Raw genomic sequence first — 72089 nt, 5'->3', positions numbered from 1 at the left:
TGGCTGGGTGGAGGAAGAAACCTTCAATGACATCAACGGGACATGGCTAGCTTGGTATCCAACCTTGTGCAAATGGGGAGTTTGCGGTTGGGCAAATGGACTGTTTGCGGTGCATTAAAAGGGGAGTTTGGTCTGTCAATGCGACATCTCTACTTATATATACCCCTTGTGATCCAAAGGTAAGACTTAGCTAAGGGTGGGTTCACATCACATTTTTCCCATCCATTTAACGTACACATACGTTAAACGGATGCCTCCGACTGATGCCATACAGTGGCATCTATTCACCATAGAGTTCCATTGTAAAAAAAATATATATATATGTTTTTTTTACAGGACTGTGCAGGATACAAGAACGTGGTGTCCTGTTTTTTTATGTCTATGTCAAATGGAGGCATAAAACGTGATGTGAACCTACCCTCAAAGTTAAATAAAATGGTGTTTTCCCAGCAAAATCAGCACGCTGCGCACATCTATTCTTACATTATACACCAGATAGTGTATTATAGTAAATAATTTAAACCAGGCTTAACAAAAGTGGGAAAAGTCAGCAGAATACCACCTACAGTATGCACCTCTGACTAGCTGACCTTTGTGCAAATGCAGGTTTGGTAACAAAATTACATTGTAGTGTCAATTTCTATGTAAACCAGCTTGTTACAAAAGTTATTCTGTTTCTTTGGATGTTCGCGTGCCTACTTCGTAAGTAAATTTATCTGAATGAAAAAGGCTATTAGCATAATACATATGCAGAAGAACAAAACTGAACCTCATAAACTGCAAATTAATTTACAAGGATTGCCTGGAAAACTCATTGTAAGCACCTAAACATGTCTCATTTAATTAAAATAATTTATGCTAATGAGATAACTTTCATTTCCATTTATTCCAGATTAGAGAAGAGCAATAACTGTTTAGGTGCTGGAATTTTTATAATTGACTATTACAACTCTTAAAGAGGACCTTTCATTAGAATAAAAAATCTAAACTAACTATACAGACATGGAGAGCGGCGCCCAGGGATCTCCCTGCACTTACTGTTATACCTGGGCTCCGCTCCGTTCTCCCGTTATAGCCTCCGGTATCTTCATAGTTAGGCTCCACCCAGGGGAACCTGCCGGCGTCTCCTTCTCCCATGCTGTAGCGCTGGCCAATGGCAGAGCTCAGCTCATAGCCTGAGAGGCTTTTTTTTCTCTCAGGCTATGAGATGAGCGCTTAGATAATAATCTTTATTTATATAGCACCAATATATTCCATAGTGCCTTACAATCAGATGGTTCATGTACAAACAAAATCATAGAGGAATGAGGACCCTACTGGCAAGTGCTTACAATCTATAAGGACATAGGGGTGACACATAAGGTAAAAAGTTCTTGTTTTGTACAATGGTCTAGCTACAGTATCTCTTGGGAGGTGAAATAGACAAATAGAGAAAGCAATTCTATCTGTCTTTTATATGTTATGGGCTTCACCGTGTGATATAAGAGACAGGATAACTTAATTTTTTTAGTTAAAATGATTGATATAGCTCTTTTAGTTTAGCTACTTTTGCATCCCAAAATCATTCTTATATTTAAAATTAAAATGTGTTTACTTGGTCTGTAATTTCCATTTTTTCCATTTTGGGATACATATATATTTTTTTTATTCCAGACCAATACATAAGGAACACTTTTGTTACAGCAGTGGGGGTGGAACCACCGTGTCAAGCAGCAGATTTCACATAAGGCTAATACTAAGGGCTTTATCCTGGCAGTTCACTAGTATTCATCCTTTAACCCCTATACAGGGATCTGGACTTTGCAGGGGAGCACCCAGGCCGCTACCTCCTGAAGTAATTAATGTGAAGTTGAGAGCTGGCCTATGGGGATCAGAGACACCAGTGCAGGGCATCAAGGGGTCAGGCAAAATCATAGTCAAGGATAGACCAGGCTTTAGAGCCCCTAAAAAGCCAGGGCAGTAGAAATACCCCACATGTGACCCCATTTTGGAAAGAAGACACCCCAAGGTATTCAATGAGGGGCCTGGCGAGTTCATTGACATTTTTTTTTTGGCATAAGTTAGCGGAAATTGTTTTTTTTTTTAATTTCTCAAAAAGAATCACTTTCCACTAACTTGGGACAAAAATTGCAATCTTTCATGGACTCAATATGCCCCTCAGCGAATACCTTGGGGTGTCTTCTTTCCAAAATGGGTTCATTTGTGGGGTGTTTTTACTGCCCTGGCATTTAAGGGGCTCCGCAATCATTACATGTATGGCCAGCATTAGGAGTTTTTAGCTATTCTCCATATATTGAGCATACAGGTAATGAGATTTTTTTTTCCGTTCAGCCTCTGGGCTGAAAGAAAAAAATGAACGGCACAGATTTCTTCATTCACATCGATCAATGTGGATGAAAAAATCTATGCAAAAAAAAAAAAGGAGGGGAAAGGCGTCTGCCAGGACATAGGAGCTCCGCCCAACATCCATACCCACTTAGCTCATATGCCCTGGCAAACCCGATTTCTCCATTCACATCAATCGATGTGGATGAATAAATCATTGCCGGGATTTTTTTTTTTTTTTTTATATACAAAGTGTTTGCCAAAGTATATGAACACCGCCACCTCCTCAGCTCATATGCCTCGGCAAACGTATCTTTTACTGCAGAGGAGAAATCTCATCTTGCAGCGCCGCATACACCGACTTGTGTGTAATCTGACAGCAGCACAATGCTTCTGTCAGAATGCACATCAGTGCTGCAGCTAGTCGATCGGTTGGTCCACCTGGAAGGTAAAAAAAACAAAACATAAAAGAAAAAAAACAGGTCGCAACGCAATAATTTTATTAACTTTATAATAACCTTTGAACAGAACATATAAACTTTATTTAACTTTTGGAACTGAACGTAAAATTTTTTGCATACTGGTGTTTTTTTTTTTTTTTTTTGTTTTTTTTTTACCTTTATAGGACAAACCTCTCCTTCCCCATGGGACAATGTGCAAAGCGCAAATCACCCAAAGATGTGGCGAAGTGCATTATGCACTTTGTCCCAGGTGAAAGGAGAGGTTTGCAGCAGCTGTGTGTGAATGGGCCCTAATAGCCCTGTGTGCCTGTCCTGTGAGATGTGATCCCTATGCTAGGTGTACCTGTGTGTGGTACTTCCGGAAACACTCCCCTAAGCATAGGGCAGGGTGGTCAGGGCAGTCAGGACAGAAATAGCGGGTTTCACGCCTTATTCCACTCCTGCTACAGACACAACATCTTTTTCGGGGTGACGGTTGGTTTGAGGTACCAGCAATGACATTAGGGAAATGTCGCTCGTGTAGACAACATCTGGTCATTGAAGTCCACCCCTCCCATGTGAAGGTTATAGTCATGGACTTAGAGGGGCTTTTCAATGACTCTGGTTGCTCGCTCAATTTGGATTGTCGTGTCTGCGTGAATGGAGGAGAGCATGTAAACGTCACGCTTGTCTCTCCATTTCACCGCGAGCAGTTCTTCGTTACTCAAGGCAGCCCTCTCCCCCCTTGCAAGACGGGTGGTAATGATCCGTTGGGGGAAGCCCGCGCGACTAGTTCGCGCGGTGCCACAGCAGCCAATCTGTTCTAGAAACAAATGCCTGAAGAAGGCCACACTTGTGTAGAAATTGTCCACATAAAGATGGTACCCCTTGCCAAATAAGGGTGACACCAAGTCCCAGACTGTCTTCCCACTGCTCCCCAGGTAGTCAGGGCAACTGACTGGCTCCAGGGTCTGATCTTTTCCCTCATAGATCCGAAATTTGTGGGTATAGCCTGTGGCCCTTTCACAGAGCTTATACAATTTGACCTCATACCGGGCGCGCTTGCTTGGGATGTATTGTTTGAAGCCAAGGCGCCCGGTAAAATGTATTAGGGACTCGTCTACGCAGATGGCAGATGTTTTGCTCAGGGGTATACAAATCTGCAAATTTCTGGTTGAAGTGGTCTATGAGGGGCCGAATTTTGTAGAGCCGGTCAAAAGCTGGGTGGCCTCTGGGACGGGAGGTGGTGTTGTCACTAAAGTGCAGGAAACGCAGGATGGTCTCAAATCGTGTCCTGGACATAGCAGCAGAGAACATGGGCATGTGATGAATTGGGTTCGTGGACCAATATGACCGCAATTCATGCTTTTTGGTTAGACCTATGTTGAGGAGAAGGCCCAGAAAAATTTTAATTTCGGAGACTTGGACTGGTTTCCACCGGAAAGGCTGGGCTTAAAAGCTTCCCGGGTTGGCAGATATAAATTGAGTGGCATACCGATTTGTTTCTGCCACAACTAAGTCCAAGAGCTCCGCAGTCAAGAACAGCTCAAAAAATCCCAGGGCCGAACTGATCTGAGCTGTCTCAACCCAAACTCCAGACTGGGCGGTGAAAGGGGGAACTACAGGTGCGGCTGAAGTTGGGGACTGCCAATCAGGGTTTGCCAGCACCTCAGGGATTCTAGGGGCTCTACGGGCCTGTCTGTGCGGTGGCTGCGACGGGGTAACTACTTCACGTGCCACCGTACCAGCTTCAACTGCCCTTCTGGTGCTCGCCACTTCACCATGTTGTACGGCAGTGGTGGTACTAGGTCCAGGATGGGCTGCGCTGCTGGTGTATGCCTCACCAAGTAATCCGACAGTGCCAGCCCCACTCTGCTGCCCTTGAAGCGGTTCCTGCGCAACCTGTGGTCTAGCGACACGGGGCTGGGTACGCCTGGTGGTATCAGGGACCTCAACCTCCTCGTCCAAACTTTGTGTCAGACTGCCACTGCTTTCTACAGGTTCATATTCTGACCCGCTAGATTCATCAGATGAGGGTTCCCATTCCTCATCCGACTGGGTCAGAAGCCTGTAGGCCTCTTCAGAAGAATACCCCCTGTTTGACATTTGGGCTACTAAATTTAGGGGTATTCCCTGAGACTACCCAAGAAAAAAAGCAAGCCTGTCTTACAAATGGGAGGCTAGCGAAGTACCGGAGGCCGCTGCGGTTGATAAAAAATATCAAAACAGATTTTTTTATCGCCGCAGCGCTTGTAAAGTGATTGTGCAGTGATCCAAAAAAAAAATCATTTTTTGTCACTGCGGCGGGGCGGGCGTGGGTAAACGCACGTGTGGGCAACCGATCAGGCCTGATCGGGCAAACACTGCGTTTTGGGTGGAGGGCGAACTAAGGTGACACTAATACTATTATAGATCTGACTGTGATCAGATTTGATCACTTACAGATACTATAAAAGTACAAAAGCTGATTAGCGATACGCTAATCAGCGAATAAGTGACTGCGGTGCGGTGGGCTGGGCGCTAACCGATCGCTAAACTACCTAACAAAGGGGCCTAAACTATCCCTAAAACCTAACAGTCAATACCAGTGAAAAAAAAAAGTGACAGTTTACACTGATCATTTTTTTCCCTTTCACTAGTGATTGACAGGGGCGATCAAGGGGTGATCAAGGGGTTAATTGGGGTGCTGGGGGGTGATCTGGGGCTAAGTGTAGTGTTTGGTGGCTACTTACTGTGATGCCTGCTCCTCTGCTGAGACCAACCGATGAAAAGGACCAGCAGAGGAGCAGGGAAGCCATTTAACACATCATATTTACAAATATAATGTGTTAATTGGCTTGTGAATGGAGATTTTAAAAATCGCCAGCCTGCCAGCAACGATCATTGGCTGGCAGGCTGGTAACAAAATAGTGCTTGAACTTTTGCCGGCCCGCGATGCGCATGCGCATGCGCATGCGCGGGCCGGCTCAGACCAAAATCTCGCATCTCGCGAGATGACGCACGGATGCGTCCAGGAGGAATGAATCGACCTCCTTCAGGACGCATCCGTGCATTAGGCAGTCTGGAGGAGGTTAAGAGCCAGAAGAGCATGCAACCTATAGGTACAGAGAGGCATTGCCAACAAGCAGACCGCACCCTGCTTAGGGGAACAAAGGTGGCCCAGCAACCAGGTCTGTCCAGATGAAGACTGTTGGAGGCAGCTCTCAGTCTAGTCTGTGATCAACTGAATTTTGTAAATAAACTTTGCAATATTGAAATAAATGCTCAGTTGAACAGAGTTCAGTACAATACACAACAAGTATGAAGCAGAAAAAATATGTTAAGGGGATACTCATCTACTCTACTTTACTCTATCAGCACCAGGATTAATATTGTAAAAAGATTTATGTCTGTGATTGTGAATGACAGTGTATGATGCACATTGGTTAATACGCATATATGAAAAATTGAGTTAGATAGATAAAGATATAGCTTTAAATTCTGCTGCAGCACTAATTAAACTGGCTGCCACCTGACTGAGTTACAGAGAGACACACTACATTCACTTTTCTGTCTATTCAATTGGTTAAATCTAGTGATGAGTGAAGCAAGCTTTGGATGCTACATCCGAAGTAGCGTGTTCAAAACTTCAGATTAATACTGTACGGAGATATACAGTATTAAAATGTATGGGCTCCGATGAGCTGAAGTTAGTTATTCACAAAGTCATGCATGACTTTCGAGTCAAGTTGATTTTTAAAGAGGAAAATCACTTTAAAACTTGAAACCAAATTTGGCTATGGTTCCAAGGTACCAGTCGGACACAAGAAATTCGTTTTTTGGAAGATTTTAGGACATAAAGGTTAGAAACAGCTAAGTAGCTATGAAATTAGACATATAATTGACTGTTATCAAGATAGAGATTGCCTAGAGCAGTGTTTCCCAACCAGTAGGCCTCCAGCTGTTGCAAAACTACAACTCCCAGCATGCCCGCACAGCCAAAGGCACAGCTGGAGGCACACTGGTCGGGAAACACTGGCCTAGAGGATAGTCTATTGGGGTCTGTGTAGAGAGAAATCAGTGGGCTCATGGAATTAATGCTGAGGAACCCCAACAGGAAGGGAAAGAGGAGAAGTAGAGTAAGCAAAACAGGCAGTTGGAAAGGTGGAAAGAAAACCCAGAGTAACAGTACTGTATGGTTAAAACCAGTAGAGTTAAAGGAAATTAACCTCCTCAGGACCGCCGTACGCAGGATTGCGTCCTGGCGGCGGCCCTGCTATTCTGGGTGGACGCATATACGCGTCCTCTCGCGATAGCCGAGATTTTCTTGTGAACGCGCGCACACAGGCACGCGCGTTCACAGGATCGGAAGGTAAGCGAGTGGATCTCCAGCCTGCCAGCGGCGATCGTTCGCTGGCAGGCTGGAGATGCGATTTTTTAACCCCTAACAGGTATATTGGACGCTGTTTTGATAACAGCATCTAATATACCTGCTACCTGGTCCTCTGGTGGTCCCTTTTGCTTGGATCGACCACCAGAGGACTCAGGCAGCTCAGTAATAAGTAGCACTAAAACACCACTACACTACACCCCCCCCCTGTCACTTATTAACCTCTTATTCACCCCTGATCACCCCATATAGACTCCCTGATCACCCCCCTGTCATTGATCACCCCCCTGTAAGGCTACATTCAGACGTCCGTATGATTTTTACGGATCCACGGATACATGGATCGGATCCGCAAAACACATGCGGACGTCTGAATGGAGCCTTACAGGGGGGGTGATCAATGACAGGGGGGTGATCACCCATATAGACTCCCTAATCACCCCCCTGTCATTGATCACCCCCTGTAAGGCTCCATTCAGACGTCCGTATGATTTTTACGGATCCACGGATACATGGATCGGATCCGCAAAACACAAACGGACATCTGAATGGAGCCTTACAGGGGGGTGATCAATGACAGGGGGGTGATCACCCATATAGACTCCCTAATCACCCCCCTGTCATTGATCACCCCCTGTAAGGCTCCATTCAGACGTCCGTATGATTTTTACGGATCCACGGATCCGTAAAAATGGAGCCTTACATGGGGGGTGATCAATGCCATTGATCACCCCCTTACAGGGGGGGGATCAATGACAGGGGGGTGATCACCCATATAGAATCCCTGATCACCCCCCTGTCATTGATCACCCCCCTAACAAAAAATAATAATGGAATCGCACTCACCAGAACTTGAGGTCATCCGGTATGCAACAGCCTACCTGGAGTCCAAGATTCATCAGGGCTCCTACATGATAAGTCCAAGAAAAGAAGATGGAGGCAGCATGACCGGTAAAAAAGTCCCTTTTAATGGGAACCGCCAAGTGAACAAGCGTGCAACAGTTGTGACGTTTTGGCTGCTTCACAGCCTTTATTAAACACAATGTAAAATTTGAAAGTACCTGTTTAAATACATTAAAACACACCCACTCACACAGGAGTGGCCAATAACATAGTGAATAAGGTGCTGATGTCATCAAGGATGCGTCCTCAAGTGCTCCTACTAGGTGTTTAAATCTACATCAATCATAGGTATCAGATCCATTAGCCCACATACCTTCAGGGCACACATGTGCCTCGGAGTTCCCAGGCTCTTGGTGCGCATGTCAGGAAAGACAGGGCTACGTCACTGCCTGATTCACCCAGGGTCAGCTGATCGCGAGCGACTCCGCCCAAACGATCTCGCGTCATCATACCTCTCCTGTCACGTGCACCGTTGCCAAGGACGCCTATGAGCCGGTCCACCCATCCCCGAGAGCTGCATGCGATCGCTCCACACCACCACGTCCACAGCGTTAGCGGTCAGACCCTGGGTCGAGTTATGCGGTAGCGAAGACTCACCAGCTTGCTCTTCACATCTTCTGGCACAATCGGGGGACGTCTGCAAAGGAGTAGGCGGCGGCACCACGTCTCCATCCGAAACCCGGCCTTGGTGACGTCAAAGCCCCGCCTCTCCAACGTCCGACCCACCCCGTGTTGCCAGAGAAGCAACCAAGGTCTAGCCCCGCCCTCCGCAGTGGCGTGAGGTGGGAGACACCCACACTCATATCAGGGGTGAAAATAGGACCAAGCCCTATGTTCTGTATTGTGCCGTGATCCATGTGGGCCAGGAACAAGTGAAAATGTGCATTAATCAAAAATCAAAGTACAGTTAAAAAACACTACACAGAGAACCAGCTCAAAGGTCACTCATAATCATTACACATTTGTTACTGAGAAATCTACGTTCATTCCAAAAGGTTGAAGGGCTCTCATCTCAAAGATCCACTTAAGCTCCTTCTTGCGTAGAATCCGATCCTTGTCCCCCCCACGTCTCAGAGGGCCGACAGAATCAATGATTCTAAACTGGAGTTGGTTGACGCTCCAGGAAGTGTTTCGCCACTGGCTTATCAATCTGGGCCCTACGAATATTGCTCTTATGGGAGTTGATACGTTCCCTGGCTTCCATTGTGGTTTCCCCAATGTAAATAAGGCCACATGGGCACGTGATCATGTATATCACGTCCCGTGACCTGCATGTAAAGAAGTTTTTAATCTTATAGGGCTTGCCACTATAGGGATGGGCAAAGGTATCTCCCTTTAGCATGTTGCCACAGTTACAACAACCAAGGCAGGGAAAACATCCCAACTTCCTTGGTGCCAGATACCTCTGCCCATCCCCATGTGGCTCACCAACCTCGGTCCTCACCAATTTATCACGCAGGTTGGCCCCTCTCTTATATGCCATCATGGGGAAACCCACAAAATCCTCTACCATGGGTAACCCTTTTTGCAAGATGTGCCACTCTTTGCGTATAATACGCGCTATGTTGCCACTGTTGGTTCCATATGTTGAGACAAACAGAATCCGTTTAGAGTCCCTCTCCTTCTTCTTTCCCTGGAACGTGGACTCCCGGTCAACCTCCCGCACTTTTCGTGAGATGTTCTCCACCAATCGTCGTGGATATCCCCTCTCGAGGAATTTCTTCCCCATCTCCTCCACCCTTATCCCAAATGATTTTTACGGATCCACGGATACATGGATCGGATCCGCAAAACACATACGGACGTCTGAATGGAGCATTACAGTTGGGTGATCAATGACAGGGGGGTGATCACCCCATATAGACTCCCTGATCACCCCCCTGTCATTGATCACCCCCCTATCATTGATCACCCCCCTGTAAGGCTCCATTCAGACGTCCGTATGATTTTTACGGATCCACGGATACATGGATCGGATCCGCAAAACACATACGGACGTCTGAATGGAGCCTTACAGTTGGGTGATCAATGACAGGGGGGTGATCACCCCATATAGACTCCCTGATCACCCCCCTGTAAGGCTCCATTCAGACGTCCGTATGTGTTTTGCGGATCCGATCCATGTATCCGTGGATCCGTAAAAATCATATGGACGTCTGAATGGAGCCTTACAGGGGGGTTATCAATGACAGGGGGGTGATCAGCGAGTCTATATGGGTGATCACCCCCCTGTCATTGATCACCCCCCTGTAAGGCTCCATTCAGACGTCCATATGTGTTTTGCGGATCCGATCCATGTATCCGTGGATCCGTAAAAATCATACGGACGTCTGAATGGAGCCTTACAGGGGGGTTATCAATGACAGGGGGTGATCAGCGAGTCTATATGGGTGATCACCCCCCTGTCATTGATCAACCCCCTGTAAGGCTCCATTCAGACGTCCGTATGTGTTTTGTGGATCCAATCCATGTATCCGTGGATCCGTAAAAATCATACAGACGTCTGAATGGAGCCTTACAGGGGGGTGATCAATAACTTTTGGCCCAAGTTAGCGGAAAGTTTTTTTTTTTTTGTGTTTTGTTTTTCTTACAAAGTCTCATATTCCACTAACTTGTGTCAAAAAATAAAATCTCACATGAACTCACCATACCCCTCACGGAATCCAAATGCGTAAAATTTTTTAGACATTTATAGTCCAGACTTCTTCTCACGCTTTAGAGCCCCTAAAATGCCAGGGCAGTATAAATATCCCACATGTGACCCTATTTCGGAAAGAAGACACCCCAAGGTATTCCGTGAGGGGAATATTGAGTCCATGAAAGATTTAAATTTTTGTCCCAAGTTAGCGGAAAGGGAGACTTTGTGAGAAAATACAAAAAAAATCAATTTCCGCTAACTTGTGCCCAAAAAAGAAAAAAAAAAAAAAAAAAAAATCGATGAACTCGCCATGCCCCTCATTAAATACCTTGGGGTGTCTTCTTTCCAAAATGGGGTCACATGTGGGGTATTTATACTGCCCTGGCATTTTAGGGGCCCGAAAGCGTGAGAAGAAGTCTGGGATCCAAATGTCTAAAAATGCCCTCCTAAAAGGAATTTGGGCCGCTTTTCGCATCTAGGCTGCAAAAAAGTGTCATACATGTAGTATCGCTGTACTCAGGAGAAGTTGGGCAATGTGTTTTGGGGTGTCATTTTACATATACCCATGCTGGGTGGGATAAATATCTTGGTCAAATGCCAACTTTGTATAAAAAAAAATGGGAAAAGTTGTCTTTTGCCAAGATATTTCTCTCACCCAGCATGGGTATATGTAAAATGACAACCCAAAACACATTCCCCTACTTTTCCTGAGTACGGCGATACCAGATGTGTGACACTTTTTTGCAGCCTAGGTGGGCAAAGGGGCACACATTCCAAAGAGCACCTTTAGGATTTCACCGGCCATTTTTTACAGATTTTGATTTCAAACTACTTTGCACGCATTTGGGCCGCTAAAATGTCAGGGCAGTATAACTACCCCACAAGTGACCCCATTTTGGAAAGAAGACACCCCAAGGTATTTCGTGATGGGCATAGTGAGTTCATGGAAGTTTTTATTTTTTGTCACAAGTTAGTGGAATATGAGACTTTGTAAGAAAAAAATAAATAAAAAAAATCATCATTTTCCGCTAACTTGTGACAAAAAATAAAAAGTTCTATGAACTCAATATGCCCATCAGTGAATACCTTAGGGTGTCTACTTTCCGAAAGGGGGTCATTTGTGGGGTGTTTGTACTGTCTGGGCATTGTAGAACCTCAGGAAACATGACAGGTGCTCAGAAAGTCAGAGCTGCTTCAAAAAGCGGAAATTCACATTTTTGTACCATAGTTTGTAAACGCTATAACTTTTACCCAAACCATTTTTTTTTTACCCAAACATTTGTTTTTATCAAAGTCATGTAGAACAATAAATTTAGCAAAAAATTTATATATGGATGTCGTTTTTTTTGCAAAATTTTACAACTGAAAGTGAAAAATGTCATTTTTTTGCAAAAAAATCGTTACATTTCGATTAATAACAAAAAAAGTTAAAATGTCAGCAGCAATGAAATACCACCAAATGAAAGCTCTATTAGTGAGAAGAAAAGGAGGTAAAATTCATTTGGGTGGTAAGTTGCATGACCGAGCAATAAACGGTGAAAGTAGTGTAGTGCAGAAGTGTAAAAAGTGGCCTGGTCATTAAGGGTGTTTCAGCTAGGGGGGCTGAGGTAGCACTAAAAGTACAACCCAAATATAATATAATCTCCTTGTGTTTCTTTGTTATTTCCTCTTGTTTTGTTAGATATCGCAATTGCCGACAAGGAAAAATAACACAGAAAAGCAGTGCATTTTTCTCTCAGGCTGCTTCCATGTCTACTTCCCCCTCTCCTGCTGTGCATAAATGTCAGGAAATTTAGGAGGATAGGGCTGAGTTTTGCGTGGATAATTTTGACTACACAGCGAGTTTGGTTATTTTGTTGGAGAGAATCTCCAAGTTAGGCCTCATGCACACAACCGTTGTGTTCATCTGTGTCCGTTGTTCCGTTTTCCGTGATTTTCTGCGGACCCCTTCCCTGTATTAATTTCATTGGTGGCCAGTGCGGCCTCCCCTCTCCCCCCCATCATTGGTGGCAGCGGAGAGTTCCGATCGGAGTCCCAGTTTAATCGCTGGGGCTCCGATCGGTAACCATGGCAACCAGGACGCTACTGCAATCCTGGTTGCCATAGTTACTTAGCAATATTAGAAGCATTATACTTACCTGCTGCGATGTCTGTGACCGGCCGGGCGCTCCTCCTACTGTTAAGTGACAGGTCTTTGCTCTTTAAGCAATGCGCCGCACAGACCTGTCACTTACCAGTAGGAGGAGCTCCGGACGGTCACAGACAGTGCAGCAGGTAAGTATAATGCTTCTAATATTGCAAAGTAACCATGGCTACCAGGACTGCAGTAGCGTCCTGGTTGCCATGGTTACCGATCGGAGCCCCAGCGATTAAAGTGGGACTCCGATCGGAACTCTCCGCTGCCACCAATGATGGGGGGGGGAGAGGGGGCCGCACTGGCCACCAATTAAATTAATACAGGGGAGGGGGGGCCGGTGGGGCCGCACTGGCCACCAATGAAATTAATACAGTAGAGGGAGGGGGGGCCGCACTGGCCACCAATGAAATCAATACAGTAGAGGGAGGGGGGCCAGTGGGGGCGCACTGGCCACCAATAAATGTAATACAGGGGAGAGAGGGAGGGGGTCTGCCCCCTGCTGCCTGGCAGCCCCTGATCTCTTACAGGGGTCTATGATATGCACAATTAACCCCTCAGGTGCCGCACCTGAGGGGTTAATTGTGCGGCTTACAGGCCCCTGTAAGAGATCGGGTGCTGCCAGGCAGCAGGGGGCAGTCATGTACACAGTTCTTAGTATATTCTAACTTGAAGCATCCCCATCACCATGCGAACGCCTCTGTGTTAGAATATACTGTCGGATCTGAGTTATAACGATCTAACTCAAATCCGATGGTATATTTTAACATAGAGGTGTTTCCATGGTGATGGGGACGCTTTAAGTTAAAATATACCATGACTTTACATTGAAAGTCAATGGGGGATGGATCCGTTCGCAATTGCACCATATTGTGTCAATGTCAAACGGATCCGTCCCCATTGACTTGCATTGTAAGTCAGGACGGATCCGTTTGGCTCCGCACGGCCAGGCGGACACCAAAACAACTTTTTCCTTCATGTCCGTAGATCCTCTAAAAATCAAGAAAGACCCACAGAAGAAAAAACTGCCATGGATCACGGACCTCCGGAACCCGTTTTTGCGGACCGGTCATGGTCCGAAACGGTCGTGTGCTTGAGGCCTTACTGATACTACAAATACATTTGCATAAATCTCCCTTCCCATTAATAAATGGTGTCACAGCTAGGCAGATTTGCCTTTCAGGTTTCTGGGAAAGCTGCGTTACCACTATGTGGAGCTGAAATAGACTACAGAATATTAATGTATCAAGATAAATTGTCCTCTCCACTCAAATACATACAAATACAACCCAGACAACAGTTTGTAGAGACAGTCAATGAGAGAAAATGCCTGTTGTGATGGAAACTTCTCCATGTGTCAGAAATCGATCAGATCTTCCTCTCTAGTGATAGTCGTTATTATTTAAGCGAGTAAGGGCTCTTTCACACGAACGTGTGCCGCCCATTGCTGTATTGCGGACAGTATTTGCGGATCTGCAATACACGGGCACCGTTCCGTGTGCATTCCGCATCACGGATTAGGACCCATTCACTTCAATGGGTCCACAAATCCGGAGATGCAGAACGGAAGCACAGAACGGAACACTACGAAAGCACTGCGGAGTGCATTCTGTGGTTCAGTTCCATGTCTCCGCACTGCAAAAAGATAGAACATGCTCTATCTTTTTGCGGAACGGAGGGATCACGGACCTAATCAAGTGAATTGGTCTACGATCCCCATGCGGCTGGGCCACGGTCGGTGCCTGTGCCTGGGCCACGGTCGGTGCCTGGTTCAGTTCCATGTCTCCGCACTGCAAAAAGATAGAACATGCTCTATCTTTTTGCGGAACGGAGGGATCACGGACCTAATCAAGTGAATTGGTCTACGATCCCCATGCGGCTGGGCCACGGTCGGTGCCTGTGCATTGCGGACCGCAATAAACGGTCAACAGCACGGGCGCGGGCTTCACATGTTCATGTGAACCAGCACTAGGGCTGTGTTCACATTACATTTTTCCCCATGATGATTAAATGGCTGCTTTAGACCAATGTTATACAGTCGCATCCTCTAAAGATGCTAGAGAAATGGGATGTTGTCCAGCAATGCTGGAAATAAAGTGTCTGGATCTGTGGACTTTAACCACTTCACATCCGGTCCATTTCCCCCTTCCTGACAGAGCCTAATTTTGGAAATCTGACATGTGAAAAGTTATGTGGTAATAACTTTAGAACTCTTTTACTTATCCAAGCCATTCTGAGATTGTTTTCTCGTGACACATTGTACTTCATGACAGTGGTAAATTTGAGTCAATATATTTCACCATTATTTATAAAATAATCCACAATTTACCCAAAATTTTTAACAATTCTCAATTTTCAAAATTTCTAATTTCAATTTATCTGCTTTTAAAACAGAAAGTGATACCTCATAAAATATTTATTACTTTCTCCAAATGTCTACTTTATGTTGGCATCATATTGGAAATGTCATTTTATTTTTTTAGGATGTTAGAAGGCTTAGAATTTTAGAAGCAATTCTTAAAATATTTAAGAAAATTTCCAAAACCCACTTTTTAAGGACCAGTTCAGGTGGAAACCCCCCATAAATGACACCATTGTAGAAACTACACCCCTAAAGTTACTCAAAACTGATTTTACAAACTATGTTAACCCTTTCGGTGTTCCACAATAATTAAAGGAAAATGGAGATTACATTTCAAAATTTCACTTTTTTGGCAGATTTTCCATTTTTTTATTTAACACATCGAGGGTTAACAGCGAAACAAAACTCAATATTTATTACCCTGATTCTGCGGTTTACAGAAAAACCCCACATGTGGTTGTAAACTGATGTAAGGGCACACGGCAGTGCGCAGAAGAAAAGGAGCGCCGTATGGTTTTTGGAAGGCAGATTTATCTTTTAGACGCCATGTCCCATTTGAAGCCCGCCTGATGCACCCTTACAGTAGAAACTCCCCAAAAGTTACCCCATTTTGGAAACTAGGTGCCAGTTTTATTGATACTAATTTAGGGTACATATAATTTTTAATTGCTCTATATTAAATTTTTTGTGAGGCAAGGTAACCAAAAAATGGCACTGTTTATTTTTTTTTACAACATTCATCTGACAGGGAAGATCATGTGCTATTTTTATAGACCAAGTAGTTATGGATGCAATGATATCAAATATGTCTACTTTATTTGTTTGTTTCAGTTTTATATAATAAAGCATAAAAAATTATGTTTTTGTGTCTCCATTTTCTAAACACCATATTTGTTTTATTTTCCTTCCGATCGTCTGAAGATCTTTACGGATGTGGCAATACCTAATATGTATACTTTTCTTATTTATTTAAGTTTTACACAATAATAGCATTTTTTTACCAAAAAAAAATGATGTTTTAGTGTCTCCATAGTCTGAGAACCATAGCTTTTTATCTTTTTGACCGATTGTATTATTTAGGGTCTCATTTTTTGCAGTATGAGGTGATGGTTTGATTGCTACTATTTTGGGAGCAATGTAATATACGGTCAATAGACCAAAAAAAATCCCTTTAGGGATCTCTAACGGATACTAAAATATAACTTTATTCCTACAATATTAAAATCCTGATTCAATAATTCAATAAAGTAACACCTAATGTTAAAATTTTCAGAGTACAGTGAGGTGTCATATATTAGTCTATCATATATATTAACCTTTCCACTGCTGGTTGTTGCTACCGGCAACTCAGGGATTTTGTCCCAATCAGCATTTATTTTTATATGCACCTATCATGGTGCATCAACTTCGAAGGTGCTGGGAGCGAGGAAACCATTATGTATGTTGGTGTATCACTAGTTTATGACAGAGATTGATGTAACTATCACTATCTTCACACCACAATGGAGTGTTGGCAGGGTATGAGTTTGTGATTTTTATTTATAATGAGATTGAACCCTCAGTCCAACATGCTGCTAGTGCGTGGCTGCTTGATCACAGCAAAACACACATCTCAGCTGTTCAGGGCGCTCAGTGTGTCTAGCGTGCCACAATTTAGAGGTGGTTCCAATATTTTGCAACAATTAGCAATACTTTTGTAATAACCCTCATGTGTTGCTACTACTATATACTGACGCTCGGTTTGCAACAATGTGGCTGGGTCTGGTGATCTCTCCTACATTCTATTAGCCCTTTCCTCTGCCAGACATTCCAATTCAGCTAGATTTTAGCTTGATTTGCTACTGACACTCTGCCGTTTGCCTCTTCCTATCTGATTTTAAACTGTTCCTATTGCTCCTTCATGCCTTCTCACTGTAGTCTGTCTAAAACTTAGCACTAAACTATAGCACCCCTCCCGACATGTTTCGCCACTGGCGTGGCTTCATCAGAGGAAGTGGGGTCCTTAGCGTGCACGCGCTCTCATTGACCTCTATTTGTGCACTGCAAACGTCCGTCCATCTCATGTCTACAGCCTATCGTAACATCACTGTCCCCCAATGGCAGGCGCGCCTTCCTATCAGGTCTAAGCGCATCATTTTACTCATATATTCTGCGCTTACTCCCCTTAGATCCGTCGCAGGCACTACGGCACTGTTGCCTCCTCCCCTCAGATTCCGTCAGCCATCACTCAGCCAGGCCGATCTTCTGACTCCTCCCATCCCAGCGGTCCGCTGTCACCACAGGTAAGGATCTGAATTTCTCATTTCAGATAGCCTATGCTCCTGATGTGTGTATGGAGTATCATATGGTCACAGCTTCGTACAGTCGCAATAGAATGACGGTTATGTTCGTGCCTCTATGTGCTGATCTCTATATATTTTATGATCAATCCCATCACCGGGGTACAGAAGAAATGACTCTCCTGTAGTTATCCACATTCTTTTATTTTTTCTAGCAGTGGCCGGGTATTGACTGACATTTTCTACCTTAGCTTAAATAAACGGTATTACATTAATTTATTCTTATGGGGATAAACAAAAAAATTACTGTGTCCCTTGCTGTCAGAGTATGTTTAAAAACTCTGGCTCTATTTTTGGTCCTTCTTTAGGGCCAATCCTGTTCTTTTGGGGATAAAACCTGGCGCTTATGAGAGTTCACATAAATCTAGGCCATATTGACATAATACAACTATATCAGTTGCACTTAAAAGAACTAGGTCATGTTACTATGACAATGAGACCAATCAGGGCTATTAATACACTGGACAGGTACATGTTTCTTTTCAAATATACAAGGGTCTAGTATGATCCCTTATTATGAATTTTTATGGAATCATATTTTTTTTATATTACTCTCTTAGTTATACAACATTATCATGTTAAATGAAGGCCGTATAGGAAAAGCCCTCATTCAGGCCTTTTGGGCTAAGGGTTTGTAATCTATGAATCCATTTGGCTTCTTCCTGAACAAGTTTCTGATCCAAATTGCCACTTCTCGGTCTCAATTTGATTTTGGCCAATCCCCAAAATTTTAGGACTTCAAGATTACCACTATGAGTATATGTGATGTGTCTATACAGTGTTGTGTCCTTCTCTGTATTTATGGCACTAATATGTCCTGATATTCTCTGTCTGAGTTCCTGTGTTGTTTTACCCACGTATAATTTTGGGCAGGTGCACACATGAGGAATCTTTTGCTCTTGAAGAACTAAGGTCTAACAAGGACATAGTGATGAAAGCAAGTGACAAAGGGGGCAACATAGTGGTCCAAGACAGGGCAGACTATGATCAGATGGTGAATAGACTACTGTCGGATAAGGAAATATATGAGGTCCTAAAGGAGCCCATCCAGTGTATTAATTGCCCTGATTGGTCTCATTGTCAAAGTAACTAGAGTAGAGCGGACACCTGGATGTTCGGGTTCGAGAAGTTCGGCCGAACTTCCCGGAAATGAAGTCAATGGGGACCCAAACTTTTCGGCACTAAAAAGGCTGTAAAACAGCCCAGGAAAGAGCTAGAGGGCTGCAAAGGGCAGCAACATGTAGGTAAATCCCCTGCAAACAAATGTGGATAGGGAAATGAATAAAAATAAAAATAAAATAAATAAAAATTAACAAATATCAATTGGAGAGAGGTCCTATAGCAGAGAATCAGGCTTCACGTCAGCCACCACTGCAACAGTCCATTGGCATATATTTAGGCCCCGGCACCCAGGCAGAGGAGAGAGGTCCCGTAACAGAGGATCTGGCTTCGTGTCAGCAGAGAATCAGTCTGCATGTCATAGCAGAGAATCAGGCTTCACGTCAGTCACCACTGTAACAGTCCATTGTCATATATTTAGGCCCAGCAACCAGGCAGAGGAGAGAGGTCACGTAACAGAGAATCTGGCTTCATGTCAGCAGAGAATCAGTCTGCATGTCATAGCAGAGAATCAGGCTTCATGTCAGCCACCACTGTAACAGTCCATTGGCATACATTTAGGCCCAGCACCCAGGCAGAGGAGAGAGGTCCCGTAACAGAGGATCTGGCTTCAAGTCAGCAGAGAATCAGTCTGCATGTCATAGCAGAGAATCAGGCTTCACGTAGGCCACCACTGCAACACTCCATTGGCATATATTTAGGCCCAGGTACTCAGCCAGAGGAGAGAGGTCCCGTAACAGAGAATCTGGCTTCATGTCAGCAGAGAATCAGTCTGCATGTCATAGAAGAGAATCAGGCTTCACGTCAGCCACCACTGCAACAGTCCATTGGCATATATTTAGGCCCAGCACCCAGGCAGAGGAGAGAGGTCCTGTAACAGAGGATCTGGCTTCATGTCAGCAGAGAATCAGTCTGCATGTCATAGCAGAGAATCAGGCTTCACGTAGGCCACCACTGCAACAGTCCATTGGCATATATTTAGGCCCAGGTACCCAGCCAGAGGAGAGAGGTCCCGTAACAGAGAATCTGGCTTCATGTCAGCAGAGAATCAGTCTGCATGTCATAGAAGAGAATCAGGCTTCACGTCAGCCACCACTGCAACAGTCCATTGGCATATATTTAGGCCCAGGCACCCAGGCAGAGGAGAGAGGTCCCGTAACAGAGAATCTGGCTTCATGTCAGCAGAGAATTAGTCTGCATGTCATAGCAGAGAATCAGGCTTCACGTCAGCCAACATTGGAACAGTCCATTGGCATATATTTAGGCCCCGGCACCCAGACAGAGGAGATGTTCATTTAACTTTGGGTTGCCCCGCAATATAATGGTAAAATGAAAATAAAAAGAGGATTGAATGAGGAAGTGCCCTGGAGTACAATAATATATGGTTAAGGGGAGATAGTCAGCTTGTCCACATTGGCTGTAGACAGGCGGCTGCGTTTGTCTGTAATGACGCCCCCTGCCGTGCTGAATACACGTTCAGACAAAACGCTGGCCGCCGGGCAGGCCAGCACCTCCAAGGCATAAAAGGCTAGCTCTGGCCACGTGGACAATTTAGAGACCCAGAAGTTGAATGGGGCCGAACCATCAGTCAGTACGTGGAGGGGTGTGCACATGTACTGTTCCACCATGCTAGTGAAATGTTTCCTCCTGCTAACACGTTCCATATCAGGTGGTGGTGCAGTTAGCTGTGGCGTGTTGACAAAACTTTTCCACATCTCTGCCATGCAAACCCTGCCCTCAGAGGAGCTGGCCGTGACACAGCTGCCTTGGCAACCTCTTGCTCCTCCTCTGCCTTGCCCTTGGGCTTCCACTTGTTCCCCTGTGACATTTGGGAATGCTCTCAGTAGCGCGTCTACCAACGTGCGCTTATACTCGCGCATCTTCCTATCACGCTCCAATGAAGGAAGTAAGGTGGGCACATTGTCTTTGTAGCATGGATCCAGCAGGGTGGCAACCCAGTAGTCCGCACACGTTAAAATGTTGGCAACTCTACTGTCGTTGCGCAGGCACTGCAGCATGTAGTTGCTCATGTGTGCCAGGCTGCCCAGAGGTAAGGACAAGCTGTCCTCTGTGGGAGGCGTATCGTCATCGTCCTGCCTTTCCCCCCAGACACGCACCAGTGATGGGACCGAGCTGCGTTGGGTGCCACCCCGCTGTGACCATGCTTCATCCTCATCCTCCTCCTCATCCTCGTCCTCCTCGTCCTCCAGTAGTGGGCCCTGGCTGGCCACATTTGTACCTGGCCTCTGCTGTTGCAAAAAACCTCCCTCTGAGTCACGTCGAAGAGACTGGCCGGAAAGTGCTAAATATGACCCCTCTTCCTCCTCCTCCTCCTCCTGGGCCACCTCCTCTTCCATCATCGCCCTAAGTGTTTTCTCAAGGAGACATAGAAGTGGTATTGTAACGCTGATAACGGCGTCATCGCCACTGGCCATGTTGGTGGAGTACTCAAAACAGCGCAACAGGGCACACAGGTCTCGCATGGAGGCCCAGTCATTGGTGGTGAAGTGGTGCTGTTCTGTAGTGCGACTGACCCGTGCGTGCTGCAGCTGAAACTCTACTATGGCCTGCTGCTGCTCGCACAGTCTGTCCAGCATGTGCAAGGTGGAGTTCCACCTGGTGGGCACGTCGCATATGAGGCGCTGAGCGGGAAGGCCAAAGTTACGCTGTAGCGCAGACAGGCGAGCAGCGGCAGGATGTGAACGCCGGAAGCGCGAACAGACTGCCCGCACTTTATGCAGCAGCTCTGACATGTCGGGGTAGTTGTGAATGAACTTCTGCACCACCAAATTCAGCACATGCGCCAGGCAAGGGATGTGCGTCAAACCGACTAGTCCCAGAGCTGCAACGAGATTTCGCCCATTATCGCATACCACCAGGCCGGGCTTGAGGCTCACCGGCAGCAACCACTCGTCGGTCTCTTGTTCTATACCCCGCCACAACTCCTGTGCGGTGTGGGGCCTGTCCCCCAAACATATGAGTTTCAGAATGGCCTGCTGACGTTTACCCCGGGCTGTGCTGAAGTTGGTGGTGAAGGTGTGTGGCTGACTGGATGAGCAGGTGGAAGAAGAGGAGGAGGAAGCTGAGCAGGAGGAGGTGGCAACAGGAGGCAAAGAATGTTGCCCTGCGATCCTTGGCGGCGGAAGGACGTGCGCCAAACAGCTCTCTGCCTGGGGCCCAGCTGCCACTACATTTACCGAGTGTGCAGTTAGGGAGATATAGCGTCCCTGGCCGTGCTTACTGGTCCACGTATCTGTGGTTAGGTGGACCTTGCCACAGATGGCGTTGCGCAGTGCGCACTTGATTTTATCGGATACTTGGTTGTGCAGGGAAGGCACGGCTCTCTTAGAGAAGTAGTGCCGGCTAAGAACAACATACTGTGGGACAGCAAGCGACATGAGCTGTTTGAAGCTGTCTTTGTCCACCAGCCTGAATGACAACATTTTATTGGTCAGTAGTTTAGAAATGCTGGCATTCAGGGCCAGGGATCGAGGGTGGCTAGGTGGGAATTTACGCTTTCTCTCAAATGTTTGTGAGATGGAGAGCTGAACGCTGGCGTGTGACATGGTTGAGATGCTTGGTGACGGAGGTGGTGGTGTTGGTGGTACATCCCCTGTTTGCTGGGCGGCAGGTGCCAACGTTCCTCCAGAGGCGGAGGAAGAGGCCGAGGCGGCGGCAGCAGCAGAAGAGGCCGAGGCGGCAGCAGCAGAAGAGGTAGCAGGGGGAGCCTGAGTGACTTCCTTGTTTTTAAGGTGTTTACTCCACTGCAGTTCATGCTTTGCATGCAGGTGCCTGGTCATGGAGGTTGTGCTAAGGTTCAGAACGTTAATGCCTCGCTTCAGGCTCTGATGGCACAGCGTGCAAACCACTCGGGTCTTGTCGTCAGCACATTGTTCGAAGAAGTGCCATGCCAGGGATCTCCTTGAAGCTGCCTTTGGGGTGCTCGGTCCCAGATGGAGGCGGTCAGTAGCAGGCGGAGTCTCTTGGCGGCGGGTGTTCTGCTTTTGCCCACTGCTCCCTCTTTTGCTACGCTGTTGGCTCGGTCTCACCACTGCCTCTTCCTCCGAACTGTGAAAGTCAGTGGCACGACCTTCATTCCATGTGGGGTCTAGGACCTCATCGTCCCCTGCATCGTCTTCCACCCAGTCTTGATCCCTGACCTCCTGTTCAGTCTGCACACTGCAGAAAGACGCAGCAGTTGGCCCCTGTGTTTCGTCATCATCAGAGACATGCTGAGGTGGTATTCCCATGTCCTCATCATCAGGAAACATAAGTGGTTGTGCGTCAGTGCATTCTATTTCTTCCACCGCTGGGAAAGGGCTGGGTGGATGCCCTTGGGAAACCCTGCCTGAAGAGTCTTCAAACAGCATAAGAGACTGCTGCATAACTTGAGGCTCAGACAGTTTCCCTGGTATGCATGGGGGTGATGTGACAGACTGATGGGCTTGGTTTTCAGGCGCCATCTGTGCGCTTTCTGCAGAAGACTGGGTGGGAGATAATGTGAACGTGCTGGATCCACTGTCGGCCACCCAATTGACTAATGCCTGTACCTGCTCAGGCCTTACCATCCTTAGAACAGCATTGGGCCCCACCAAATATCGCTGTAAATTATGGCGGCTACTGGGACCTGAGGTAGTTGGTACACTAGGACGTGTGGCTGTGGCAGAACGGCCACGTCCTCTCCCAGCACCAGAGGGTCCACTAACACCACCACGACCATGTCCGCGTCTGCGTCCTTTACTAGATGTTTTCCTCATTGTTATCGTTCACCACAACAACAAAAATATTATTTGACCCAATGTATTGAATTCAAATTCAGCCCTTTTTGTAAAGACAACTAACACTATCTGGCTATCTATTTAGGTACCGTATTACACTAATACCGGCACAGCAGTAACCACAGATTTAGCTGACTATAAATTTGAGGCCTATTAGTTAGGCGCTGGGTGACAGGTATAGGTTTACTGACAGAATTAGAATTGGAAATGCACAGTAGCGTGTGTGTGAAGTTATTCAGAATGACCCTATGTGCACCTTGAATCTGATATACCCTTTTAGGGATAGATTTAAAATAGCTCTGATACAGCAGAAACCACTAAATTAGGAAATTGCTAAATTGGGAATTGTATTTCAACCCAGAACAAAAACTGTGCTTTGACGGACACTAAATAACTTGACCAGCCACAGCAGTAACGACAGATTTAGCTGGATATAAATTTGAGGTCTATTATTTAGGCGCTGGGTGACAGGTATACGTTTACTGACAGAATTAGACTGTGATATGGCCAAAAAAATACCCACACTATTGATGGTTAAATGCACTTGGTGTGACAGCTTGACCAACCACACTATTGAGGGTTAAATGCACTTTGTGACAGGCTCAGCTTGCCCCTGATGTAGTATATGGCCAAAAAATAACCAGACTATTGATGGTTAAATGCACTTGGTGTGACAGCTTGACCCTGATGTTGGATTTAGCCAAAAAAAAAAAACACACTATTGAGGGTTAATTGCATTTGGTGACAGGCTCAGCTTGCCCCTGATGTAGTATATGGCCAAAAAATAACCACACTATTGCTGGTTAAATGCACTTGGTGTGACAGCTTGACCCTGATGTAGGATTTAGCTAAAAAACAACCACACCATTGAGGGTTAAATGCACTTGGTGGCAGCTTGTGCTGGCGCACCACAAGACACAAAATGGCCGCCGATCACCCCGGAAAAAAGTGACTGAAGAACAGTCTGGGCAGCCTAAAAACAGTGAGCAATTCAATAGCAGCAGTTCAATCATCCACAGCTGCAGATCGATCTCTGAATGAAGTCTTTTGGAGGAGTTAATCACTGCCTAATCTCGCCCTAACGTCGCGGCTGCAACCTCTCCCTATGCTGATCAGAGCAGAGTGACGTGCGGCGCTACGTGACTCCAGCTTAAATAAAGGCTGGGTCACATGGTGCTCTGGCCAATCACAGCAATGCCAATAGTAGGCATGGCTGTGAAGGCCTCTTGGGGCAAGTAGTATGACGCTTGTTGATTGGCTGCTTTGCAGCCTTTCAAAAAGCGCCAAGAAAGCGACGAACACCGAACCCGAACCCGGACTTTTACGAAAATGTCCGGGTTCGGGTCCGTGTCACAGACACCCCAAAATTCGGTACGAACCCGTACTTTACAGTTCGGGTTCGCTCATCCCTAATAGTAACATGACCTAGATCTTTTAAGTGCAAATGATATAGTTGTATTATGTCAATATGGCCTAGATTTATGTGAACATCTAGATAACTCTCATAAGCGCCAGGTTTTATCCCCTAAAGAACAGGATTGGCCCTAAAGAAGGACCAAAAATAGAGCCAGAGTTTTTAAACATACTCTGACAGCAGGGACACAGTAATTTTTTTGTTCATCCCCATAAGAATAAATTAATGTAATACCGTTTATTTAAGCTAAGGTAGAAAATGTCAGTCAATGCCCGGCCACTGCTAGAAAAAATAAAAGAATGTGGATAACTACAGGAGAGTCATTTCTTCTGTACCCCGGTGATGGGATTGATCATGAAATATATAGAGTTCACCACATAGAGGCACGAACATAACCGTCATCCTATTGCGACTGTGCGAAGCTGTGACCATATGATACTCCATACACACATCAGGAGCATAGGCTATCTGAAATGAGAAATTCAGATCCTTACCTGTGGTGACAGCGGACCGCTGGAATGGGAGGAGTCAGAAGATCGGCCTGGCTGAGTGATGGCTGACGGAATCTGAGGGGAGGAGGCAACAGTGCCGTTGTGCCTGCAACGGATCTAAGGGGAGTAAGCGCAGAATATATGAGCAAAATTACGCGCTTAGACCTGATAGGAAGGCGCGCCTGCCATTGGGGGACAGTGATGTTACGATAGGCTGTAGACATGAGATGGACGGACGTTTGCAGTGCACAAATAGAGGTCAATGAGAGCGCGTGCACGCTAAGGACCCTACTTCCCCTGACAAAGCCACGCCAGTGGCGAAACATGTCGGGAGGGGTGCTATAGTTTAGTGCTAAGTGAAGGAGCAATAGGAACAGTTTAAAATCAGATAGGAAGAGGCAAACGGCAGAGTGTTAGTAGCAAATCAAGCTAAGATCTAGCTGAATTGGAATGTCTGGCAGAGGAAAGCGCTAATAGAATGTAGGAGAGATCACCAGACCCAGCCACATTGTTGCAAATCGAGCGTCAATATATAGTAGTAGCAACACATGAGGGTTATTACAAAAGTATTGCTAATTGTTGCTGTGATGTGTGTTTTGCTGTGATCAAGCAGCCACGCACTAGCAGCATGTTGGACTGAGGGTTCAATCTCATTATAAATAAAAATCACAAACTCATACCCTGCCAACACTCCATTGTGGTGTGAAGATAGTGATAGTTACATCAATCTCTGTCATAAACTAGTGATACACCAACATACATAATGGTTTCCTCGCTCCCAGCACCTTCGAAGTTGATGCACCATGATAGGTGCATATAAAAATAAATGCTGATTGGGACAAAATCCCTGAGTTGCCGGAAGCAACAACCAGCAGTGGAAAGGTTAATCTATATGATAGTCTAATATATATGACACCTCACTGTACTCAGAAAATTTTAACATTAGGTGTTCCTTTATTGAATTATTAAATCAGGATTTTAATATTGTATAAATAAAGTTATATTTTAGTATCCGTTAGAGATCCCTAAAGGGAATTTTTTTTGGTCTATTGACCATATATTACATTGATTATCATATCCCGAGGGTCTTTATTAGAGCGTAAGATTTGATTAAATTTTTTGTGGAGCACACGCCTTTTTGATCGCTTGGTGTTGCACTTTATGTGATGTTAGGTGATAAAAAATGTTCACCTGAGGGGTTAGGTCATGTGTTATTTTTATAGAGCTGGTTTTTACGGATGTGGCGATACCTAATATGTCTACTTTTTTAAATTTATTTTACTTTAACACAATAATAGCAGTTTTGAAGAAAAAAATAAAATAAATTTGTGTATCCATTGTCTGAGAGCCATAGTTTTTTCATTTTTTGACCGATTGTCTTAGGTAGGGTCTCATTTTTTGCGGGATGAGGTGACTGTTTGATTGGTACTATTTTAGGGGGCATACGCCTTTTTGATCGCTTGGTGTTGCAATTTTTGTGATGTAAGGTGACAAGAAATTGCTTTTTTGGCACTGTTTTTATTTTTATTTTTTCACCTGAGGGGTTAGATCATGTGATATTTTCATAGAGCTGATTGTTATAGATGCGGCAATACCTAATATACAGTTGCAAGAAAAAGCATGTGAACCCTTTGGAATTCTATGGATTTCTGCACAAATTGGTCATAAAATGTGATCTGATCTTCATCTAAGTCACAACAATAGACAATCACAGTCTGCTTAAACTAATAACACACAAAGAATTAAATGTTACCATGTTTTTATTGAACACACCATGTAAACATTCACAGTGCAGGTGGAAAAAGTATGTGAACCCTTGGATTTAATAACTGGTTGAACCTCCTTTGGCAGCAATAACTTCAACTAAACGTTTCCTGTAGTTGCAGATTAGACGTGCACAACGGTCAGGAGTAATTCTTGACCATTCCTCTTTACAGAACTGTTTCAGTTCAGCAATATTCTTTGGATGTCTGGTGTGAATCGCTTTCTTGAGGTCATGCCACAGCATCTCAATCGGGTTGAGGTCAGGACTCTGGGCCACTCCAGAAGGCGTATTTTCTTCTGTTTAAGCCATTCTGTTGTTGACTTATTTCAATCATTTAGGTCATTGTCCTATTGCAATACCCATCTTCTGTTGAGCTTCAGTTGGTGGACAGATGGCCTTAAGTTCTCCTGCAAAATGTCTTGATAAACTTGGGAATTCATTTTTCCTTCGATGATAGCAATCCGTCCAGGCCCTGACGCAGCAAAGAAGCCCCAAACCATGATGCCCTCACCACCATACTTCACAGTTGGAATGAGGTTTTGATGTTGGTGTGCTGTGCTTCTTCCACACATAGTGTTGTGTATTTCTTCCAAACAACTGGTTTCATCTGTCCACAGAATATTTTGCCAGTACTGCTGTGGAACATCCAGGTGCTCTTGTGCAAACTGTAAACATGCAGCAATGTTTTGGACAGCAGTGGCTTCCTCTGTGGTATCCTCCCATGAAATCCAGAACTGGTGTGTGTTTTTTATAGGGCAGGGCAGCTGTAACCAACACCTCCAATCTCATCTCATTGATTGGACTCAAGTTGGGTGACGCCTCACTTCAATTAGCTCTTGGAGATGTCATTAGTCTAGGGGTTCACATACTTTTTCCACCTGCACTGTGAATGTTTACATGGCATGTTCAATAAAAACATGGTAACATTTAATTCTTTATGTGTTATTAGTTTAAGCGGACTGTGATTGTCTATTGTTGTGACTTAGATGAAGATCAGATCACATTTTATGACCAATTTGTGCAGAAATCCATATCATTCCAAAGGGTTCACATACTTTTTCTTGCAACTGTATATACTTTTTTTTATTTATTTCAGTTTAACACTTTATGTTTCAATGTCTCCATGTTCTGAGAGCTGTATTTTTTAAAACTTTCTGAGCGATTTTCTTTGATATGTAGAGGCTCAATTTTTGCGGGGTGAGGTGATGGTTTTATTGGCACCATTTTGTGGGACATACACCTTTTTGATCACTTGTAATGTAAGGTGACAAAAATGGCTTTTTTTTACACAGTTTTTATTTTATTTTTTGATGGTGTTTATCTAACAGGGTGGATCATGTGACATATTTATAGAGCTGGTCGTTACGGACACATCAGTACCAAATATGTCTATTTTATTTATTTATTTCTATTTAGAATTATTTTTTTATTACTTAATTGGGGATTTTTTTTTGCATATAAAACCTTTTTAAATTTTTTTAAACATTTCATTGTTTTATTTATTTATTTTATTTATTTATTTTATGCTTTGCATCCCCTATAAGGTCACACTAGACCTCTGGGGGACACCTTCAGATTTTTTTTTTTTTACCATTGATTTCTGATCTAGATCTGTGGAAGACCCGACAGCTTCTGCACTTTCCCGGCCCCAGCGGTCACCCCAATTTGTGAATCAGGGACTAATAGAATTGCTTATCTATTAATCAGTGTGGATACACAAAAACAGTAGAATGAAACAGGTGTATTACCCCAATTTGTGAATCGGTTCATACAGAATCCTTATCTATTAATCAATATGGACATGCCACAAACAGTAGAGTGAGACAGGTGTACCACGCCCCCAATTTGGGAATCACGGACTAATAGAATTGGTTTTCTATTAATCAATGTGGACACCATTCAATTAGATTTCTCTGTGCCTTACACTGGGATTGATCAACCTACAATAGATTAAATAGATTATTTCAACAGATTAAGTACAAATGGCACAGCAGGTGGACTAGATAAATGCGTATATATATTAGAGCCCCTTGTTGACAACAAGTCTAACGTCTATCTATAACAAAACAGATTAAGTATTAATAGCACAGCAGGTGAACCAGATAACGCTCCTATATATTAGACCGCTTGTTCACAGCATCTGGCGCAAAGTAATTCTATGTATAATAGAACAGTTTAAGTATAAATGGTTCAGCAGTTTAGCAAGATGCACAGGGCAATTACACTCAGCCTGCACTGTCCCTGCAGTCTCCCTAGTGTCTAAAAACTCTCCCTACGATCTCCCTACACTGTCCCTGCACTCTCCCTATCCAATATTCTACAACTAAAAGCTTTCTGAAACACTGTCCCTAGCACTTGTCATGTCTCTCCCTATATTCAGCTCACAGTGAAAAGGCAGAGACAGTGCGGGATGAGGCTTTTAAAGGGCCATGACATCACAGGGGATTGGCTAGCTTCCCGGGCTTCTTACTTTCACTTTGCAACATGTGTAGCCACCATTTTAAGGATCAAACTGATTAATTACCAAGGAAATTCATATTTGCTGCAAATCAAAGTTTTTCTAAACTTCGGATCGAATTCCACTTTGGACGCTTTGATTTACTCATCTCTATTCACTAGCAGATGTAGTAGGGTGAGTAGAAAAAAGATACCTTTAATTCTATGATCGAGTTAAAAGTAGAGAGTATGTAAGGGGAAATGTGGGTGGCAAAGGTATGGATTGTAATTGAGGACTGGGAGGTAATATTATGCTGAATGTTGTCAATTTAAACCTTCAAATCAGTGGCAAGGTGGCAAAAATGTCTGTGAAAGTTGCCTGCCTTTTAGAGAAAGGATAGAATGAAAAGTATTAAAACATTGTGTTGGTTCATTAGATAGTATTAAGGTAAAAGAAGGGAAAAAAGTTTGCTTGTCGTTGTTAAGGGCAAAGTTGTTCATATTGACCATAAGCTTGTAATGGAGTATGCAACCAGGTTTGGAACAGAAGAGGGAAGAAATTATGAACAATGAAGAGATTGTAGATTGTCTCCAATTTGCTTTGGGTATAGATTTATTTATGTGCAACAGGTACTGTAGGTGCATCCTGAGAAAAGTTTAAGATAGAAACTGAGAGGTAGATTGGGAGATTGGGTTATTGGGGATTTTAAATTTACCTATAATTTGAATCTGTATTTCACAATCTAGGAAATGAGGATGCTAAGGACCCACCCTAAACCTTAGAGTAGCAAGGGAAGTGATGTTAGGCTGTTGAAGCCATGTTTCCGTGGAAGAAGAGGTTAAAATGTGATGATCAAGTCAAACGTGTGTGGATGCATAGTTAAATGAGACAGAAGATATACAGTGATTGTTAATCAGGTTTGCATGGTTAGTTGGAAGGCAGGTAAAAGGTAATGTTAGCAGTAAAAGAAGGACGACCAAGGTTAGGAGAGATATCCCCTGCAGCTACAATGTAGTAACTGAAAAATAAAGAGAAACAGCAGATGGTTCAATGATTTATGAGTGGAATCAGATGTTTTATGATGTTTCATGAAAGTGAATGTACATGGGTGAGTGAAGGAGAGAGTGTGTCATATAAGACAGTCTCCTACCCTGTCTAATATGACACAATGAACTTTGCCCAAGAGCAACCCCTTGAAAGACTCCCCCCTATGCTGTTTCTTAAAGGGCTTTAGAGACATGAAGCATCCAAAGTCGATCTAGTTTTTAGGCCTATAAGATGCAAGGAAAGCCGTAGCACAAAAATAAAGCAGATAAACGTACTTGCATTTCTTTGCAGCATCACAAAACTTTACAATTCTGATTATCATATGATTGCAGCAGTACTCTAGACACAGGTAGATCTTGAGGGCACAGTACTATACTTTTGAGTACACATCAAGTAAATACTCCTGAACAGTGGCGTACCGTCAATAGAAGAAAACCACGCAGTTGCTATGGGGCACGTAAAGCTGGCCTGTATACAGGGGGATGCTCTGCAGCCTGTGCTGCTTATTGGGCAGATGACATTTGATCTCCAGTCTGCTTCTGCCGGCATGAAGTGTCACAGTTCAGTGCAGCCTGTGGCTGATGTCCTGAGACTAGAGTTGAGCAGACACCTGGATGTTCGGGTTCGGCAGGTTTGGGTGAACTAGAAAAAAAAGTTCGGGTTCGGGACCCAAACTTGACCCCGAACCCCATTGAAGTGTGTGTTATTTTGCATTTTTACATAGGGGTATCCCCCAAAATATTGAGACATATAAAAAAAAAAAAAAGGAATGAGTGCACTTGAGTACAAGGATGGATGATTGAGGCTGTTAGAACTGTCTATTCTGCACAAGGTACAGACAAGTCTTGTGGGATCCAGGCCTGGTTCATTTTAATGAACTTGAGCTTGTCCACGTTGGTTGTGGACAGGCGGCTGCATCTGTCTGTAATGACGCCTCCTGCCATGCTAAATACACGTTCAGAGAGTACACTAGCTGCAGGGCAGGTCAGCACCTCCAAGGCATGCAGGGCAATCTCTGGCCATGTGGACAATTTGGAGACCCAGAAGTTGAATGGGGCAGAACCATCGGTCAGTACGTGTAGTCGTGTGCACAGGTACTGTTCCACCATGTTGTTCAAATGCTGCCTCCTGCTAACACGCTCCATATCAGCAGTTGACAAAGCTTTTCCACATGTCGGCCATGCTAACCCTGCCTTCTGAGGTGCTGGCGCTGACACTGCTGCGTTGGCGACCTCTTCCTCCTCCCTTGCCTTCGCCTTGTGCTTCCACTTGTCCCCCGGCATCAGTCTGGAATGCTCTCAGGAGCGCGTCTACCAGCGTGCGCCTGTAGTCGCGCATCTTCCGATCACGCTCCAAAGAGGGAAATAAGGACGGCACATTGTCTTTGTAATGGGGATCCAGCAGGGTGGCCACCCAGTAGTCAGCACACGTTAAAATGTGGGCAACTCTGCTGTCGTTGCGCAGGCACTGCAGCATGTAGTCGCTCATGTGTGCCAGGCTGCCCAGAGGTAAGGACAAGCTGTCCTCTGTGGGAGGCGTATCGTCTGCGTCCTCCTTATCCCCCCCAGCCACGCACCAGTAATGGGCCCGAGCTGCATTGGATACCACCCCGCTGTGAACATGCTTCATCCCCATCCTCCTCCTCCTCCAGTAGTGGGCTCTGGCTGGCCAAATTTGTACCTGGCCTCTGCTGTTGCAAAAATCCTCTTTCTGAGCCACTTCTAAAATACTGGCCTGAAAGTGTTAGAGATGACCTCTCTTCCTCGTCCTGTGCCACATCCTCTTCCATCATCGCCCTAAGTGTTTACTCAAGGAGACATAGATGTGGTATTGTAACGCTGATAACGGCGTCATCGCCACTGGCCATGTTGGTGGAGTACTCGAAACAGCACAACAGGGCACACAGGTCTTGCATGGAGGCCCAGTCATTGGTGGTGAAGTGGTGCTGTTCCGCAGTGCGACTCACCCGTGCGTGCTGCAGCTGAAACTCCACTATGGCCTGCTGCTGCTCGCACAGTCTCTCCACCATGTTCAAGGTGGAGTTCCACCTGGTGGGCACATCGCATATGAGGCGGTGAGCAGGAAGGCCGAAGTTACGCTGTAGAGCAGACAGCCGAGCGGCGGCAGGATGAGAACGCCGGAAGCGCGCACACATGGTCCGCACTTTATGCAGCAGCTCTGACATGTCGGGGTAGTTGTGAATGAATTTCTGCACCACCAAATTCAGCACATGTGCCAGGCAAGGGATAAGCGTCAAACCGGCTAGTCCCAGAGCTGCAACGAGATTTTGCCCAATTATCGCACACCACTAGGCCGGGCTTGAGGCTCACTGGCAGCAACCACTCGTCGGTCTGTTGTTCTATACTCCGCCACAACTCCTGTGCGGTGTGGGGCCTGTCCCCCAAACACATCAGTTTCCGAACGGCCTGCAGACGTTTACCCGTGGCTGTGCTGAAGTTGGTGGTGAAGGTCTGTCGCTGACGGGATGAGGAGGTGGTAGAAGAGAAGGAGGAAGCCGAGTAGGAAGAGGAGGCAAAGAATAATGCCCTGCGATCCTTGGCGGTGGAAGGACGTGCGCCAAACAGCTCTCCGCCTTGGGCCCAGCCGTCAATACATTTACCCAGTGTGCAGTTAGGGAGATATAGCGTCCCTGGCCATGCTTACAGGTCCACGTATCTGTGGTTAGATGGACCTTGCCACAGATGGCGTTGCGCAGTGCAGACTTGATTTTATCCGATACTTAGTTGTGCAGGGAGGGCACGGCTCTCCTGGAGAAGTAGTGGCGGCTGGGAATGACGTACTGTGGGACAGCAAGCGACATGAGCTGTTTGAAGCTGTTCATCTTAACCAGCCTGAATGACAGCATTTCATAGGCTAGTAGTTTAGAAATGCTGGCATTCAGGGCCAAGGATCGAGGGTGGCTAGGTGGGAATTTACGCTTTGTCTCAAAGGTTTGTGAGATGGAGAGCTGAACGCTTCCGTGTGACATGGTGGAGATGCTTGGTGACGGAGGTGGTGTTGTTGGTGGCGCATCCTCTGTTTGCTGTGCGGCAGGTGCCAACGTTCCTCCAGAGGTGGAGGAAGAGGCCGAGGCAGCAGCAGAGGGAGCAGGAGCCCTTTCCTGGTTTTGAAGGTGCTTACTCCACTGCAGCCCGTGTCTCGCATGTAGATGCCTGGTCATGCAGGTTGTTCTAAGGTTCAGAACGTTAATGCCTCGCTTCAGGCACTGATGGCACAGCGTGCAAACCACTCGGTTCTTGTCATCAGCACATTGTGTGAAGAAGTGCCATGCCAGGGAACTCCTTGAAGCTGCCTTTGGTGTGCTCGGTCCCTGGTGATGGTGGCCAGTAGCAGGCGAACAGTTTTGGCGACGGCTGCACTGCTTTTGCACCCTGCTCCCTCTTTTGCTACGCTGTTGACTCGGTCTCACCACTGCCTCTTCCTCCGAACTCTAAAAGTCAGTGACACGACCTTCATTCCATGTGGGGTCTAGGACCTCATAATCCCCTGCATCGTCTTCAACCCAGTCTTCCTCCCTGACCTCCTTTTCGGTCTGCACACTGCACAAAGACGCAGCAGTTGGCACCTGTGTTTCGTCATCATCAGAGACGTGCTGAGGTGGTATTCCCATGTCCTCATCAGGAAACATAAGTGGTTGTGCGTCAGTGCATTCTATGTCTTCCACCCCTGGGGTAGGGCTAGGCGGATGCCCTTTGAAAATCCTGCCAGCAGAGTCTTCAAACAGCATAAGAGACTGCTGCATGACTTGAGGCTCAGACAGGTTCCCCGATATGCACGGGGGTGATGTGACAGACTGACGGGCATGGGTTTCAGGCGCCACCTGTGCGCTTTCTGCAGAAGACTGGGCGGGAGATAATGTGAACATGCTGGATCCACTGTCGGCCACCCAATTGACTAGCGCCTGTACTTGTTCTGGCCTTACCATCCTTAGAACAGCATTAGGCCCGACAAAATATTGCTGTAGATTCTGGCAGCTACTGGGACCTGAGGTAGTAGGTTCAGTAGGACGTGTAGCTGTGGCAGAACGGCCACGTCCTCTCCCTGCACCAGAGGCTCCACCAACACCACCACCACGACCATGACCGCGTCCCTTATTAGATGTTTGCCTCATAGTTATCGTTCACCAAGCAAAGTAAAAAGTGGTTAAGGCTGTTAAAAATAATTAAACGCAAATAGAAACCCTGATGTAGGATATTGCACTCAATTTTTTTTTTTTTACTCTATATGACAGCGGTATTTGTGGCCTCAATTTCACAGTAACTTATGCAGTAACTTATGCACGTCTAATCCCAGATGTGCAGTATATCAGAGAGTTTTTTAACCCTAGTAAGCAAAAAGCCGTATTTGTGGCCTAAACGTGACACTCACTTATGCATGTCTAATCCCAGATGTGCACTATATCAGAGTTTTTTTTTTAACCCCAGTAAGCAAAAACCCATATTTGTGGCCTAAATGTGATACTCACTTATGCACGTCTAATCCCAGATGTGCACTATATGAAGTAGATGGTTTTTTTCCACCCCAGTAAGCAAAAAGCTGTATTTCTGGCCTAAATGTGACACTCAGTTATGCACGTCTAATCCCAGATGTGCACTATATGAAACAGATGTTTTTTTTCACCCCAATAAGCAAAAACCTGTTTTTCTGCCTAAATGTGACACTTACTTATGCACGTCTAATCCCAGATGTGCACTAAATTAAACAAATGTCTGTATGTGGGTAAGTAACTGGCTCAGTGATAGAAAACAGAGGGTGGTTATTAACGCTACAGACTCAGATTGGGTCACTGTCACTAATGGGGTACCTCAGGGGTCAGTATTGGGCCTTATTCTCTTCAATATATTTAATAATGATCTTGTAGAAGGCTTGCATAGTAAAGTATCAATTTTCGCAGATGACACTAAACTGTGTAAAGTAATTTACACTGATGAGGACAGTATACTACTACAGAGGGATCTGGATAGATTGGAGGCTTGTGCAGATAAGTGGCAGATGAGATGTAACACTGATAAATGTAAAGTTATGCACATGGGTAGGAAAAATGCAAGTCACCCGTACATACTAAATGGTAAAACACTCGGTAACACTGACATGGAAAAGGATCTAGGAATTTTAATAGACAGCAAACTAAGCTTCAAAAACCAGTGTCAGGCAGCTGCTGCCAAGGCTAATAAGATAATAGGTTGCATCAGAAGGGGCATAGATTCCCGTGATAAGAACATTGTCCTACCACTTTACAAATCGCTAGTCAGACCACACATGGAGTACTGTGTACAGTTCTGGGCTCCTGTAAACAAGGCAGACATAGCAGAGATGGAGAAGGTCCAGCCAGAGGAGGGCATCTAAAGTAATAACTGGAATGGGGCAACTACAGTACCCTGAAAGATTATTAAAATTAGAGCTATTCACTTTAGAAAAAAGACGACTGAGAGGAGATGTAATTAATATGTATAAATATATCAGGGGTCAGTACAGAGATCTATCCCATCATCTATTTATCCCCAGGACTGTGACTGTGATGAGGGGACATCCTCTGCGTCTGGAGGAAAGAAGGTTTGTACACAAACATAGAAAAGGATTCTTTACGGTAAGAGCAGTGAGACTATGGAACTCTCTGCCTGAGGAGGTGGTGATGGTGAGTACAATAAAGGAATTCAAGAGGGCCGGATGTATCTCTGGAGTGTAATAATATTACAGGCTATAGCTACTAGAGAGGGGTCGTTGATCCAGGGAGTTATTCTGATTGCCTGATTGGAGTCGGGAAGGAATTTTTTATTCCCCTAAAGTGGGGAAAATTGGCTTCTACCTCACAGTTTTTTTTTTTTTGCTTTCCTCTGGATCAACTTGCAGGATAACAGGCCGAACTGGATGGACAAATGTCTTTTTTCAGCCTTATGTACTATGTTACTATGTTACTAGTAAGCAAAAAGCTGTTTTTCTGGCCTAAATGTGACACTTACTTATGCACATCTAATCCCAGATGTGCACTAAATGAAACAGATGTGGTTTTTTTTCACCCCAGTAAGCAAAAAGCTGTATTTCTAGCCTAAATCTGACACTCACTTATGCATGTCTAATCCTAGATGTGCACTATATGAAACAGATGTTTTTTTTTCACCCCAGTAAGCAAAAAGCTGTATTTCTAGCCTAAATCTGACACTCACTTATGCATGTCTAATCCTAGATGTGCACTATATGCAAATAATTTTTTTTTAACCCCAGTGTCTCAAAGCAGTATTTCTGGACTTGCATACATGCAGATATCCTGTTTTGGTGCACTATCGGTGCATAAAATGGCTGCCGATCATGTATTGATATTGACTTACTGAAGGGAAAAAAATCGTTTTCAGTAGTAGTTGGCTCAGGGCAGGCTTAAAACAATTGTGCACTGCACCCACAAAACACATTTGCTGTGGATCGCTGAGTAAACAAGCAGTTCTTCATAAGATTTCTCCCTGATCTCTCCCTCACAGCAGCTGCAGCCTATCCCTACACTAATCCGAGCAGAGTGACGGGCGGCGCTACGCGACTCCAGCTTAAATAGAGGTCACATGCTGCAGTTGGCCAATGACAGCAATGCCAATAGTAGGCATGGCTGTGATGGCCTTTTGGGGCAAGTAGTATGACGCTTGTTGATTGGCTGCTGTGCAGCCTTTCAAAAAGCACCAAAAAAAGCGCCGAACACCGAACCCGAACCCAAACTTTTACGTAAATGTTCGGGTTCAGGTCTGGGTGCCGAAAAACCTAAAGTTCGGTACGAACCCGAACTTTACAGTTCGGGTTTCGCTAAATTCTACCTGAGACCCTTTGACCTGCTGGAGACTCTGGCTAATAGACATATGCATGAGTAAATGACTCAATCAGCACACAGAACTGCAGCAGTCAGAGCATTGTGTGAGTGACTGTTATGAGTAGAGTTGAGCAAAGTTTTTAAAAATTCAATTCGGATGATTAAACAAATTTCTCCCAAAAATTTGACTTGATCCAAATTCGTCACAAAAAATGTAAAAATCACCCCATGTTGTAGTCGGGTGCAAATTGACAGAAGGCAGAACACCACAAGTAGGTGGGGCAAGCAATACTGTAGTACAGAACAAAATACCAGCCCAGCAGAACTAAGTACCACAGTGCAGCACTAAATACTGCCTCTGCAAAGCCAAATACTATAGTGCAGCACAAAATACTGGTACCTACACCACAGCTGCTGAGAGCATCATATCATTATGTATCTGGCTGGCAGCCAAGAGAAGAGCATTATATCATAATTTACTGCCACTACAGAGGGCATATATACACTAGCACTATGGGGCAGCAGAGGAGCATTATATTCAAAGTTCAAAGTATTTGCTAAGGAGCATTTAAACTAGGAAAGGGGGGCAAAAGAGTGATATTCCAGCAGTCCGACTGCCCCCCAGAACAATGCCAAAATATGCTAGTAGCACATAGGTTTGGAAATGACAAGCTCAGAGTCTTGTCTACAAATGTTCGCAGTTTAGGGAATAAGATCAAAGAATAAGATCAATGAAATTGAGTCTATAATGGCATCTGAGAATATAGATTTAGTGGCTGTTACTGAGACATGGTTCAATAAGAGTAATGACTGAGATATAACAATATCAGGATTCTCTATATATAGGAAAGACAGAAGGCAAGAAAGGGGGAGGGGTGGCCCTGTAGCATAAAATCTAATCTAATACAAGTTAGCAAGACCAATTTACAGTCATGGCCAAAAGTTTTGAGAATGACACAAATATTAGTTTTCACAAAGTTTGCTGCTAAACTGCTTTTAGATCTTTGTTTCAGTTGTTTCGGTGATGTAGTGAAATATAATTACACGCACTTCATACGTTTCAAAGGCTTTTATCGACAATTACATGACATTTATGCAAAGAGTCAGTATTTGCAGTGTTGGACCTTCTTTTTCAGGACGTCTGCAATTCGACTGGACATGCTCTCAATCAACTTCTGGGCCAATTCCTGACTGATAGCAACCCATTCTTTCATAATCACTTCTTGGAGTTTGTCAGAATTAGTGGGTTTTTGTTTGTCCACCCGCCTCTTGAGGATTGACCACAAGTTCTCAATGGGATTAAGATCTGGGGAGTTTCAAGGCCATGGACCCAAAATGTCAACGTTTTGGTCCCTGAGCCACTTAGTTATCACTTTTGCCTTATGGCACGGTGCTCCATCGTGCTGGAAAATGCATTGTTCTTCACCAAACTGTTGTTGGATTGTTGGAAGAAGTTGCTGTTGGAGGGTGTTTTGGTACCATTCTTTATTCATGGCTGTGTTTTTGGGCAAAATTGTGAGTGAGCCCACTCCCTTGGATGAGAAGCAACCCCACACATGAATCGGGCAACTATAGGCCAGTAAGCCTGTCATCAATAATGGGGAAATTAATGGAAACCATACTTAATAAATGGCCGAGGTGCAGGAGATATCGCTTATCTTGACTTTAATAGGGCTTTTGATACTGTCCCACATAGAAGGCTTATCAATAAATTGCAGTCTTTGTGCTTGGACTCCCATATTGTTGAATGGATTAGGCAGTGGCTGAGGTACAGACAACAGAGGGTTGCAGTCAATGGAGTATATTCAGACCAAGGTCTTGTTACCAGTGGAGTACCTTAGGGTTCTGTTCTGGGTCCCATATTGTTTAATATCTTTATCAGCAAAATTGCAGAATGCCTCAATGGTAAGGTGTGTCTTTTTGCTGATGACACAAAGATTTGTAACAGGGTTGATGCTCCTGGAGGGATACACCAAATGGAAAAGGATTTAGTAAAACTAGAGGAATGGTCACAAATATGGTAACTAAAATTTAATGTTGTTGAAGTACAAGATAATGCACCTGGGGCGTAAAATCCAAAAAGCAGAATCTAAAATCAGTGATACAGTCCTAACCTCAGTATCTGAGGAAAGGGATTTAGGGGTCATTATTTCAAAAGACTTAAAGTTAAGCAGACAATGTCATAGAGCAACAGGAAATGCTGGCAGAATGCTTGGGTGTATAGGGAGAGGAATTAACAATATAAAGAGGGAGGTGCTCATGCCGCTCTACAGAGCACTAATGAGACATCATTTGGAGTATTGTGCACAGTACTGGAGACCATATCTCCAGAAGGATATTGATACTTTGGAGAGAGTTCAGACAAGAGCTACTAAACTGGTACATGGACTGCAGGATAAAACTTACCAGGAAAGATTAAAGGACCTTAACATGTATAGCTTGGAAGAAAGACGAGACAGAGGGGATATGATAGAAACTTTTAAATACATAAAGGGAATCAACAAGGTAAAAGAGGAGAGAATATTAAAAAGAAGAAAAACTGCTACAAGAGGACATTGTTTTAAATTACAGGGGCAAAGGTTTCAAAGTAATATCAGGAAGTATTACTTTACTGAGAGAGTAGTGGATGCATGAAATAGCCTTCCTGCAGAAGTGGTAGCTGCAAATACAGTGAAGGAGTTTAAGCATGCATGGGATAGGCATAAGGCCATCCTTCATATTAGATAGGGCCAGGGGCTATTCATAGTATTCAGTATATTGGGCAGACTAGATGGGCCAAATGGTTCTTATTTACCAACACATTCTATGTTTCTATGACAATTAGACAATAGAAGCTCGCAGGTCCTCCAGCCTCCACATACACAGTTTTACTCCAGGTTTCCATAACAACCCAGCCATTTAGCTACACTGCTGTAGGATAGCTTTAAAGGAAATCTGTCACCAGGATATTGCTATTGCAGTAAAGCCATGGCCTAATAGCACTTAGTACCTTATTTCAAGATGTGCTTTTGTTCCAGTAATAGTTGTTTTTATCCTCTGAAAATCCAATTTATTTGGTATGCAAATGAGCCAGTAAGATGCCCAGAGGGGCGTCACTCTTGCAGGAAGGAGCACAGACACGCCCCCTGCCACAATGTGTCCACCCTCAAAAGACATAAACCCCACCACCATGTCCCACTATGTCACGCCCCTTATATGGTTAGGCCATGCCCCCATCCCACTCCTGAGCCGACGGGAATTAAAAAAAATGAAGGTAAAAATCTACTTCTGTCAGCTGCAGGGGTGGGAGAGAGGGTGACTTTTTCCCTTGCAGCTCACACTCAGACAGTACAGTGCTGCTGTCTTAGAGTGAGGTGTTTAAAAGGACACTTCCCTGATCCAGTAAAGGCCACTGTTAAGGGGGCGGGTCCCTGTGGAGGCCGCTGTCAAGGGGCTGGTATGCTGTGAAAGTCACTGTTAAAGGGGAAGGCTTCTGTAAAGGTCAAAGTTAAGGGGGTGGGCTGCTGTATAGGTCCAATTTTAAGGGATGGGGCACTGTGGGGGGATAAGTGTTAAGGGGTGGGGGGCTGTGGAGGTCACTGTTTTGGGGGCAGGGTGCCGTAGATGTCACTGTTATACTGGATAGTGTTGATATCTTTTAACAACACACACAAACATTAAATGAAATAGATTAAATAAGGTCCTTCAGCTAATATATATATATATATATATATATATATATATATACACTACGTGCAGAATTATTAGGCAAATGAGTATTTTGACCACATCATCCTCTTTATGCATGTTGTCTTACTCCAAGCTGTATAGGCTCGAAAGCCTACTACCAATTAAGCATATTAGGTGATGTGCATCTCTGTAATGAGAAGGGGTGTGGTCTAATGACATCAACACCCTATATCAGGTGTGCATAATTATTAGGCAACTTCCTTTCCTTTGGCAAAATGGGTCAAAAGAAGGACTTGACAGGCTCAGAAAAGTCAAAAATAGTGAGATATCTTGCAGAGGGATGCAGCACTCTTAAAATTGCAAAGCTTCTGAAGCGTGATCATCGAACAATCAAGCGTTTCATTCAAAATAGTCAACAGGGTCGCAAGAAGCGTGTGGAAAAACCAAGGCGCAAAATAACTGCCCATGAACTGAGAAAAGTCAAGCGTGCAGCTGCCAAGATGCCACTTGCCACCAGTTTGGCCATATTTCAGAGCTGCAACATCACTGGAGTGCCCAAAAGCACAAGGTGTGCAATACTCAGAGACATGGCCAAAGGTAAGAAAGGCTGAAAGACGACCACCACTGAACAAGACACACAAGCTGAAACGTCAAGACTGGGCCAAGAAATATCTCAAGACTGATTTTTCTAAGGTTTTATGGACTGATGAAATGAGAGTGAGTCTTGATGGGCCAGATGGCTGGATTGGTAAAGGGCAGAGAGCTCCAGTCCGACTCAGACGCCAGCAAGGTGGAGGTGGAGTACTGGTTTGGGCTGGTATCATCAAAGATGAGCTTGTGGGGCCTTTTTGGGTTGAGGATGGAGTCAAGCTCAACTCCCAGTCCTACTGCCAGTTTCTGGAAGACACCTTCTTCAAGCAGTGGTACAGGAAGAAGTCTGCAAGGTAAGAAAAACATGATTTTCATGCAGGACAATGCTCCATCACACGCGTCCAAGTACTCCACAGCGTGGCTGGCAAGAAAGGGTATAAAAGAAGAAAATCTAATGACATGGCCTCCTTGTTCACCTGATCTGAACCCCATTGAGGACCTGTGGTTCATCATCAAATGTGAGATTTACAAGGAGGGAAAACAGTACACCTCTCTGAACAGTGTCTGGGAGGCTGTGGTTGCTGCTGCACGCAATGTTGATGGTGAACAGATCAAAACACTGACAGAATCCATGGATGGCAGGCTTTTGAGTGTCCTTGCAAAGAAAGGTGGCTATATTGGTCACTGATTTGTTTTAGTTTTGTTTTTGAATGTCAGAAATGTATATTTGTGAATGTTGAGATGTTATATTGGTTTCACTGGTAAAAATAAATAATTGAAATGGGTATATATTTGTTTTTTGTTAAGTTGCCTAATAATTATGTACAGTAATAGTCACCTGCACACACAGATATCCCCCTAAAATAGCTAAAACTAAAAACAAACTAAAAACTACTTCCAAAAATATTCAGCTTTGATATTAATGAGTTTTTTGGGTTCATTGAGAACATGGTTGTTGTTCAATAATAAAATTAATCCTCAAAAATACAACTTGCCTAATAATTCTGCACTCCCTGTATATATATATATATATATATATATATATATATATTTGTGGTCGAGGCTAAATACGAGACTAGGGCAGAGTGCCTGCCTGGAACCTAAACCGGCTGGGGTGTGCCTGGAGCCGGGTATGAGAGTAGCCTAAAAGGGGGCTACCCCAAGGAAGACCCTTGAAATGAAGGGAATGGGTGGGTGGGACCAAGAACCGGAACGCCCACTGTGATGAGGTAAGTGGGGGTTTAAGAAGGCTCAAGCCCCTCCCACAAATGCAGGCTGAACCTCAGCCTTACCAACTTGTGGTCGAGGCTAAATACGAGACTAGGGCAGAGTGCCTGCCTGGAACCTAAACCGGCTGGGGTGTGCCTGGAGCCGGGTATGAGAGTAGCCTAAAAGGGGGCAAAAATGACAACAATAGTTAAGGTGTAAGACTTTATTACCTTATAACACCAAAGACCGAAATGCCTGCGAAATCTCCACCTGCGGGTTAGGTATGTATCTGGCGAAGCAAGACGAACGCCATCTCCCCATTTTCCGGATGACATGGGCGGGGACCCCCCGCCGGGAAGCCGCGGAGGCGGCACCAATGCGGAAGGAATGACCGGATATCGCTCCTGAGTCCAATCCCAAGCCAGCCGCCACCGTGCGGATGTGGCTGACGAATTGCGCCGTGGTGAGAGCTCCCTTCAGATGGGGTAGCAGAGGGCTGTGAGGTGGTGCCTCCCGGAGGGCGAGGATGAGCCGGTCAAATACCTGTATCGGGCACCATTCATTGCTAGTGGGAAAGAACTGGACCTCCACCGGGGGGCCTGTTTGACTGGTTTTGGTGGTAATTATCTTCAGCGCGTAATGGTTAATCCCCCTCACCAGCTGTTCTCTGTGCAGGCTGCACCGTCCCGCCGTACCGCACGTGAACTCGCCCGGCCTGAGGAAGCCATAAAAAGCTAAGTACATGGCAGCCTTGATGACCAGGCTGGGAAAGGGCCCAAAAGGAGCACCATCCAGGGCTGAAGATAATTTCCGGAACATTTCCCCCGTGATGCCCTGCCTGCGGGACGGGGCATTGGGCCCACCCTTCTGGACCCCTCGCAAGGTGGCCTTGACCGCATGCGCAGAAAGAATGGACCCACCCCCCGGGTTGCGGAGCATGGTGTGGTGTTGCACGCCCGCCAGGTACAACTTAATGGTGTTGTAGGAGAGGTGTAACTGGTGGTGACAATGGGCGATGAAGGCCATGACGTAGGGAATGTCTTCCAGGCCAGCCTGCGGGTGCAGGCGTGAGAACTCCTGGAAGGTTCTTAGGCCTGAAAGGTAGTTCCTGGCCGTGTTGGGGGCAAGGGACTGCTGCGCCAGGTCCCTTGCTGACGCGATGAGTACGCTTAGTCCATTGTCAGGGAACTGAAGGGCGGGGTGGGAAATCTGCGTGGCTCGGCCTCCGGCATTACCTGAAAGAAAAGTTCGAAATTAAACCTGGACAGCGCGTCGGCTGCTATATTTTTCTCCCCCGGGATGTGGCTACAATGCACGTGGAAGTTATGTGACAGGGCCAGCCAAACCAGCTGGCGCAACAGTGCCATGATTTTGGGGGACTTGGCCCTGCCCTTGGCCAATATGTCGACCAAGGCCTGGTTGTTCGGGTGCCCAGGGAAGAAGCTGGAGTAGCCCTGACACGAAGGTTCTCCCCTGGGGCATAATCCTGGAGGCAAAGTTGAGCCGCCCCAGAAGAGACTGCAACTCGACTCTAGTGAGGCATCCCGTGGCTGCCGCATGGGAAATGACCTCCCGACACTGAGCGAGTTTCTCCTCTGGTAGGCTGGCTTGCAACAGAACCGAATCCAGGATGATGCCCAAGAAAGATACCCTCGTGGCCGGACCCTCAGTCTTAGCCTCCACGACCGGAACAGCCAGACTGGCAAACAATTCGAGGAGGATGGAAAGTATGCCGGACCCGCTCTGTGGATCCTCGACAACAAGAAAATCGTCAAGGTAGTGAATGACCGACCGGAGGCCCCCGTGATGGATCAGGATCCAATGTAGCGCCTTGGCCAGCTGGTCGAATAACCACGGGCTACTCTTGGATCCAAACGTGAGCCTGTTGGCGAAAAAATACTGGCCGGCCCACTCAATACCGTAGAACTGCCATAACTGTCAGATTCTTGCCCTCCCAGGGCACCTGTGGCAGAGCGATGAGCCCTGTGTGGAACCCCTTGCGGAAGCCTGCCAACAAGAACGCCACGAAGTTCTGATCGTGGTGGTCGCGAAGGAGTGCCGCCAAGAGGTCCACGTTGATGTCTGCTAGTCAGGAACCCTTGGAAGACTTCTTTGGGCAGGCGGACCGTGGGTGGGCCCTGAAGCACAGGGAGCAGACATGGAGCGATCGGCAGCTGGCATAAGAGCACCCCCCTGAATTAAAGTTATTGCAGACCTGGCTCTTCCCCAGGTAGACAATGGGTCTGCCGAGCTTGTCTGTGGAGGGGTTGGAAGGAAATGATCCAGAGGTCCCCGGGATGGGCCTGTCCTGAGACGGGTGCGCGGTATTGGGGCACCATTCAGAGGAGTGGAAAATCGACTGACATGTCGCACAGTTGGGAGCCCTGAGGCCAGCGAAGTGACGGCAGAAAAGCTCGGTATCAATCAAGGACCAGCTGGTGACATACTGGAACTGGGCCAGGGCTGCCGCCGCCTTGGCTGCAAAGGAACGGTGGTAGTCATAGAAGGCCGACCCACCGTATTTGTGCCCCAAGTCAGTGACTAGGTACAAATAGCTGTCCAGCTCCTCCCTTCTCTCTGGCTGCGCGGTGCAAACGATGTCCCTGAAGAGGCTGAAGGCCAGGACAAATTCCGGGATGGACAACTTGCGGTTGAGCCGTGAATCCTTGGCCCGAAGGACCACCGACACATCACCACAGTTGATGACCCGGTTTTCGGGCACATCTTGAGCGGCAATGAGGATTGATGCCAAATTGACATCTTTCCCCGCCAGGATGTCTCTTTTAAGGTTGTCAGGGATGAAGTGAGAGGGGGACACCTGTGGAATGGGTCTTGGCGTACCTGTAGCCAGCCAGCCTGATGTAGATGGGGTCATCAGTGGAAGGGGAGCCGGGGGTACCACGGGTGGCCGGCCTTCAAGCTCCGAGACCCTAGCCCGAACGTCCGCTACCGAGTCCACCAGGGAATTCAGGGTTGCCTGCAGCTGCACCAGGGACAACTGGATGGCCGATGCCTCCGGTTGCACGGCCGTGGTGCTAGGGCTGGTCATAAGCAGTTTATACAACTCTGCCTTTCTAGCGGTGGCCGGGTGTGGAATGCCCCTCCGGTTTAACTCGGCCAATAGCTTCGGGATGGTCCAGCTCCGAAGGGACGAGGGACCCGCTTGGCTTGATGCGATCGAGCCGGAGATGGAAAGGCTGTCCTCCATATCCGAGGCTCGAGACATGGCAGAGCAGCTAAAAAATATAAGGCATGACAACATAAAGGGAGAAAAGAAAAAGAAAAGAAAAAAAAAAAAAAAAAAAAAGAAGGTGATGACGAACTTGGAGATTAAATTGGTGCACGACAGAGAGACACGTACCGGTAACGGAATTCGCAAGACGGTTCCGATGAACCTGGCCTAGCCGAACAGACGAAGGTAATTAACGCGTGGTTATGATTTGATTGGGACCGAGGTGGTGCCAGCACGAACTTACCTGAACAGGACCGAAAAAGGAACGGAGAACTGGGAACAAAAACTCCTGTAAATAAAGCAACAGGCGAAACATTTGAGAGTGCAGAGGCCATGGGTGTCCCCCAACCTGCGGAACCAGGTGAACTGGCCAGGCTGGGGCTCACCCTAAGGCCAAGCGACCATCCGAGCGCATCGGATCGGACACCTGACCGAAGAGAGCTGCCTGGGCGAACCAGGCGGTTTGACAGGAGAGAAGGCGCGTAGCCCTGAAAATAGAGGCTGCGCGTAGCAGCGGCCCGCGAAGGGCAGTGGTAAGCCATGAACTTCGGATTTACGGACAGCAAGAATGCCCAGGGGAGAAGCCGAAGATGGCCGCCTAGGGAGACCTGCAGTCGAAGGACAGGTGCGTGAACCCGTATGTAAGACAAGAAACGTGAAGACCTGGGCGTACCAGGAGTGAGCCGAGCCCTGGGCGTACCAGGGAAGGAGGGGGCGCCACCAACCGTGACCGGCCACCCGATGTGACCCGATGGCCGAAGTGGGAAGGAGTCAGACCGGTCCCACGTGGACCCCCGAATTTAAACTAATTTATCTTAATTCATTTCCTGTATGGCGGGTTTTTCAGTAAATCTAATTTCCCTTTTTTTTTTTTTTAACTATATGGCGGGTTTCCATTAAAATGTAAAAAAAAATTTTTTACTATATGGCGGGTTTCCCCAAATTTTTTTTATTTTTTTTTTACTATATGGCGGGTTTGTCTGCGAATCCATTTAATTTTTTTTTTTGCGGACTATGGCGGGTTTACCCCGAACGTACCTTAATGTCATTCCCCCCTTGGGGTTTTTTTTTTTTTTTTGCGCATGCGGACCGTTTTATTTAATGGACAATTGATTCTTGACACCTCCTCCCTCCCCTCCCCTCCCCGTCCGGCCCGGCCGCCCGTGATCCCACGCCCGGCGTGGAACGCAAGCTCACCATGCAGCCAGGGCGACGGGGAAGGGGAGGGTGACGTCATTGTGGGCGACGGAAGAGGAGTGCGTTCCAGCCTGGAACGCACGCCCGTGTGCACCGGCTGCTACGCCGGACTTGAGGCATCGCCGCTTGGTAAGATGAACCGGCCCTCCCCCCCCCCAACGATCGGGGAGACACCGTTGGGCCGGTAGACCAAGCAGATGCCGGAAGCCAGTGGAGCGGTGAGGACCGGCCCCCGGAAGTGCGTGCGCTCCACCCTGGAACGCACGCCCCCGTGCGCCGTGCCGGGAACAGAAATGCCGGCCAGACCTGTGAGCCACCCATACCTTGAAGAAGAACTGAAAATATGTCATATTCTAGGTTCTTCAAAGTAGCTACCTTTTGCTTTGATTACTGCTTTGCACACTTTTGGCATTCTCTTGATGAGCTTCAAGAGGTAGTCCCCTGAAATGGTTTTCACTTCACAGGTGTGCCCTGTCAGGTTTAATAAGTGGGATTTCTTGCCTTATAAATGGGGTTTGGACCATCAGTTGCGTTGAGGAGAAGTCAGGTGGATACACAGCTAATAGTCCTACTGAATAGACTGTTAGTATTATGGCAAGAAAAAAGCAGCTAAGTAAAGAAAAACGAGTGGCCATCATTACTTTAAGAAATGAAGGCCAGTCAGTCAGCCGAAAAATTGGGAAAACTTTGAAAGTAATGGCTATTTGACCATGAAGGAGAGTGATGGGGTGCTGCGCCAGATGACCTGGCCTCCACAGTCACCGGACCTGAACCCAATCGAGATGGTTTGGGGTGAGCTGGACCGCAGAGTGAAGGCAAAAGGGCCAACCAGTGCTAAGCATCTCTGGGAACTCCTTCAAGACTGTTGGAAGACCCATCAGGGGACTACCTCTTGAAGCTCATCAAGAGAATGCCAAGAGTGTGCAAAGCAGTAATCAAAGCAAAAAGGTGGCTGCTTTGAAGAACCTAGAATATGACATATTTTCAGTTCTTTCACACTTGTTTGTTATGTATATAATTCCACATGTATTAATTCATAGTTTTGATGCCTTCAGTGTGAATCTACAATTTTCATAGTCATGAAAATAAAGAAAACTCTTTGAATGAGAAGGTGTGTCCAAACTTTTGGGGCCATGGCTTAGGGGGCCTGAGGGTGGAGTTTTTAAGTCCGTCTTTTGAGGGTGGCCTGAATGGCCACCCTACCTGCCCCCTGAACTGTCGCCTCCACAGCATTCTGCCCCCTTAACAGTGTCTCATTCACAGCTCCCTGGCCCTTTAAAGTTAACCAGCAGCAGTGAAGAAAAATGGCTGTGTTGTTATGGAAACCTGGTGTAAAACTGTGCGTATGTGGAGACTAAGGACCTGCGAGCTTCTATTGGCTAATATAGGTCATGTGATGTGCCATATTTGCATTTTTGGGGAATATCTCATGAACAGTACATGCTATAGAGCTTTGACCCCCACAAGATTTCTTTCCAGGTAGCAAGGGATGTATATAAGTTTTGTTGCAATCGATGGTTGTGTTTTTGAGTGATCGCGGAACATGCATACATACATACATATACACTCACCTAAAGAATTATTAGGAACACCATACTAATACGGTGTTGGACCCCCTTTTGCCTTCAGAACTGCCTTAATTCTATGTGGCATTGATTCAACAAGGTGCTGATAGCATTCTTTAGAAATGTTGGCCCATATTGATAGGATAGCATCTTGCAGTTGATGGAGATTTGAGGGATGCACATTCAGGGCACGAAGCTCCCGTTCCACCACATCCCAAAGATGCTCTATTGGGTTGAGATCTGGTGACTGTGGGGGCCATTTTAGTACAGTGAACTCATTGTCATGTTCAAGAAACCAATTTGAAATGATTCGAGCTTTGTGACACGGTGCATTATCCCGCTGGAAGTAGCCATCAGAGGATGGGTACATGGTGGTCATGAAGGGATGGACATGGTCAGAAAAAATGATCATGTAGCCTGTGACATTTAAACGATGGCCAATTGGCACTAAGGGGCCTAAAGTGTGCCCAGAAAACATTCCCCACACCATTACACCACCACCACCAGCCTGCACAGTGGTAACAAGGCATGATGGATACATGTTCTCATTCTGTTTACGCCAAATTTGGACTCTACCATTTGAATGTCTCAACAGAAATCAAGACTCATCAGACCAGACAACATTTTTCCAGTCTTCAACAGTCCAATTTTGGTGAGCTCGTGCAAATTGTAGCCTCTTTTTCCTATTTGTAGTGGAGATGAGTGGTACCCAGTGGGGTCTTCTGCTGTTGTAGCCCATCCGCCTCAAGGTTGTGCGTGTTGTGGCTTCACAAATGCTTTACTGCATACCTCGGTTGTAACGAGTGGTTATTTCAGTCAACGTTGCTCTTCTATCAGCTTGAATCAGTCGGCCCATTCTCCTCTGACCTCTAGCATCAACAAGGCATTTTCGCCCACAGGACTGCCGCATACTGGATGTTTTTCCCTTTTCATTATTTGTAAACCCTAGAAATGGTTGTGCGTGAAAATCCCAGTAACTGAGCAGATTGTGAAAAAGTCAGACTGGCCCGTCTGGCACCAACAACCATGCGACACTCAAAATTGCTTAAATCACCTTTCTTTCCCATTCTGACATTCAGTTTGGAGTTCAGGAGATTGTCTTGACCAGGACCACAACCCTACATGCATTGAAGCAACTGCCATGTGATTGGTTGACTAGATAATAGAACAGGTGTTCCTAATAATTCTTTAGGTGAGTGTATATGACCTTCATATATATATATATATATATATATATATATATATATATATATATACATACATATACATTATTACTATGGTGGAACTATCTGTATGGCACTGTTATTTCTGACAGTATAGTGTGGCACAGTATTGGGAGTAGCAGCAGAATGACAGTGGCTTGTATACATTTGGGGGCTGATCTGGGGTCTGTATATCCATCTACTAAGTGGCATATAGTAATACTGGTGTGTTTTTATGTGGCAGAGGGGGCTGCACCAATGATGGTCTGGACCAAATAGAGAAGAAAAGGGAAGTGAACAAGTGAAATCCATGGAGCCGTCAACTGTATTTGAAGCTGCCCTTGACTACTTATTTTCAAATGTGTTTTAATATCTTTATTAGAAAGTAAGGTCACTTTAAATTGATGGGGGAGGGGGGGGGGGGTCACAGAAATACTTTGGCCCAGCCCTGCTACTGGGCGTGTAAATCCACCTCTGCATACAGGAGACGGTGGACCAGAAGGATAGACAGCAGAGGGCACCACCAAAGAGGAAAATTTACTGAAAAATAAACAATATTTGTATTGCAGGTATACTGCAATAATACTTAATTTACAATTTTCTATTTACTGTATGTTAATACTTTATGTGGAATAATCCCTGTAATTTATAAAAATATCCCCCACTGTTCTGGCTAGATTACTCAGTTGTGCTCTGAAACTGCAAGTGTTGGAGGGCGGAAGGTAATTGTTACCAAAGCCATTCTCATTATTCAAGAAAACTGGCAGATTTGCATTCTTAAATGTTCCAGTCATTGTCCATGCTGTTTATGCAGGAGATTCATTGTACCTTTACAATCTATATTGGTAAAGATACATTGACGCAACACATTTACATATTTCAGCTACATATGTTGAATGCAAATATCTTTATGAGGGAGCATAATTGTACAGCATGCCATTGTAAAATATTCAAATTAATATAAACAGTATAACAGTCTTCTAATCTGAATCAGGTGATACTGCATTACTAGTGAAATTCAACTTCTTCATGCCAAGTGCATTTATCTCCCATTTGTGTTGTACGTAACAAAAATGTGTTCTGCAGTTTAAAATTGTACAGAATCGTAAATCATCTCATATAACAATTGTGTCCCAGTGTCAGCACTGTAACGCACAGAGGTGAAGGGTGTGCAGGATGCAGTTATTAATTGCTTGCTTCAAAGTGTTTGTGCTTGTTTGTACACCCCCAGCTGTATTAATCATGTCTATCACACCCCAATAAGCTTGGCGCTGAAGCTAATGTGCCAGGAATATCTAAAGCTCATTATCACATCTGAGATGGCAGGTAACAGACATGCGGCACAGAGGGGAGGGAAGAGGAGTACCCTTCCACTAGGGAGAGGGATGAGTGGTGACCTCTAGCTCGCCTGGCACTGGCACCTGGCTGCCCTGATGTCCCTAGACGGGCTGCTAACCCGTACCATGATCACGTGCCTCGTCCCTGGCTTACCCTGAAATAAGCCCTAGGTAATGAGTAGGGCGGTGGGAGCACTAGTCCTGACCCCTGGCACCTAGGGTAACAACAGGGAAAGGACAAACAACACAACCACAACAAACAATCCCCATAGGGAGACAACAACAACAGGAGTGAACTGGAGATCCAACAGTTTCAGTTCCAACGGCTCCACAGCAATAGTTGTCCACCTGAGGTCAGAATAGAAGATCTGGAAGGAAGGTCTATATCTGGCAACAAGGGAAACAGAAAGGGAGAATATATAATAGCTGGAAGTGGCTGACAGAGAATAGCTGAAAGGAAACTCTACAGATTTCTAAATAGGACAAAAAGTATCGCAAACCTAAGCTGGAAAATCTGGACCGGAATCTATTCTTACCGCCGGATGTGAGCTTCTGACCCCAGGCACAACAGGGTAAGCGATAGGGTGTGACACCCTCATGACAGTACCCCCCTTTCTACGAAAGGGCCATCGGACACTCAGGACCAGGTTTCTCCAGGTGAGAAATGTGGAAAGAACTAATTAACCTTCTGGTGTTTACTTCCGAAGCTGGCACCCACATTTCTTCTGGACCGTAACCCCTCCAATGCACCAGATATTGAAGGTAGAGACGAACAGAATGAGAATCTACAATTTTTGCCACCTCAAACACCAAATTACCATTGATAATGATTGGAGGGGGTGGTAAAGGTGATGGTTCCGGAGGTGCAACATACTTTTTGAGCAACGATTTATGAAAAAAATTTAGAATTTTCAAAGTTTGAGGTAGCTCTAGGCAAAATGCCACTGGGTTAATGATGGCTACTATTTTATAAGGACCGATAAACCTAGGATCCAATTTCCAAGAGGGAACCTTTAACTTAGTATTCCTAGTCGACAACCACGCAGTCATTCACCCCTGGGTCCGGACCTGGCGAACATTTTTTTTATCAGCCATATGTTTATATCTATCTTCCATATCTTTCAAGTTGCTTTGAGCCTTTTGCCATAGAGAACAGAGTGATGATGTAAACCATTCTTCCTCAGGAAACCCAGAAGCTTCTACCTCACTGAAAGTGCAAAATTAAGGATGAAAACCATATGCACCAAAAAATGGTGACGTACCAGTTCATTCTTGATAACAATTGTTTATAGCAAACTCTGCTAAAAGGTAAAAAAAGATGACCATTCCTCCTGATTTTCAGACACAAAACACCTAAGGTAAGTCTTTAGGTTTTGGTTGATGCATTTGGTCTGGCTGTTCGACTGCGGATGGAAGGCTGAGGAAAAGGACAAATGTACCCCAAGACGAGAACAAAAAGCTCTCCAGAATTTAGAAATAAACTGAGTTCCACGATCCGAAACAACATCGGAAGGGACCCCATGTAGCTTCACTTTTTCACTGAAAAAAACCCTGAGCCAGGGTTCTAGCATTTGGCAACGCGAGTAAGGCAATAAAATGCACCATTTTATTGAACCTGTCTACTACTACCATTATAACAGTTTTACCCACAGCTACAGGTAGGTCACTAATAAAATCCATCAACAGGTGTGTCCACGGCCTGTTGAGAATGACCAGTGGCAACAGAGACCCCGACAGACGGGTGTGAGTGACTTTAGCATGTGCACAGGTTGTGTAACGGTCACGTACACACACACACACACACACACACACACAGGGGGGAGGATAGTGACCACTGTGCTCCACCCTCACCCCTGGCCCTGCCTACTTGCCTCGCAAGTCCTAATGACAGGGGACAACTGGACGGAAATCCCTAGCTTAGAATACGCGTGCTGGGAGGACAGACAAGACAAATGACGGATAGTGAACGGACTGGGTCAATACCAAGAGAGCAACGCAGTACAAAGATAAAGAAGAGAATAGTCAGGAGAAGCCGGGGTCAAATACCAGGAGAGTAAGGAAGTACCAAAGGAGTCCGCAAAGAATCGTCAGGTGGAAGCCGGGGTCAGCATACCAGGAGAGTAACGCAGTACAGGATGAGCAGGCAGAGGATCATCAGGGAACAACAGGAACAGGCAAGTATGCCAGGTAACAAAAATCAGCAAGAACCTAATTAACAGGCAACACGTGGCCAGCAGGCTGCCTGTTAAATACTGGCCAGCTGGGGTCATGTGACATGGCCAGCGCCACATGACCCGCACTAGAAAGTACAGCTGAGCACCGAGTGCCCAGCTCGGTGCTCAGACCTCCCCTGGTTGCCGGGGGAACCGAGGACGCTGGCCACGCGGAAGAGACGTGCGTGGCCGGTCTGTCCCGCCCCCTATCACCAAGGAGACGAGGACGCTGTGCGCGTGACATGGATAGGTGTAGGTAGAAAAAAAATTGGAATACCCAGCCTTGTAGCGTACTCAGAATCAATGAAACTGGCCGCTGAACCAGAGTCAATAAAGGCCTTACCCGGCCTGTTTATTAACCCCCAAAGATATCGTTATAGGTACCAAAAGCTTACATTTCGTAATATCAGGGTGTACCTGGTCTTTAGGCTTCCCTGCCTTGGGAGACTTGATGGAGAGGACCTTCTTAGGACACTGGTTGATCCAATGGTCAGGATCTCTGCAGTAAAAACACACTCCACGTCTGCGGAGCAGATTCCCTTGGGTCATGCCGACCTGCATGGGTTCTTCAGTAGAGACCTCAGCATCGTTTCTGGGATAGGCCTCAGGCTGGACCACCATCTGAGAAGAGAACTGTCATTCCTGTCGTCTCTCTCTAAGCCATCGATCAAGTCAGACTGCAAGGGTCATCATCTCCTCTAGAGTCTCTGGAAGCTCACTCACTAGAAGATCCTTTAAGTTATCAGCCAGACCTGACCTGAACTGACTCTTAAAGGCTGGTTCATTCCATCCTGAGGGGGCACACCACCTTCTAAATTGGGTGCAATACTCTTCCGCAGGTAGATTGCCCTGAACCAGTGCCTTTAGAGCAGTCTCGGCTACCAGTGCCCTGTCTGGTTCATCATACAGGGTACCCAGGGCCTGAAAAAAAAAACTCCACTGATGTTAAACAACTGGCGTCAGCTGGTAAAGAGAATGCCCAGCCCTGGGGATCACCCTGTAGTCGGGTAATGACAATGCCCACGTATTGACTCTCGGGGCCAGAGGACAAAGGGCGCAAACGGAAAAAAAGTTTACAATTTTCGTTAAAGGAAAGAAACTTCTTCCGGTCTCCAGAAAGACTGGAGGCCTGCGCAATGGAAGAACCTTGTCCTAGCTCCTAGTATCTCCCCAAGCTCCTGCACCATCTGTGTCAGGTTAGAGACATGGTCAGTCAGGGTCACCAGAGCATTCATAATACAGTGGTTTAGTTTGGACCTGTTAATCTGTAACGGTCACGTACACACACACACAGGGGGGAGGATAGTGACCACTGCGCTCCACCATCACCCCTGGCCCTGCCTACTTGCCTCACAAGTCCTAATAACAGGGGACAACTGGACGGCAATCCCTAGCTTAAAATACGTGCTGGGAGGACAGACAAGACAAATGACGGATAGTGAACGGTCAATACCAAGAGAGCAATGCAGTACAAAGGATAAAGCAGAGAATGGTCAGGAGAAGCCGGGGTCAAATACCAGGAGAGTATAATGAAGTACCAAAGGAGTCTGCAAAGAATCGTCAGGTGGAACCCGGGGTCAGCATACCAGGAGAGCAGCGCAGTACAGGAGGAGCAGGCAGAGGATCATCAAGGAACAACAGGAACAGGTAAGTATGCCAGGTAACAAAAATCGCCAAGAACCTAATTAACAGGCAACCTGTGGCCAGCAGGCTGCCTGTAAAATGCTGGTCAGCTGGGGTCATGTGACGTGGCCAGCGCCACATGACCCGCACTAGGAAGTACAGCTGAGCACCGAGTGCCCAGCTCGGTGCTCAGACCACCCCTGCCAGGGGAAAAAAGGAAGCCGGCCGCGCGGAGGAGACGTGCATGGCCGGTCCGTCCCGTCCCCTATCACCAAGGAGACGAGGACGCTGTGCACGTCCTTGCTCCTGCACAGAAACGGGACGCCGACGGCGCTGAGGAGAGCGAGCGCCTCGGCGTCCCGTGACAGGTTGTACAGGTGGACACAAAATCAACTACATCCTAGTGCAACCTCTGCTACTAAAAACGACGAGACAATAGATCCAAGGTTGCCCAACTACCTGGGTGCCCAGCGAGTACAGAGTTATGGTGTTCTTTTAATATTTTAAGGTGCAAATTCAAAGGCACAAACAACTTTCCGGGAAGGGGGGGGGACAGGAGACCAAGGCGTCCCCCCGAGCCTCCAACACCATCCCCTCCAGGTCTGTGTGTAACCCAGAGACTGTGTGTAACCCTCTTTTGTAAAATCAGCACTGGATCAACAGCATTGCCACCTCCTGGAAAACTTTGGGACAGCGCATCAGCTTTGGTATTTTTTGCCCCCGGACGATAGCTGATAACAAAACTAAACCTGGTAAAAAAAAAAAAGACCACCTAGCTTGTCTCGGGGTAAGGTGTTTAGCAGACTGAAGGTATAAACAGGTTTTTATGATCCGTAATCACCGTTACGGAATGGGCTGACCCTTCCAAAAAGTGACACCATTACTCAAGTGCTAATTTAATAGATAAAAGTTCCCTGTTGCCTATATCATAATTCTTCTTGGCTGCCGACAATTTCTTAGAAAAGAAAGCACAAGGATGCCACTTGGAGACGGACCCTGGGACAGTACTGCGCCCACCCCCTCCTACGATGAATCAACCTCCACAATGAAAGGTTGAGAAACATCAGGTTGTACCAGTATGGGTACCGAGGTAAAACTCTCCTTCAGAGAGGAAAAAGACAGTTTAGCAGCGTCAGAGCATTTTGAAAAATAAGTCCCCTTCTTAGTCATGTCAGTAAGAAGTTTGAAAATCTTCAAATAATTCAGAATTAGTTTTCTATAGAAATTGGCTAAACCCAGAAAACGCTGCAGAGCTTTTAGGTTCTCAGGAAAATACCATTCTAGGATCAAGTGGACCTTCTCTGGATCCATACGGAACCCCGAATCTGACAGCAGATACCCCAGGAATTGTACCTCCTGTACGGCAAATACACATTTCTCCAATTTAGCATATAACTTATTCATCCGTAAAATCTTCAACACCTGCCTGACATGTGCCTTGTGCCTCTTCAGATCAGGTGAATAGATCAAAATATCGTCAAGATATATCACCACAAATCTGCCGACAAGCTGACAAAAGATATAGTTGACAAAGTGTTAAAAGACAGCAGGATCATTAGTCAGGCCAAATGACATGACCAGGTTTTTGTAATGCCCCTCAGGAGTGTTAAAACGAATCTAGTAAATCACGGCACTCAAATGTAGTAGTGAATATTATTTATTCCATCCAAATTTTTTAACAAGAAGCCATTGGCCAATGTTTCGGTCTACCCTAGACCTTGTTCACGACCATAAATGTGGCTGCCAGGAGTTTGTGTTAGAGGGTGGCTGATTATGCGCTACCAAACAGGGAAAACCTAATACCATAGGAGTGGAAAAAGCTTCAAGGACATAGGAAGAAATAAACTCATTATGTAGGGCCCCCACCAGAAAAGAGCGAATTTTTCAAAAATTTGATTCGTTGGATCGCCAAATTTTCAGGACAGAATTCTGTTTGATCCAAATTTATTGTTTTCAAATTTAGTTAAAAAACAGCCATTTCCTGGCTGCAGAGAGCCTTTATAGTGGTGCAGAACACTGTGCCTTGCAGTAACGCGCATAGGGAGTCCGCTTTGGTAGTGAAATAATACTGCTAGTCCGTAACATGCAGATGACAGGCATCGCTTATAGAATCACTGCACACTTCACTTATTAGGGCAGTCATGGGGCAAAAACTGACCAAATAACTCAAGTATGAACTCAGCCTTACAGGTCGATGTTAGCGCCAAGAAGAAGCGCACTCCTTTTACACCGTCGTCAGCTGATTCCACATAGATGCCTACAGAACCTAATCTATTAAACGCTTATACAAGTAGAGTCCCTCGACAAAGCAGAGTGGAGAGGGTGTTAGCAGTAAGTTTGTGTCAACGTCACTAATTATTTTTCCCTTCCTCTGATCCGTCAGAACAATAACCCACAAAAAATGGATCCTGTCTGTTGAGCATCCGCCTTCACTCGGTCAACATTTGGTCAGAACATCATCAATATTTCTAATGCCCAAAAAAAACAAAAGTGGATCCAAAACAGAGATGACAGAGTCAACCATTCAAAAACCGTTGGATGACACAGGGAGCTCTGGCCTCTCACTGCGTCCCCTGCTGCCACGCCCCCTTATTCTGCTGCAACCTGTGTCTGCGCCAGAAACATTTAGGCGTCTGCCACTCCCCTGTACAGGGCCTGTCACTTCTCTGTCTGACATATTGTTAGATTAAATAAATAAAGAGGAAATTAAAACACCCCAAAAAAGTTTGTAATTTTCTCACCTCAGCACACAACGGCTAATAAGCCCTTTCTTTTTTTTACCACTAATACACTCCAAAAAGGCTGTAATTTTCCCACTTCACCACACAATGGAAAATACTTTTTTGTGCCACTAATACATGCAAAAAAGGGCTTTAGAACATATAACTAACGCTGAACGGCAAATATTTTTTTTTCCTTTTTCCACTAATACACGACACAAAAGGCTTTACAACAGATAACTGCACAGCTGAGCAGCAAATATATTTTTCTTCTGCCACTAATACATGACAAAAAGGGCTGTATCTTTCTCACTTCACCACACAACTGCTAATAGGCCCTTTTTTCCCACTAATACCAGTCAAAAAATGCTTTAGAACATATAACTGCACCACAAATAAGGGTAAATAGGACGTAGAAATATTTCCTTGTAATAAAACCTGTTAATGCCTGTATCAATCAACACTTGCACCCTAATACGTAAGTTTTGCTGGAATTATAGAGCTGTATAATAGCAATTGTAATCCCCAGGAAGTGCTGCAAGGTGTAATAGGAATGTTCCTATTACCCAGGCTGTAACCTCTCCTACTGAACCCTTTTCAACATAAAAGCTGTGGAATGATTCCTCCCTATCCTTTCCCTACACCTTGAATAATCATTCTCTGCACTTGTAAATCACTTTTTAGCACAATGATGTTTTTTCTAACAAATGTCCGTAGTGCCTGCAGATGTCTCTCAATGCACTAAGTACACTGGTAAATGGACTAAAAGACAAACCCAGAGTCTGAGCAAATCGGGCATCCACCAGTGAAACAATACTGTGAGTCAGTATGACATGTAGATGACAGGCATCGCTCTTAGAATCACTGCACATTTCACTTATTTGGGCAGTTACAAGGCCAAAACTGACCAAATAACTCAAGTGTGAACTCACGTGTAGAGATGAGCTGACACCTGGATGTCCGGGTTCGGCAGGTTCGGTCGAACTTGAAAAAAAAGTTCGGGTTCGGGACCCGAACTTGACCCGTACTTGAACCCAGACCCGAACCCCATTGAAGTCAATGGGGACCCGAACTTTTGGCCACTAAAATGGCTCTAAAATATCCCTGGAAAGAGCTAGAAGACTGCAAAAGGCAGCAAAATGTGCTTAAGAGCATGGCGAATGCTCTGAAAACAAATGTGGATAGGAAAATTATATAAAAAAACCATAAAAGACCTTAAAGAAAATAAAAATTTGGAATGATGTAGAAGGAAGAGGTTGAGGAGGCGGTGAATGGGTGGATGTGGCAGTGTAGGCTCACATGGCGGTCTAGGTGGAAGCGGCGGCAATCCAAATTTATTGGTTTCAAATTTAGTTAATAAACAACTATTTCCTGGCTGCAGAGAGCCTTTATAGTGGTGCAGAACACTGTGCCTTGCAGTAACACACATATGGAGTCTGCTTTGGTAGTGAAATAATACTGCTAGTCCGTAACATGCAGATGACAGGCATCGCTCTTAGAATCACTGCACACTTCACTTATTAGGGCAGTCATGGGGTAAAAACTGACCAAATAACTCAAGTATGAACTCAGCCTTACAGGTCGATGTTAGCGCCAAGAAGAAGCGCACTCCTTTTACACCGTCATCAGCTGATTCCACATAGATGCCTACAGAACCTAATCTATTAAACACTTATACAAGTAGAGTCCCTCGACAGAGCAGAGTGGAGAGGGTTTCAGCAGTAAGTTTGTGTCGACGTCACTGATTATTTTGCCCTTCCTCTGATCCGTCAGAACAATAACCCACAAAAAATGGATCCTGTCTGTTGAGCATCCGCCTTCACTCGGTCAACATTTGGTAAGTAATCCATCAGTATTGCTAAAGCCAAAAAAATGTGGAGTGGATCCAAAACAAAGATAACACATGAATGTAATATTTGCATGTCTTCTGTGTTTTGTACCCACTCCTGCTTTTGGCTACAAAATCATAAGCCAATTCTGATGCAAAATAGGGACATGTCATGCAGGCCTTACAGCTGTTACATAGACAGGATCTGTTGTGCTTCTCATTTTTCCTTCCTTCTGACAGATCAAATAAATGATGATGTCAGCCAGGCCGAAAGGCAAAATAGTGGCCCAGTCATGAAGTGGGGAGGGTGTGAACAGCATGAGATGTCCACAGAGTGGCCCTATGACATAGTGGTGAGGTGGAAGCAGCATGAGGAGACCACAGAGTGGCCCAATGACAATGTGGAGGTGGCAGAAGCATCAGGAGGCCATAGAGTAGAACAATGATAGAGTGCGGAGGTAGCGGCAGCACCAGCATCAAAAGGAGGCCACAGAGTGGCACAATGACAGAGTACGGAGGTAGCGGCAGCAGCAGCATCAGAAGGAGGACACAGAGTGGCACAATGACAGTGTGGAGGTGGCAGCAGCATCAGGAAGAGGCCACAGGGTAGCACAATGATAGTGTGGAGGTGGCAAGATCAGCATCAGGAGACCTGAGTGGTAAGGTGGCAGCAGCATCAACAGACCACAAAGTGACTCGTTGACAGAGTGGGGAGGTGGTTGGCAATACCAGTACCAGCTGAAGATGGTGGGTGAAAGAAGGACCACTTGGCATCAGATATGTGGCATCAGGTAGGTGGCAGCATCTTTTGTCAAAGTGTTGGTGCGGCACCATGGATGATCTATTCTGATGCATCAGGCATTGGTGAGTAGAAATCCAGGCTGATCCATGCCTGATTCATCATGACAAAGGTCAGTCTCTCCACATTTTAGCTGGACAGGAGAGTTCTGCTTAGGGTAACTATGGCCCCTGCCGCACTAAACACCCGCTCTGATGCCACACTACTGGCAGTGCAGGACAATTTTTCCAGGGCAAACTCTGCCATTTGAGGCCACAAATCCAGTTTGGCTGCCCAGTAGTTCAGTGGATCTTCAGTATTGGGGTGGCAGGGTGCTTTCCAAGTATGCCACCACCTGCTGGTTCAAGTCCTGCTTTAGGTCTAGCTGCTGCTGCTGGTGAGTAGTTTCTTCACTAGGCAGGTGAAGAATGCTGCTCATCAGCTACTCTAGACTCAAGTTGCTGCTGATGGAGATGGAACTGCTCCTACCCCCCACACCCCCACCCTGCCACAGCAGCCATGGCAGAGGAAAGTGAGCGCAGAGGGCCCCCTGGTCAGACTTGCAAGAGGATGGACAATGGAGCTGATAGGCAGCGGCCAACTGACTGCATAGGATGTCTCTTTAGTAGTTCAGTTTTGTGCTCCCTCTCAGCGGGTGTAAAAAGGCCAGCATTTTGGACCTGTAGCTAGGGTCAAACAAGGTGTAGAGCCAGAAGTCATCCCTCTGCCGAATGGTGACAATTTGGCTGTCACTATGCAAGAAAGTGAGCATGCATCGGGCCATTTATGTAAGTGAGTCGGAGGGACTCCCTGCCTCCATCTCCACTGCATACTGCCACGGTGTGTCTGGGTCATCTGCCTCGTATTTCTCATTGCCCTGTAGCTCCTCTGGCTGCTCCTGCTCCTCCTTCTCCTCTCCTGTCACCTATGTAGAAAAACCACCCATTTTGCTACACATTGCTTGTGCTCCAATGTCCTCCTCCTCCAGTTAAGCCCCCACAGGGCTCATGTGGCTGTGAGATCTAGGTGACACTTCTCCAGTCCCCTGACCAGCCAGATTTACCAGCATCTGTTCCAGGACATGAAGCAATGGAATGACGTTGTTCATTCCATAGTGCTAGCTACTGACAGTTAATGTGGCCTTCTCAAAGGGCCTGAGAAATCGTCAGGTGTCACGCATGAGCTGCCACTGGCTGACATCAAAGTTACACAGGGGAGTACTCCTGTCCGCTTGGATCGTCAAGAAATCATTTATGGCCTTTCTCTGTTTGTATAGTCTGTCCAACATGTGGAGGGTGGAATTCCAAATAGTGGAAACGTTGCGTATCAGCCTATTTTGGGGGATGCCATTCTGCCGCTGCAGCTCAAGGAGGGTGTGCTTTGTGGTGTACGAGTGGCTGAAGTTTCCTGGCCATTTTTAGGATGTATTGCAGATGGGTGGAAGACCTCTGGAACCCCTTGACAACCAGATTAAACATGTGTGCCATGCAGGGCACATGGCTCAGCCCTCCTTGACGCAGCACCGACACCGGGTTTTTCCCGATGTCGGTCAGCGCGGTTCCGATTTTGAGTTGTCGCGGAGAAAGACAGGATGTGATTTCTTGATTGACACAGAGCAGTTCCTCCCCTGTGTGACTCCGTTTGCCCAGGCAAAGGCACACCTGTGCAATATTCATGCTGTCTAGAAGTGCTCAATATCTCAGATTTAGACAGATTTGTTAACAATATTTGAGAGTAATGGGTCTTTTGTGTATGTAGAAAATGCTTCAGATTTTTAAAGTTCAGCTCATGCAAAATGTGAGCGAAACCAAAAGTGTTGAGCTTATATTTTTGCTCAGTGTATTTAATGAATTCTATTGATGAGAAGAGTAAGTTTCTGCCTTGTGAGAAATTAGATCTGCAGACTATATGGTTTAGTCTATATGCAGAATGAGAACAGGAAAATAAGAAAATAGACTGTACGCATATTTCAGTCAGTATCTGTGATCTGTGAATATGCAGCAACTAAGGACTGGACTTGCAAGAAGGTGAGAAATAATGATGATGATTTGAAAACCCAGTAGCAGTAGATAAATCCCATATGTATGATCTCTGCTGAAGCTGACCTTGTGTTTATAGATCAGGAAAGGACACAACAAGAGCATACATTGCAGATCTCAGCTGTAGGTAACTATGTGTCTATAGACCAGGAGAGGAAAATTCAAGAGTAGACATTCCAAATTCAAGAGGCCAGCCTACAATTAAAATTGCAGAAACAATGAATGAAGATATGTAAAGAGATTTCCAAATATAATACAAACATCCATGTGTGTAGGAATTATGAGATTTTTGAGAAGTATGCATCATGTTTGAGTTATTTAATCAACAAAAGAATAAATTATTCAAAATATGGCTTCCTGTGAATTTTTCTAGAAGGCTAGCATTGAAAAGGTGTTCTGACTCAAATGAGTGGTTATTAGTGTTGATCGAGCACCATAGTGCTCGGGTGCTCAGGGGCTCGAGCCAAACACATTGTGATATTCGGGTGCTAAACCGAGCACCCAAGTATAATGGAAGTCAATTGGAGAACCCGAGCATCAATCCAGGTACCCCCTGCTCTGTAGAAGGGAGAGTGCCTGGTTCATAATAAAAATGTCAGAAATTGTTGGTAACACTTTAGCATCATACACACCCTTTAAAAAGTTATGATTGATGGCCTGCTAGTGACCCTCAAAAACATTAATAGCAAGAGCCTGCTGATCTGACCATCTAAAACATTATGGACGGTGGCCTGCTGCAGCTTTGGTGACTCTAGTTAACCTGGGCCGATAGCACGTCCCCGTGACGGCGACAATCAGTCGGATGTCTGGCCTATCAACTTTCGATGTAATTGTCAGCTCAAAACCATTGTAAACTACGGGTAACGGGGAATCAGTGGCTACCACATCCAAGGAAGGCAATCGGGTGGCGTGCAAATCACTAGTGATGAGCGGCAGGTCCAATAGTCGAATTTGCGATATTTAACGAATATTCGCTAGAATTTTCATTTTATATTCGCAAATATTCGTATTCGAGATTATTTTCGAGATTGCGATTAATCTAAAATGTAAAAATCGCATAATGCAAAGTTGATCAAAAAAGAATATATAGCAGTAAATAAATATAGTGCTATATATTTGTTTTAATGGATAGGTTGAATAAATTAACATTTTTTTGGAACGGCGCTGCTGCAGAAGGAAGTCAGGACTCGGTGGATAAATAAAAGGATCTTTATTTATAGTTTTGTCTACGCGTTTCAGGGGCGAACAGCCCCCTTCATCAGGACAATAAATCTGTGTCTATTATGAGTGCGATTGTTTTCTGTTTTATTCACTCTGTTTGGGCGTGCTAATTCCGGCCTCTGGGGGGCAGGGAGGGGGAGGGAACAGGGGTGTGAGCGCACGTGGTCTCCGTTGTTTGTGTGACGCCCACAGGAGGTATGCTGGATGCCGGCCTGATGTTTACTGGGTGGTCCTTGCTGACGTGTTTGTGGGTGGTGTCCTCTTTGGACGGGGTCTTAGCCGCATAGCGATGTCTTTGCTAGAGCCGCGATGTTTATGGGCGGTGTGTGTTGTGGTGTGATGCGCTCCTTTGGACGGAGTGGATGTCACATGAAAGCGCGATTTTTTGGGCGGAGTTTTTGTTATATGGTTGGATTCTGAATGAGATCCCGCACTGATGTACGATACGATATTAAGGTGTGTGCAAAAAATTCTGCTGCTGCTTAGACTGTAGGGGCAGGCAGGAGAATGGGGCACCCCGATGTCGCTTGCATATTGTATTATATGGTATAATATATATTCTGTTATTGTTTTCAATTATTATATTTCACAAATGGTGCGTGTGAAGAGACCACTTTTTATTATTATATTGTCACAAGTGGTGTGTGTGGGAGTACTGAAGGGATGATTGGCTGGATGTGTGCGAAAATATTGCTAATTGGGCCCATATGTCACTATTGGATAGTGAAAAAAAATTGAGGATTGTGGTGAAAAGGAGAAAATAAAAGGAAGAATAAAATCCCCTTCTTTGGAGATATTTCCACGGGTTTTTTTGTTGCATGAAGCCTGGATACTTGGCTTGGGGCATGTATGTGTTAGTAGAAGAGGGGCTTGGATGTGATTGAGATTTGTATCTAAACGTGAGTAAAAAAAGGGGGGCGGGGGGGTTTGTTGGATGTGTATCAGCATATATATGTATATGTGGACATTTGTAGAACTTCTATATATAAAAAAATATCTACAAACATTAATAAAAGACATGCATAGAAAAATTCATAAAAAAATGGGGTCCCAAAATTTTTTGGGGGTATCCAAAAACAATAATAATAAAAATAATGGGAAAGTATCTGGAAATATACTCATATATGTATACCTATATACATATACCCCAATACACATACATGCGTATACTCCTACTGATGGTATGAGGTATATTACAAGATAGTTTCACTGATCTTGTTTAGTCCAAAGGGGGTCAGTGTCCAGTTGGGATATCCAAAAAACCTCTCTTCTCTGAAAGCTCTTGAATCTATTGTAAGGATTTTCGGGTATATGGTCGATAGGTGTGATTTTTATCGCATGTTTATTTTTTTCTGCTGTGGTCATGCAGTGTGTAGAGATACTGTGTTTTACATTCTGTTTCTGTATGTTGTATCTATGTTGGTTGACTCTGCAGTGCAGCGGCTTTGTCGTGCGGCCCACATATTGGAGGCTGCATTCGCATTCGATCAGATACCGTATTTTTCGCCCTATAAGACGCACCGGCCCACAAGACGCACCTAGGTTTTTGAGGAGGAAAATAAGAAAAAAAATATTTTGAACCAATAGGTGTGCTTTTGGTGGGTTTTGAACTAATTGTGGTCTGTGGATGGCGCACTGTTATGGGGGATCTGTGGATGGCGAACTGTTATAGAGAGTCTGTGGGTGACGCACTGTTATGGGGGATCTGTGGGTGACGCACTGTTATGGGGGATCTGTGGGTGACGCACTGTTATGGGGGATCTGTGGGTGACGCACTGTTATGGGGGATCTGTGGGTGACGCACTGTTATGGGGGATCTGTGGGTGACACTTATGGGGGATCTGTGGGTGACACTTATGGGGGATCTGTGGGTGACACTTATGGGGGATCTGTGGGTGACACTTATGGGGGATCTGTGGGTGACACTTATGGGGGATCTGTGGGTGACACTTATGGGGGATCTGTGGGTGACACTTATGGGGGATCTGTGGGTGACACTTATGGGGGATCTGTGGGTGACACTTATGGGGGATCTGTGGGTGACACTTATGGGGGATCTGTGGGTGACACTTATGGGGGATCTGTGGGTGACACTTATGGGGGATCTGTGGGTGGCACTGTTATGGGGATCTGTGGGTGGCACTGTTATGGGTATCTGTGGGTGGCACTGTTATGGGGATCTGTGGGTGGCACTGTTATGGGGATCTGTGGGTGGCACTGTTATGGGGATCTGTGTATGACACTGTTATGGGGGGGGATCTGTGGATGACACATATATAGCATCTTATGCTAGGTGTCATTCACAGATCCCCTCCATAACAGTGTCCCTGTAGTGAATGACCCTCAATACAAGGCGTGGGGGTCACATCTGCTTTTATAATGACAGCGGGGCCCGTGCAGTGACTATTCTACTACACGGGCCCCGTTCACTGTATAATTGTATCTGTATTCTGTAATATGCATATACCGGTAATCGCATAATCAGCGCTAGTTACAACTACAAACACTCGGTAGGTAGCAGAGAGGAGGGAGGAGGCAGGCCAGGAGGACGGGCGCTGGCAGCGTGAGTCATTACGTCATGCGCCCACGCCGCCTGCTTCATTCATAAAGTGGGCGGCGCAGGCGCATGACGTCCTCCTGGCCTACCTCCTCGCTCCTCTCTGCTACCTACCGAGTGCTTGTAGTTGTAAGTAGCGCTGGTTATGCGATTACCGGTACATACATAATTAACTATTACAGAATATAGATACGATTATACAGTGAGCGGGGTCTGTGTAGTAGAATACAGTCACTGCACGGGCCCCGCTGTCATTATAAATGCAGATGCCAGCCCCCATCCCCTCCTCCCTCACAGCTGATACACCCGCCGTGCGGCATCACCGCGGGTGTGTCATTGAAAATATGGCAAAATCAACAGCATTCGCCCCATAAGACGCACTGCTATTTTCCCCCCACTTTTGTGGGGGGAAAAGTGCGTCTTATAGGGTGAAAAATACGCTATATAACGTAGCTGCTCTGGCATGTCAGATGATGTTTAATTTTAAAAGTGGTACCATTTTTTGTGGATGAAAAAGTGGTGTTTTTATGTGTAATAATGTTGTAGCAGAAGCAGCGTTTAACTCCACATTTGTAGCTGCCCATTGTTTTGCGTGTAGTGTTTCTTTTTGCCTCAGTGTTTTTCTTTGGTTTACTTGGGGCCACAATGCTTTTAATTGTGGGGGCTCTTCTGTACGTGATCATTGGTTTTTTGGGTAGACATTAGAGTTGAGCGAACACCTGGATGTTCGGCCGAACTTCCTAAAAATGTTCGGGTTCCGAACCCGACCCGAACTTCGTCCCGAACCCCATTGAAGTCAATGGGGACCCGAACTTTTCGGCACTAAAGAGGCTGTAAAACAGCCCAGGAAAGGGCTAGAGGGCTGCAAAAGGCAGCAAAATGTAGTTAAATCCCCTGCAAACAAATGTGCATAGAGAAATGAATAAAAATAAAATAAATAAAAATTAACCAGTATCAATTGGAGAGAGGTCCCATAGCATAGATTCAGGCTTCATGTCATAGCAGAGAATCAGGCTTCACGTCACCCAACACTGGAACAGTCCATTGTCATATATTTAGGCCCCGGCACCCAGACAGAGGAGAGAGGTCCCATAACAGAGATTCAGGCTTCATGTCAGCAGAGAATAAGTCTTCATGTCATAGCAGAGAATCAGGCTTCACGTCACCCAACACTGGAACAGTCCATTGTCAGATATTTAGGCCCTGGCACCCAGGCAGAGGAGAGAGGTCCCATAACAGAGATTTAGGCTTCATGTCAGCAGAGAATCAGTCTTCATGTCTGTGGCAAAACCAACCTCGCCACTGGGTTTTGGAGAGGTCTGTTTAAAAGCCTCTTGCCTCAGGATTATGGCCCATAGTAACTTTAAAGGAGAAGACAGACCGGCCACACAGCTTAAATCTGTCTGTAGAATTGTATTTTATGTTATTATGCGTTCGGTTAAATTGTATGTTATGTGAGGGTACCCAGATAGCTAATATTATTGTATTCGTGTATTCTGAGTGCCATTCACCTAATGATATGCACTCAGACTTGAGCTATCTGGGGATACGTTAAATGTCTGTGTTTGCTGTGGGGGTGTGCCATTGTGTGTTTAAATGGTGATGTCTGTCCTGTTGTCTCCACATGTGTATTGGTGATCTCCCTTTGTCCTGAGAGATAATTGGATTGCCTTCGGTTGTCTCTGGGACAGAGAGGAGGAAACCATGATGCATTGTGGGGATGTGTTGTATCTGTTCTGTATTTGGAAAACTGTAATAAAAACCAGGCTGGGTGTGCCAGCACATCAGACCACTGCTGACCCTCAAGACGGAGCCTTGTCTTGTCATTGGGGGGATTCCCTGTATGCTGTTGGAGACTGATTGCCAGGAGTGTAAGCTGACTGTATGCTTTTCCTGTTCGTCTGCTGACAGCTATTTGCGAGGTTCCAGTTTGGAGTGCTATTTTGTATCCAGTTCGGGAGGTTGGTGTTCTGCAGTAGCTGTGCCTGTCTCGCAGAAAGGGGCATATCGCCTAAACGGATTTTAACCCCTTGTCTGCGGAAACGGTCCGTTACAATGTCATAGCAGAGAATCAGGCTTCACGTCACCCAACACTGGAACAGTCCATTGTCAGATATTTAGGCCCTGGCACCCAGGCAGAGGAGAGAGGTCCCATAACAGAGATTCAGGCTTCATGTCAGCAGAGAATCAGTCTTCATGTCATAGCAGAGAATCAGGCTTCACGTCACCCAACACTGGAACAGTCCATTGTCAGATATTTTGGCCCCGGCACCCAGACAGAGGAGAGGTTCATTTAACTTTGGGTTGCCCTACAATAAAATGGTAAAATGAAAATAAAAATAGGATTGAATGAGGAAGTGCCCTGGAGTACAATAATATATGGTTAAGGGGAGGTAGTTATAAATGTCTAATCTGCACAAGGGATGGACAGGTCCTGTGGGATCCATGCCTGGTTCATTTTTATGAACGTCAGCTTGTCCACATTGGCTGTAGACAGGCGGCTGCGTTTGTCTGTAATGACGCCCCCTGCAGTGCTGAATACACGTTCAGACAAAACGCTGGCCGCCGGGCAGGCCAGCACCTCCAAGGCATAAAAGGCTACCTCTGGCCACGTGGATAATTTAGAAACCCAGAAGTTGAATGGGGCCGAACCATCAGTCAGTACGTGAAGGGGTGTGCACACGTACTGTTCCACCATGTTAGTGAAATGTTGCCTCCTGCTAACACGTTCCGTATCAGGTGGTGGTGCAGTTAGCTGTGGCGTGTTGACAAAACTTTTCCACATCTCTGCCATGCTAACCCTGCCCTCAGAGGAGCTGGCCGTGACACAGCTGCGTTGGCGACCTCTTGCTCCTCCTCTGCCTTCGCCTTGGGCTTCCACTTGTTCCCCTGTGACATTTGGGAATGCTCTCAGTAGCGCGTCTACCAACGTGCGCTTGTACTCGCGCATCTTCCTATCACGCTCCAGTGCAGGAAGTAAGGTGGGCACATTGTATTTGTAGCGTGGATCCAGCAGGGTGGCAACCCAGTAGTCCGCACACGTTAAAATGTGGGCAACTCTGCTGTCGTTGCGCAGGCACTGCAGCATGTAGTCGCTCATGTGTGCCAGGCTGCCCAGAGGTAAGGACAAGCTGTCCTCTGTGGGAGGCGTATCATCATCGTCCTGCGTTTCCCCCCAGCCACACACCAGTGATGGGCCCGAGCTGTGTTGAGTGCCACCCCGCTGTGAACATGCTTCATCATCATCCTCCTCCACCTCCTCCTCATCCTCGTCCTCCAGTAGTGGGCCCTGGCTGGCCACATTTGTACCTGGCCTCTGCTGTTGCAAAAAACCTCCCTCTGAGTAACTTCGAAGAGACTGGCCTGAAAGTGCTAAAAATGACCCCTCTTCCTCCTCCTCCTATTGGGCCACCTCCTCTTCCATCACCGCCCTAAGTGTTTTCTCAATGAGACATAGAAGTGGTATTGTAACGCTGATAACGGCGTCATCGCCACTGGCCATGTTGGTGGAGTACTCGAAACAGCGCAACAGGGCACACAGGTCTCGCATGGAGGCCCAGTCATTGGTGGTGAAGTGGTGCTGTTCCGCAGTGCGACTGACCCGTGCGTGCTGCAGCTGAAACTCCACTATGGCCTGCTGCTGCTCGCACAGTCTATCCAGCATGTGCAAGGTGGAGTTCCACCTAGTGGGCACGTCGCATATGAGGAGGTGAGCGGGAAGGCCGAAGTTACGCTGTAGCGCAGATAGGCGAGCAGCGGCAGGATGTGAACTCCGGAAGTGCGAACACACGGCCCGCACTTTATGCAGCGATGTGACAGACTGATGGACTTTATGCAGCAGCTCTGACATGTCGGGTAGTTGTGAATGAACTTCTGCACCACCAAATTCAGCACATGCGCCAGGCAAGGGATGTGCGTCAAACCGGCTAGTCCCAGAGCTGCAACGAGATTTCGCCCATTATCGCACACCACCAGGCCGGGCTTGAGGCTCACCGGCAGCAACCACTCGTCGGTCTGTTGTTCAATACCCCGCCACAACTCCTGCGTGGTGTGGGGCCTGTCCCCCAAACATATGAGTTTCAGAATGGCCTGCTGACGTTTACCCCGGGCTGTGCTGAAGTTGGTGGTGAAGGTGTGTGGCTGACTGGATGAGCAGGTGGAAGAAGAGGAGGAGGAAGCCGAGTAGGAGGAGGAGGCAACAGGAGGCAAAGAATGTTGCCCTGCGATCCTTGGCGGCGGAAGGACGTGCGCCAAACAGCTCTCCGCCTGGGGCCCAACCGCCACTACATTTACCCAGTGTGCAGTTAGGGAGATATAGCGTCCCTGGCCATGCTTACTGGTCCACGTATCTGTGGTTAGGTGAACCTTGCCACAGATGGCGTTGCTCAGTGCACACTTGATTTTATCGGATACTTGGTTGTGCAGGGAAGGCACGGCTCTCTTGGAGAAGTAGTGGCGGCTGTGAACAACATACTGTGGGACAGCAAGCGACATGAGCTGTTTGAAGCTGTCTGTGTTCACCAGACTAAATGATAGCATTTCATAGGCCAGTAGTTTAGAAATGCTGGCATTCAGGGCCAGGGATCGAGGGTGGCTAGGTGGGAATTTACGCTTTCTCTCAAATGTTTGTGAGATGGAGAGCTGAGCGCTGCCGTGTGACATGGTTGAGATGCTTGGTGACGGAGGTGGTGGTGTTGGTGGTACATCCCCTGTTTGCTGGGCGGCAGGTGCCAACGTTCCTCCAGAGGCAGCAGCAGAAGAGGCTGGGGCGGCAGCAGCAGAAGAGGTAGCAGGGGAAGCCTGAGTGACTTCCTTGTTTTTAAGGTGTTTACTCCACTGCAGTTCATGCTTTGCATGCAGGTGCCTGGTCATGCAGGTTGTGCTAAGGTTCAGAACGTTAATGCCTCGCTTCAGGCTCTGATGGCACAGCGTGCAAACCACTCGGGTCTTGTCGTCAGCACATTGTTTGAAGAAGTGCCATGCCAGGGAACTCCTTGAAGCTGCTTTTGGGGTGCTCGGTCCCAGATGGCGGCGGTCAGTAGCAGGCGGAGTCTCTTGGCAGTGGGTGTTCTGCTTTTGCCCACTGCTCCCTCTTTTGCTACGCTGTTGGCTTGGTCTCACCACTGCCTCTTCCTCCGAACTGTGAAAGTCAGTGGCACGACCTTCATTCCATGTGGGGTCTAGGACCTCATCGTCCCCTGCATCGTCTTCCACCCAGTCTTCCTCCCTGACCTCCTGTTCAGTCTGCACACTGCAGAAAGAAGCAGCAGTTGGCACCTGTGTTTCATCATCATCAGAGACGTGCTGAGGTGGTATTCCCATGTCCTCATCATCAGGAAACATAAGTGGTTGTGCGTCAGTGCATTCTATGTCTTCCACCGCTGGGGAAGGGCTAGGTGGATGCCCTTGGGAAACCCTGCCAGCAGAGTCCTCAAACAGCATAAGAGACTGCAGCATAACTTGAGGCTCAGACAGTTTCCCTGATATGCATGGGGGTGATGTGACAGACTGATGGGCTTGGTTTTCAGGCGCCATCTGTGCGCTTTCTGCAGAAGACTGGGTGGGACGTGCTGGATCCACTGTCGGACACCCAATTGACTAATGCCTGTACCTGCTCAGGCCTTACCATCCTTAGAACGGCATTGGGCCCCACCAAATATCGCTGTAAATTCTGGCGGCTACTGGGACCTGAGGTAGTTGGTACACTAGGACTTGTGGCTGTGGCAGAACGGCCAC

This window comes from Bufo gargarizans, chromosome 10 (genome assembly GCF_014858855.1).
Source record: "Bufo gargarizans isolate SCDJY-AF-19 chromosome 10, ASM1485885v1, whole genome shotgun sequence".
In the NCBI taxonomy this organism is placed as follows: Eukaryota; Metazoa; Chordata; class Amphibia; order Anura; family Bufonidae; genus Bufo; species Bufo gargarizans.
The sequence above is the reverse complement of the archived record's forward strand: the minus strand, read 5'-3'. Positions refer to the sequence as shown.